The sequence below is a fragment of the Vigna angularis genome, chromosome 11 (assembly GCF_016808095.1).
Source record: "Vigna angularis cultivar LongXiaoDou No.4 chromosome 11, ASM1680809v1, whole genome shotgun sequence".
Classification (NCBI taxonomy): Eukaryota; Viridiplantae; Streptophyta; class Magnoliopsida; order Fabales; family Fabaceae; genus Vigna; species Vigna angularis.
This window is the reverse complement of record NC_068980.1, coordinates 9610444-9682532: the sequence shown is the minus strand read 5'-3', so window position 1 is coordinate 9682532 and position 72089 is coordinate 9610444. Positions and strand designations below refer to the sequence as shown.

Sequence of the window (72089 nt, the reverse complement as noted above, 5' to 3'; positions counted from 1 at the left end):
TCGAAAAGACTTTTCGTGAATTTCCATCAAATATGAGGATACTCGTTGTTGATACGGACTCTAATGTTCTTGAATGCATCAAGAAGATATCTGACGAATATTGCTATGAAGGTTAGATATAGAATACTAAATTGATCACTATTTGTTGAACTAAGAGATAATATTTGGTTTTTTTAATGATAATTGTAAGGTTTTTTGCAGTTATCACATGCACAGAATTGTTACGTGCTACAGAGATTTTGCATGAAAGAAAAGTGGGTATTGATTTAGTATTGATGGAGGTTCATATGCCAAAGATGGATGGTTATGAATTCTTATTTGCCAACCAAGAAATTGATGTTCCTGTCATCAGTATGTAACTATTCTTTTATGTTTTTCCTTAGATTTTGAACTTGTTTAACTGATCAAATTTACTATGTAGTGATGTCTTGGGATGATAACAAGAAATCTGTAATGAAGAGTATAAAACTTGGAGGTTGTGATTACTGGATTAAGCCTTTGCATGAGGATCAACTCAAGAACATGTGGACACATGTTGTTAGGAAGTCCATGAATGAGAATAGGATGTGAAGAGATTATTTTAGCGGGAATTCTGAATTTGTTTCTTCTTCTACTCTTGAAATTTCAAGGAAAGTTGATAATGTCGGTGAATCACCTTCAAGAAAGAAGTCTCGTATGGTATGGACACCAGAACTACATGATAAATTTGTCAAAAATGTCAATCAAATTGGACTTGCTAGTATGATTCTTTAGCCTTTCTTCTATTTTTCTCTATTCATTCAATATTTAGATTTAATTTATGAGATGTATGTATTAGTCCTTATTCCTTATGTAATAGGGATAAAATCAATTTAGAATATATAAGTAGATATAAATTTCTTTCTACTTAAAATTTAGGCTTAATACCCTATATTGTCCCCAGTTTCGCTCGAAAATGTCAAATTAGTCCATCCTTTAAAAAATGCGTCAATTCGTCCTCACTTAATAAAATTTGCATCAATGAAATCTCTTCCGTTAAATCCGTACAAACGGCGTTAATTATTTTGCATCAAGATAATTAACGCCGTTTGTACGGATTTAACGGAAGAGATTTCATTGATGCAAATTTTATTAAGTGAGGACGTAATTGACGCATTTTTTAAAGGATGAACTAATTTGACATTTTCGAACGAAACTGAAAACAAAATAGGGTATTAAGCCTAAAATTTATTTTTAAACATGATTTCACAATTTTTTTTATTATAAAGAGGTTTTGTACCTTTGAGTTAAATTTGAAGTACACATTTTAAACATGATTTCACAGTTTTTATTGTTACCTTTCAGATGCTGTGCCAAAGAAAGTTCTTGAGCTCATGAATATGCCTGGTTTGACAAGAAACCATGTTGGTAGTCACTTACAGGTTTGTGTCATTTTACATGCTTGCACATGTTCAAAGTAAATACATTTATGGTTCGTAGATCCTTTATTTATTAAACATTTACAACATTATTGATTGGCAGAAATATAGAAATACTTTGAAGAGAAAACCTCAGCAATCTGCTACAGATATATCACTACATAATCATCTTCATGGAGAAGAAGCTTTGAATATGGCACTTGATCACCCAATGGCTCCCTATACTACTAACTTTGTTTTTCCACAGTCCTCGAAAACTATGCCTAACAGTGTTTCAGTAGATACATTGCAACAACAGCAGGAAATGCAGCAGTGGATGGAGTCTTTCTTTTTATGAGTTTCTATCATTTTTATTGTACAAGGGAGATTAGTTTTTCTTTTAAATTCTTCTTTTTGCATAAATTTTATACAGTTCAATGTAAAAGGGATAATTCAGATTTGTATAAATTCGTCTTTTCGCAATCAATTAAAGAAAATATACTAAATGCATATTTAGATTATAAGTATTAAATTCTTCTTTTCGCAATCAATTTAGATTATAAGTATTAAATGTGTATAATAAATAATTGACTGTCTTTGAAAAGAAAAAAGATGTGAGACGATAAAAAGGTTAAATCGATTCTGTTAAAATGTTTCCAACCAACCATATCTAGAATCAAATTCTAAAATGTGAATATAAATGATATTAAACTCTTTTCACTTGCTTGCTTCGTTTTATGGTCAGATACATCAAATAGAAATGACCAAGAATTGGTTATATTCTTGTTATAATTTATTAAATTAATTTTTACGATTAATGAATAGTGTGTATAATAATTATCTTCAAGAAATAATCTTTTAAAAAAAAATTAGTTTTAATAACCTATTATTAGTTAATATAACTGATGTCATATGTCATTATCAGTTATGAATTGTATTTTAAAACTCTTATGAATCAAGAAGATATTTTCGCAATCAATTAAAGAAAATATACAAGTGTTTTTTTTTATATCAAATATTATCAAGTGCTCTTAAAGATTCATTAACTTCTCTCAAAGTTTTAAAAATTTATCAAAGGTTATGCTCCAAAAGATTTTAAAATGTTTTTGTTGTAGTAATGTTATATTTAACCAGATTATTTATAGGTTTGTGGTTGCTTTGTAACTAAATAGTAGTTCTAGTTGTGTTTTTGTTTGTTTGTGAGAGTTTATAAAGTTAAATATCTTCTTATATAGTTAAAGAGTGGATAAGACCACTATACTCTTGAAATAATCATGAGTAGATAAGACAAAGATTTTTTTTATATATAATGTAAGATTGAAATTAATATTTTCTAGAATTTTGTAATTGTTGTTTATTTTGTATAAACTTGTGATCGATAACAAAACTATTTTTTTTCTTGAATTTAAGGTCAATGAGATATAAAAATTATGCTTTTTTTTCGTTATTATTATTATTTTTTATTGTCTTTTCTAATTGTTGTATTAATTAGTTCAAGAAAAGTACCTCTAATTTAATAAAAGCCTACCTATTTTTTTAACATCTTTTACATGTTGTATTAGTACAATTTTATCCATCAATAATAAGAATGCACCTTGGTGATAAATAAAACCTACTCAGAGAAAAATGTGAACAATAAAATAATGATTTAAATGTTAGAGTATATTTGTAGATAGGTTTTCTTTCTAAGACTGACAATTGAAATCAAAATGAAAATCAATAAAACCAAAACAAAAACTCAAAGAAAAGAAGATTAAAAATACTAATGGTTATATAGGAGGTATTAGTTTCTCTAAGAACAAATTTAAATATAATAACTTTGTCTTAAATCACCTTATAAATTCTTATTTTGTATTTTACTTAAATCAAACTTGATCTTTTTAGTTTTATTGATACAAAGTATTTAATTACTTTGCCAATTATAATTATATGCTGGTCCACTATCACCTTACTTACATTTTTTTAGAACAAATCTTATTACGTTTAATATACAATATTTATTCTTTTAATATTCGCTAACTTTCTCGTATTTAATAAAAATATACTGTGATATTATTTGTTCATACGAACGAAGATTATTTTATATAATTATCCAGCATAGTCATATAATAAAAAAACATGTCATGATAACATAGAAACCTGTTTTTCTATACATTAACGGTAGAAAAAAATACAATTTTCTTTAACTTTATTTCAAATTTGATCTAAATCTAGTTTTTATTTTTTGTAAATAACCAAAATTTTTAAAATCACAATGTATAATCATAGGATCAATAAGAATCCATATTCATAGACACCATCAGTAATTGCTTTTTAATAACTAACTGTTTACTTAGTTAACTTTCTAATAACATAAATTTTTAATATTTTAATCTCATTTTGCTTGTTCATCCATTTTCTAACTAATTTTTTTAATGACCCAGTTTAGTTAATTTTCAATTGTAACTAAATAATCAATTCATCATTAAATTTTTTTTTTCTTTTTATTTCTAAATTCTATATTTATATACTAAATAATAAATTCATTCTTCGGTAATTAACGGTGGAATGTTCTTCAATAATTATCGACGGTCAGAATCCGTTGTTAATGGTTACCGACATCTGTATTATCGACAAAATAATAATCGTCGGTAATCCGTCGATAAATGTTTATTATCGACAGAATTTGACCGTCTGTAATACCAGTTCTTATTGTAGTAAATGAAACCCTCACTTGAAACTCCTGCAATTCTTCATTTCCATGTCATTTTCATTTTTTAATTTCTTCTATACATGAACCACTCACAGCACGACATATGACAAAGTCAAAAGTTTTAAAAATGAGTGTCAAAATATCATTATCTTTGTTTTTCTGAGTTGCCATAATTTATGTTGTACAAGAAAATTAGTTTTTCTTTGTTTTGAAATCCAATGCCTTCTTTGAAGATTTTCCTTTTTTACATTCTTCATTTTGTATAAATTTTATACAGATATTATTTGGTCTTGTTGATTTTTTATAAATATTTTAGTAGTTCTTGATAATCCTTAAATTAACATTACGTTATTTTAGTGTTTGACTAATAGTAGTGAATATTGGAGTTGGATTGCACCACTTAAAGTTATATCTTTAATTTTTTTACGGTAATTTTTAATCTTTTACTTTTTAATATAAAATGTATAACATTTATATGAATATTTTTATATTTTAATAAGCTTCCTTTTTTAATCTTCTAAATTAGAGAAGTATACTTTGGTTTTAATCAGTTATTACCACTCACTAAATTAGATAAGATACTATTGAATTGAAACTCTATCATACAATAAACAATCTTTCAAATTGAACTAAAACGAATTAAATGTTTTCTGATAACTTAAAAAACATTAAGAAAATAAAATTTAGCGCTTTTAATCAATTACATAATTAGTTAAATTGTTCTTCAAATTCAAAAGATTCTAACAACAATATAATTGACTATATAAGGAATTAACCAATTAAATATTGATGTGAATGTCAAATTACCTTTGTAAATACTTTTGCCTTCCAAGACTCACAATTGAAATCAAAATTAATAAAACCATAACACAAACCGAAAGAAAGGAAGATGAAAAATACTAATGATTTTATAGAATCTATTAGTTTTTCTAATTAACAATTTTAAATACGATAACTTTATCTTAAATCATGTTATAAAATCTTACTTTGTATTTTACTTAAATCAAACTTAATCTTTTTAGTTTTTTTATACAAAATATTTAACTATTTGTCAATTATAATTATATGTTGTTCCACTGCCACCTTACTTACACTTTTTTTTGGAACAAATCATATTACATGTATAATACAATATTTATTCATTTATTATTCTAAATACGTAAATTTCTCGTATTTAATAAAAATATATTGTAATATTATTCTTCATGCAAAGGTTATTTTGTATACAATGATGGAGCAATCATATAATAGAGAAAACATATCACAACAATATAAAATCCTGTTTTTCTATACATTAAATGAGTAAGTGTAAGTGTAGAAAAAGTACAATTTTCTTTAACTTTACTTCAAATTTGATCTAAATCTAGTTTTTACTTTCTCCAAATAATCAAAATTTAATTTAAAATCACAATGTGTAGTCATTCAATCAATCAGAATGCATATTCATAGATATTATGATTAATTTCTTTTATAATAACTAACTGTTTACTTAGTTAATTTTCTAATAAAATAATTTTAATATTTTAATGTCATTTTGAGTGTCATGCATTTTTTAACTAATATTTTTAATGACTCAGTTTCGTTAATTTTCAATGTTAATTTTCAATGTTAATTTTCAATTATAACTAAATAATCAATTCATCATTAATTTTTTTTTTTCTTTTTATTTCTGAAACTTATATTTATACATGTAATTAATATTTTCTCCATTAGCTACGAATTCATCATTAACATCTTTTTCTCTGAAACCTATATTTACTTAGACATATAACAAATATGTAACAAATATTCAATGCATGATAAATAATTTCGTTTGAAAAGAAAAAAAAACATTTGAAATAAAAAGAGTAAATCAATTATTTTAAATTTTTTAATTTTAAAAATTGGAGTGAGAATAAGTACTTTGGTTTTAACCCGTTATTACTGCTCATTAAAAATTAGTATAAAAATGATTTTTCTTTTAATTTTCAGCTAATAAGTTATAATTATTATTAATTTGAGTAACAACTTATGTTTTGGCAAATGTATCTAAGAGATATTCTAAATAATGTTCAGTATAAGTGTTTGAACAAAATTGTATGATTATAAAATTATTGAAGAAAAGTGTTCAGATGAATGATAATACCAACACCCAAACATAAGTTAGAGATTAAAAAAAACTTAATTGGTTGTAAAATAATTTAATCATATTGTTTGGTAATTTCTATTCTATTTATAATTTTTATTTATTTTATTATTTAAATTGTATTAAATAATTTAATTAAATCAAATAAACAATTTCATTTAAAACTGCATAGCATTCTGAAAACATAGTTACAATCCAATAATATTCTACAATTCTTTTACATTAATAAAAGAACTAAAAATTAATTTTACTGTTCTGGTTTAAAGTTAAAATGATTATAGGTCAAAGTTAATGAAACTGATTAGAAAATAAGTATTAAATTTGTTATAATTTTATATTTTTTGTATTTAATGCATAGTCTATCTTAATTTTATGATCACACTGCAGTTTTCCTTTTTCTATTGATAACTTAATAAGCAAGAGAGAAGATATATTTTGGAGGCGTGAAATTCCTGTTATAATGTTATAGATATGATAAAATGAGAAGATGAAAAACTAAAATAAAGTCTAAATACCATTTCAACTACCTTAATTATTAATATTAAAGTTTAAACAAATTTAAAATAATTAAAAATTTGTACAAAGACTATAGTTTTTTTAGTTGTGCTAAAAAAGAAATATGTCAATAATTAAGGTATTGTGTACAAATAGAGTATAATCAAATAATGAATTATGTATTTCAATTTCATACTAGAGTTTAGAATATTTTTTTATGAAATTTTAAGAGATTTAGTTAGGAAAATATAAGAAAACCAAGCTGTTTAATTTGAAAGTATCTTTAACTTAGACATCATTGAACCAAATATAACAAGCCTCCAATAGAACAAGATTAGTGATATAAAAAATATTTAAGAAACCAGAAATATAGAAGTAAAGAGATATTGGTGTTTGTTATGAATACAGTTCATTCAAAATAATAATAATAATAATAATAATAATAATAATAATAATAATAATAAAACCTTAAATTTAAATAATTTCCAATTAACTATTTATGTTCATTTAATTACTTTTATCTGCATTTAAATAATTTCCAATAGAACCTAAATGCAATTTTCAAACAGCAACTTAATGGGATCTCATTGGTTTCAGGGAACTCAACTACTTGCAACCTTTGCCTACCTTTGTCAGCTATTGCCATGTTCCTGGTCTTATATTATATATAACATGACTCTCGTAAAACCAACTTTAAATAGCGTTAAATATGTTTTTAGTCCTTGAACTATCAAATGATTTTAGTTTTAGTCCCTCCTTCAAATTATGGTACATTTTGATCCTTGTCCTTAAGGAAACTATAATTTTTCGTCTTCCAAAACGAACGTCATTAAATTTAATCTGATATGGCTAACGGTGTGTCACATCACTTTTTTTTTCTGAAACGTGGCTATCTGTTCAGGCCGTGAGACTTCTCTCTCTTATTCATCTCCATCATCCTCTTCAATGCCTTCAATGTCGTCAACAATACCGGCAACAATGCCATCACCTTTTTACGAAATCGCGATTCCAGAAAAGGGAAAGGAAAGGAGACTTTCTCCTAACAGCGTGGCCTTGTGCCATGGCCAAAGAGGAAGAAACTCTTCCTAAATCCTCTTTTTCCCAAGGTTGGGTGGTTCACGAGCAAGGAGCAACAGAGAAATTGGGAAAAAGAAAAATGGACTAGGGTTTTTTCTAGAGTTATATGGAACAAAAATTCTAAAGGAATTTTTTCCAATTTGAAAGAATTTGTTGTTGTAAATTGTGACAACTTGATAAATTTGAAAGTGGACCAAGACTGTTAAATGTATAGTTGTTGAGGTAGATAATGCTTTTCTTTTTCAGAACGAAACTTCTAATTTCCCATTGAAAAAAGATAAAAAAGAATCGACAATGATGTTATCAAGTATTACTGAAATCATATATGTTGTATCATATAATTTGATCACTATAAGCATTAAAAACATCAATTAACTACATTTTTATATCAACAGAACAAACACATAATATTTGACAGTACAAATATGACATTCATCCATGGGCATGGAGATTTCATGTGAGCCATTTTGTTCCTAGCACCAAACCTACTGGACTAAAGAATGGTGATACAGGAGTTTGTTACAACATAATACATTGAACCAAGCTCAAATCTAGCAACAACTCTCTCACAGTAAAACAATACAATGAGCTATTGAAGTGGCTAGAGAAAAAGAGAAAATATGAAATCACACCATATGGAGGAAATTGCGGCAAGTATAAAAGAAATATCTAAGATGCAGCAATAACCTTGGAAGAACTACCTCTATGTTTCCCCTATCCTGCGATAGCAGAGCTCTGATTAAACAAGTGCATTTTTTAGGAGATAGTTGTGCCACAACTGGATGGGTCCATTTAAGGGTAGTTTTTTGTTATAAACCGTAAATCTGTTACAATAAAAGGGTTCAATGGGATACTTCAGAGGATTCTTTGAGAATTAGAAAGTTATTAGGAGCATAACAAACCTCTCAAAATATCTAGAAATTGCGCCATTCTCTGAAAGAGATATTCCTCACTAATCAATAAAGAATTATCTCTCCTTCTCTCTTTGTCAAGAATTTGTTGTTGTAAACTGTGACAGCTTGATAAATTTTTTTCCTTCATCCCTTTCAAGAAATCTTGGGAAGCTTAAAACACTTCAAATAAGCGATTGTAACAAATTGGAAGAAATTGTTGGAAAGGAAGAGACAATGAAACATGGAGTAAGTGAAACATTTAAATTTCCTAGTTTGTTCTCACTAAAATTTATTCATTTGCCAAAACTTAGTTGTTTTTATCCTGGGAAATACCACCTAGAATGCCCTAGATTAGAAAGCTTAGTTGTGTACTTTTGCTGTAAGTTGAAGTCACTCACATCAGAATTTCACTGTCACAAAGAAGCAGTTATACATAGTGATCAAAATTGTTCCAATTATGCGTCTACAACAACCTGTGTTCTAAGTTGAAAAGGTGACTAAGCATGGCACAAACAATTTTTACTTTTCTTTTCTTATTTTCCTCCTAACTAACACCGTGCATTAATTGATTTGTCCTTAATTGCTAGGTTGTTGTGCAATTATCTTGTTGTGCAATGCACATTGCCATAAAACCTCCTTCACAAATTAAGTTTTCTCGGTCTAATATCATATCCCCTTGAACTTATGGTGGGATTGGTTAACACCATAAATTTTATCTTTATATTTATGAAAGAAAGAATCAGATACACATTTAGTTAAAATATCACAACTTGAAACTGCATTGGAAGATGAATAATGAGATGAGCAAGTTTCTGTTAAACACAATTACAAACAAAAATGTAGGTTTAATTCAAAATGTTTGGATGTTGGGTGCGTAATAGGATTTGTAGCAAGAAGATGATGTACAATTCTAGCAATGATGCACGTACTAACGCTAACACACACGGTAATAGAGGTTTAGAGAAAATATATAGCGCCATAGATCACAGAAAACAGATAAAACTGTCTACCATCATTCTCGTATAACAACTTATTTGAACATAAACCAAACTTCAATCCCGAAGTTATCTGAATCACCTCATTCAGACACTAAACCATTGCCAAGCAATACATTCCATTGCAACCCAATTCAGTAGATGCTAGATTGCAATATTATCTTCGTGTTATATAGAAGTTATAAAACACATTGATTTTATTTCTTAATCATGTAACTCGAGAAAAAACCCTAGTCCATTGTTTTCCCAATTTCTCTTTTCTCCTTGATCGCGGACCACCCAACCTTGGGAAAAAGAGGATTTCTTTGCAATTGTGATTTTGGTGGTGATAAACGTCTAAAACCTTCACTCGCGGGGTGGCGCTGAGTGAAGAGCTAGTGATTCTGGTTGTTCGGAGAAGGCGACGACATTCTGGAAGTGCAATCTAGGCAGGGCTTCTTCCTCACGCAACACAGAAAGAGTTTTTTCCTCTTCCGTCATGGCACAAGGTCACGCTGCTAGGAGAAAGCCTCCTTTCCCTTCTCTTTTCTGGAATCGTGATTCGTAAAAAGGTGGTGGCATCGTTGTCGGCATTGTTGACGACATTGAAGGCATTGAAGAGGATGATGGAGATGAATAAGAGAGAAAAGTCTCACGGTCTGAACAGATCACCACGTTTCAGAAAAAAAAAAGTGATGTGGCACACCGTTAGCCACATCAGATTAAATTTAACGGCGTTGGTTTTGGAGGACGAAAAATTATAGTTTCCTTAAGGACAAGGATCAAAGTGTACCAAAGTTTGAAAGAGGGACTAAAACTAAAATCGCTTGATAGTTGAGGGACTAAAAACATATTTAACCCATTTAAATATACAATTGGCTGACCATTTTAAAGCAGAGCAAGTTTTGGTACATAGTCATCCTTTATCAATCTTGAATATGCTCGTTAATATAAATAACCTGTTTTTTTATGTATTAAATGAGTAAACATGTAACTGATTTCTTCACTTTACAAGTGATACCAACATGAGAAACATAGAGGCATACGTGGATAACTAAAATCATTGAAAACTTTATATATTATTTGTTAGATGTTAAGTTGTGTGTTTATGTTAATTGGGCTTAGCCCATTCTGTATTTAGGGTTTAACCCTTATCTTACATTATAAATAAACTACCCTATGTGTATGCTAAACACATAAGGGAGATTTCTCCTAATCTTCTCTACTATTTCATATGGTATTAGAGCCATGGTTATAGCCTATCCTAGCGAGTTCTATGTGGGCATTCTATTCTTCTATTCCACCCGTAATCGGGCCGTTATCGGACCACCCAATTTTTACTATCACGCACGAGATGTCTATACCTCGGCGTGAAGGGGGTGTGTTGGAAGTCTCACTTCGACTGGAGATAAGGCCAAATTATAATATATAAGTGAGGTGCAAACCTCACCTTACAAGCTGGTTTTGTGGGGTTGAGTTAGGCTAAAATCCCACTTTCTAATATGGTATCAGAGCCATAGTTAAAGTCTATCCTAGCGAGTTCTAAGCGGGCATTCTATTCTTCTATTCCACCCGCTATCGGGCCGTTATCGGACCGCCTAATTTCTACTATCATGCACGAGATGTCTATACCTCGGCATGAAGGAGGTGTGTTGGAAGTCCCACATCGACTAGAGATAAGGCCAATTCATACTTTATAAGTGGGTGCAAACCTCACCTTACAACCCGGTTTTGTGGGGTTGAGTTAGGCTTAAAACCCACCTTCTAATATGGTATCAGAGCCATGGTTAGAGCCTATCCTAGCGAGTTCTATGTGGGCATTATATTCGTCTATTCCACCCGTAATAAAGCCGGTTTTGTGGGGTTGAGTTAGGCTAAAAGCCCACTTTCTAATATGGTATCAAAGCTTAGGTTTTGTTCCAGCCAGTTCCACAGTCTCTGGTACCCATCGCCGCCGTCGTCGCCGCAGCCGCCGCCGGAGTTCTAGAATCGACCGACGACCATACCATTCGGATCGCCTCGGCCGGGCGACCACCGTGGTGCAAAGATCGCGGCAAACAGACCATCCACGCGCCTCCACGCGCCGCCGCAAAGGTCACCAGATCCGCCTCTTCCCATCGCGCGTTGCCGGCGAGATCCGCCGCCGACCAGGACCGTCGTGATCGCCTCCTTGTCCTCTTTCTGGATCTGTTGTCGTTGCGTCAATCGGAGCACTTTGGATTTTTTTAGGGTTTCTCCCTCTTCATGGCTGCCCAACTTGATGATCGGAGTCGGTCTCGCCAGCCAGGTAAAGGAAGTCCAAAATGTGACCACTGTGGCAAGCTAGGCCACAAAATTGATAGATGTTATGCGCTTCATAGACGTCCTCCTCGACCTATAGCAATGGGTAATTCTCATCCACCTCCCCGATCACCGTCTGCAAACCATCCTACTTCATCAAATACCATAAATAACCCTGTACTCTTTCAGGAATTTCTCAACCGTAAAAACTATTTTTCAATCTTTTTTCAATGAAATAAAAACTCAGTTTGGGGTTTCTATTCGCACTTTACGCAGTGATAATGGCCGTGAATACCTTTCTCAACCGTTTAAACATTTCATGGCTTCTCATGACATTCTTCACCAAACCTCATGTGCCTATACCCCTCAATAAAATGGGGTGGCTGAGCGCATAAATAGACACCTTATTGACACAACTCGTAACCTTCTCATTCATGGTCAAGTACCCTTACGTTTTTGGGGTGATGCTGTTCTCACGGCATGTTATCTTATCAATCGAATGTCATCTTCCGTCCTAGATAACAAAATCCCTCATTCTATCTTATTTCCTCCAGACTCTCTACATCCATTACCTCTTAGAGTTTTTGGGTCTACATGTTTTGTTCATGATTTTAGTCCTGGTCTTGATAAGTTATCTCCTAGGTCTCACAAATGTGTCTTCTTAGGATTTCCACGGTCACAAAAGGGCTATAAGTGTTTTTCCCCTTCCCTCAATCGTCATTTTATCTCTACTGATGTCACTTTTGATGAATCTTCTTTTTACTTTACACATTTATCTTCTAGTTCTGTACCTCTCCCTGTTACTGTTGATATTCCTCTTATCTGTGATCCTCCTGGTGATGCTCCACCCATTTTGTCTCCTCCTTCTTTAGACTCTCATTCACCACAGGATCGTCCTTCACCACCACCCCTTCAGGTTTATAGTCGTCGCAATTGTCTCCCTCGTGACTCACTTCCAGTGCCGCCTCATGTGTCTCCTCCGGCTCTAGCAAATGAGTCTGACTTGCCTATTGCCCTCTGTAAAGGTATACGCTCTACCCGTAACCCTTCCCCCCATTATACTGTTCTTAGTTACCATAGATTATATCCATCTTTTTACACTTGTCTCTCATCCATTTCTTCTGTGTCAATTCCTAAATCTGTGGGTGATGCCTAACTCATCCTGGCTGGCGTCAAGCTATGCTGGATGAATTAAGTGCTTTACAGAAAAGTGGAAATTGGGAGCTTGTCCAATTACCATTTGGAAAGTCTGTTGTTGGTTGCAGGTGGGTGTATGCTGTCAAGGTTGGCCCTGATGACACAATTGATCGTCTGAAAGCTCGACTGGTTACCAAAGGCTACACACAGATTTTTGGTTTGGATTATGGTGATACTTTTTCTCCAGTGGCAAAAATGACCTCTGTTCGCCTATTCATTGCCATGGCCGCTCTTCGACAATGGCCTCTTTACCAACTTGATGTCAAAAATGCTTTCCTAAATGGTGATTTGCATGAAGAAATTTATATGGAGCAACCGCTTGACTTTGTTGCTCAGGGGGAGTCATCTAGATTGGTATGTCGTCTTCGCAAATCCTTATATGGCCTAAAACAATCTCCTTGGGCCTGGTTTGGTAAATTCAGCTGTGTTGTTCAACAATTTGGTATGTCTCGCAGTGAAGCGGATCATTCAGTGTTCTATCGCCACTCAAGTGCTGGATGTATTTACTTAATAGTGTATGTCGATGATATTGTTCTCACAGGAAGTGACTATCTCAGCATCTCTTAGATGAAACAACACCTTTGTCATCATTTTCAAACCAAAGATCTTGGCAAACTCCGGTACTTTTTGGGTATTGAAGTAGCACAATCCAATGATGGTATTGTCATATCTTAGAGGAAGTATGAGTTAGACATCTTGGAGGAAACAAGGTTAATGAACTGTAAATCTGTTGAGACACCTATGGACCCTAACATCAAACTCCTACCAAATCAGGGGGAGCCTTTCTCAGATCCTGAACGGTACAGAAGATTAGTTGGCAAATTAAACTATCTTACTGTTACGCGTCCTGACATTTCCTTCGCAGTTAGTGTGGTGAGTCAATTTCTAAACTCCCCATGTGAAGACCATTGGGATGCAGTTGTTCGCATACTGAAGCATATTAAAGGATCACCTGGAAAAGGTTTGCTATATGGCCCTAACAACGATACAAAAATCGTTTGCTATTCAGATGCTGATTGGGCTGGTTCTCCTTTTGATAGGAGGTTTACTTCTGGATATTGTGTCTTTATTGGTGGCAACCTCATATCTTGGAAAAGTAAGAAGCAAAAGTGTTGTGGCAAGGTCCAGCGCAGAAGTAGAATATAGAGCTATAGCATCTGCTACTTGCGAGCTTGTGTGGCTTAAACAATTACTTAGTGAATTGAAATTTGGAGATGTCACTCACATGACACTTATATGTGATAATCAAGCTGCTCTTCATATTAGCTCTAACCCTGTCTTCCATGAGAGAACCAAGCACATTGAAGTTGATTGTCATTTTATTAGAGAAAAAAACATATCGGGAGATATTAAGACTGAGTTTGTTAACTCAAGCAACCAGTTGGCAGACATATTCACCAAGTCCTTACGAGAACCTAGAATTGACTATCTTTGTAACAAGCTTGGAACTAATGATTTATATGCTCCAGCTTGAGAGGGAGTGTTAGATGTTAAGTTGTGTGTTTATGTTAATTGGACTTAGCTCATTCTGTATTTAGGATTTAACCCTTATCTTACATTATAAATAAACTACTCTATGTGTATGCTAAATACATAAGAGAGATTTCTAATAATCTTCTCTACTATTTCATATTATTGAATAACTATATTACTTTAAATTATTTTATTTTACATATTATAAATATTTACTGTGTTAGCTAAATTGGATTCATTTACATCAGTTGATGTCTGTTCAACTTTATTTTGGATCTTATTAATGTTATGAAAGGTTAAACATACCAAATGAACAATGAAATGCTTTAGCATAACTAGGTTGCAAAGTCGAACGACCCCAAATTTAATCACATTGACATTAACGAGAAACAGAAGGTAATGACTTCATTAACAATATATGTGAATCTTTTAGCTTTTTTTTAATAGAAAAATGGAAACTAGATATCAGAGAACAGGCCAATCAGAATGGCTCACGCACGGACCACACATTCTTAGGTACACCCTATCCCATGAAGCCTCACGCAACCATTGTCTGCTAGTGACACTACAATGATGCCACATGGTCGGCGCATGTTAGCATTCCACACCCACATAAGTGGCGCGTCGATAAACATCCGGTAAATCCGCCCCTCTCTCCCACTCTCCGGTGGCACAATCATAAACCAAAACAAACCCCTCTTTCACCCCTCTCACTTCATTCAAACTCTGAATCAGCACCACCTTATCGCCAATACCTACAAAATTAAACCTCATCCTCGTGTCGACTCTAACTTGAGCCGGTAGTGGCGGGCTCTTTATCCTACTCCACTCTCCAAATCCTTTTCCACTGCCGCTTTTCCTCCGTAAGTGAAAGCTCCAAAACGAAAACTCCACCGCGTGGCTGGTGAGTACGTACAAGCGTCCAGCCGCAGCGCAAGCCGCCACCACACAGCCTCCGTTAGGAACAGTGCGACTTCGGAGCCACACACGCGCCTCCACGTCAAATAGATCCATGGAACTCGCATACGCCGCGTGGGCCTCAGTTCTACAGGAAGCGCGTGGGAGCAGGTTCTGTGTCGATGCGCAAATTCTCAATCCGCCGATGACATAAAAGATCCCATCAACCGAGACTCCAAGGCAGCCGTAACGCATACGTGGCGCGTTGGAGACCACGACCCACGTGTCGGTTTCGGGATCGTACTCTTCGACTGCCGCCGTCCGAGAACTTCCACCGGCAACGTAGATTTTCCCGGCGGCGGAAGAGAGAGCAAATTTTTTGCGCGGGAAAACCGTGGACGCGCCCATTGAAACCGACGCAGTCCACGTGTCGTACTGCAGCGTGGTGCTTCTGCCGACGAGGTAGATCCTGGGACCAATGGAGCACGCGCGCGCGTGGGTGACTAGGAAGTGGAAGTCGTGGAGCGAAATGGCGTCGAAGCAGGGAACCAAAAGAGAAGGGAGCCAGGCGGCGTCGAGGAGCGTGGCGACAGAGAGGCCGATGTCGGTGGCAGCAAGGACGACGGTGGTATGGCGGAGTAGGTGGAGGCGACGGCGGAGATAGGAGAAGGCGGGGGAACGGAGGAGGCGGGACCAGCGACGACAGACGAGGGAGAGGGCAGAGAGGGAGGCGGGGGGCACGCGGGAGAGGCAGTCCAAAACGATGTCGTCGGGAAGCGAGGATAGGGTGGTGACGGGCGCAGGGGTGTTAGTGTGAGGCTGCGGTGGTGAGGGGAGTTTTGCGACGGCGTCATTTGGGCTGGGGAAGCATGACTTCATGAGCCATGTGAAGTGGCGAGAATTGCAGCTCTCTCTTTCTCTCTCAGAACTCATTAGTCGACTGAAAGATTTTAGAGAAAAAAAGATTTTAGGGGTAGAAACAGCAATTCAACGGGCAAACGGGCATGCTAAAATACTTGTCAACAAGTAAAAGTTTAAGAAGGATTTTAATTAATTGAATAGTTTTTAATATTGTACTAAAGTTTTTTGATTATATTAATTGAAAATTTTCAATACCTGTATTAAATCGTATTTAAGTGTTGTGGAATTGAAGTAATGTTTTATTTTTCTGGTTTTAATGGTAATTGTTTCTCCATATATTTTGGAGACCGATAAACTAACCTGTCGATGTGTCTTTTTCGTTTTTGAATGTTTGGATCGTCTGTCTTTTTTTAATTTAAACCACTCGATCACCTTAAATAATTATAGTTATATGAATATTAAATAATATAATTTATTTTATATAATATTCACTTTTAATTTATATTATTTTATTGTTTATTTAGTTAATAAAATTAATTTTATCATAATCTCATCTTATTACAATAAAAAGCTAAAAAAAGAATTGTACATATTTATGGCTGTTTTAGAATCTCAGTTAGATAAATCCTACAAATATGGGTGATTTCGGTCGTTAGTACAAGTAGTTTTAACAAACTACGATTAGTTTGGACGGTTCTAAAAATCCCTAAAAATAAGGACGGTTTCGCATAAAACTCCCGATAATTTTATGATGCCAGTTTTTCTAACAGTTTCTGTAATAGTAAAAAACGTATTTTTCAAAAGTTAAAACCCCGAAAATATAAAATATAACTCCTATTAAAATTGCATATATTTTTTTTTAGTGTATTTTTTTTAACTTTACTTCAAATTTGTTCTAGATCTAGTTTTTATTTTGTGCAAATAATCATAATATACTTTCAAATCACAATGTATAGTCATTCAATTAATGAGAATGCATATTGACAGCCACCATGATTGATTGATTTTATTATTGCTAACTGTTTACTTAGTTAACTTTCTAATAAAATAAATTTTAATATTTTAATCTCATTTTGATTACCAATTTTGTTAATGACCCAGTCTCATTTTTTTTTTCAATTACAACTAAATAATTAATTCATCATTAAAAGCTTTTTTTCCTTTTCTTTTTGAAACCTATAATCACTTGTACACTTAACTAATTTGTTTAATTATACTTATTTCTTGAATAACTAAATAACGAATTCATCATTAAAATCTGTTTTCCTTTTATTTCGGAAACCTATATTTAATTAGACATGGAATTAATATTAAATGCATGATAAAGAATTTGCAATCTTTAAAAAGAAAAAGAAAAAACATGTGAGATGATAAAAAGAGTAAATCAATTCAGTTAGGATCCAATATTCCAATAATCAAATTTAAAAATGGGGATTTTAATTTGAACTATAAATGATTCAAAATCTTAGACCCCAAACTAAATCTTTAGACATTATATTCCAATGATTCAATAACTTCGTATATGAATAAAAAAAATAATAATTTGATATTTTTTACGAACTAAATTCTTAATTGGAAATAAACCATTATAGAGACTCTTTCAAAATCATTATATCTAATAACGATTCTTAAATGCCCTTATTCTTTAATACTCAATTCTTTATGAGCAAGTAATTATAGATATTTAAATAAGTAAAATAAATTTATGTTCATGCATCCCAATTAATTTTTTCAATGACCACAATTAACTAATATTAAATGTTTATTTATAAATAATTTACTGTCTTTGAAAAGAAAAATAAAAAGGTTAAATAATTTTGTTAAAATAGTTTTAATAAACCATATCTTGAATCAAATTTTAAATGTTGAATATAAATGAGTGTAAATCTTATTATATATTTTTTCATTTGCATCCTCCATTCTATTGTCAGACAGATATTAGAGAGTGATGGCCAAAATTTTGTTTGAGAAGGTTTTCTATGAATTTTCATCAAATCTGTGAGTATTCGTTATTGACAGTGATTCTATTGTTCTTGAATTCATCAAGAAGATTTGTAACGAATATTGTTATGAAGGTTAGATTTAGAATACTAAATTGATCATTATTTGTTGAAGTAAGAAATATTCTTTTGTTTTGTTAATGATAATTTTAAGAGTTTTTGCAATAATCACATGCACGAAATTGTTACATGCTACTGAGATTTTGCAGGAAAGAAAAGTGGGTATTGATTTGGTACTGATGGAAGTTCATATGCCAAAGATGGATGGTTATGAGTTCCTACCTGCAAACCAAGAAATTGATGTTCTTGTCATCTGTATGCAACTACTCTTTTATGTTTTTACTTTGATTTTGAATTTGTTTAACTGATCAAATTTATTATGGAATGATGTCTTCGGATGTTAACAAGAAATTTGTAATGAAATTTATAAAACTTGAAGGTTGTGATTACTAGATTAAGCCTTTGCATTAGGATTGACTCAAGAACATGTGAACACATGTTTTTAGGAAATTCATGAGTCAGGATAGGATGAAAAAAATTATTTTAGGGAGAATTCTGAATTTGTTTGTTCTTCTACTTTTGAAATTTCAAGAGAAGTTGATAATTTCGGTGAATCACCTTCGAGAAAGAAGTCTCGTATGGTATGAACATCAAAACTACATATTAAATTTGTCAAAGCTTGCTAGTATGATTCTTTAGCCCTTCTTCTATTTTTTTTCTATTCATCCAATATTTAGATTTAATTTATAAAATGTATGTATTAGTTGTAAAGCCCATGAAAAATATCCATTTCAATAAATAGTAGTAAATTTTATTAGTATTATTATTAGTGATAATAATGGATAGAATATATAATTAATAAGAAAATTATGGTAAGAAAACCTAAAATTTAGGATAGAGAATTATAGGAATTTTAGAAGGAAGGGTTCAAAATTTTGTGAACCAATTTTAGAAGGTTTTGTAACAAACAAAATGAATAGTGAAAAAAAAAAGTGAATAGTGCCTAAGATATAAGCTATCCACGTTGGTGCAAAGGAGGATCATATAAATTTTGGAGTTGGTGGGATTAAAATAATATTTTTAATAAAATAGTATTAAAAAAACTCAAATAGTGCCAAAATTTGGTCTATAAATAGCAATAAGTGGGGAGGCTAAATTTTCACCAAGAAGAAATAGAGAAATTTAGTGAGAAATAAAGAAGAATTTAGAGTAGGAAGAATTTCAGAGTGGAGATTCTGAAAGTTTTTCGGGAACAACCTCCGATCAAGAGAATGGTTCTGGAAAAGAGGTAAAGGGAGCTAAACTTTCTAGACTTTTATGTTAAATATTTAATGTTATTGTATGACTATTCATGTCTCGAATTATCATGTATATCTATGTGTTAGTTGTATAATTGTTCAGGCCTTGAATTTATGAGTTAATATTGTTAATGAAAAACTATTTTGTTATTTTGAATCTGTGAATAAAAAATTTGTTAAACACTAGTTGAGGAACACTTTGGTTAGGAAAGACCTAGTACTTAAGTTGTCCATTGGGACGCACCTCTTTTTCCTGGAAGTATACTCACGTGTTTTTAACTTAATTCTTATTAAACAAATTATGTTATGTTAATTTTATACTCAAGTGATATGAAATATGTGATGAATACATTTTATTATGTTGAAGATGAATTGATGAAATAAGCATGATGTGAGTCTTGTGGAGAGATTTTGTAATGACATGGTATGAGTTGATGAATATGAATATGTTATGAGTCTCGTGGAGAGACTCTATAGTGGCATTTTATTAGTGTACAAGTTGATGTTGATGGTCCCGTTGGTAAGGTCATCCTGATACCCTAATAACTCTCCAATCTCAATTAGAGAAGGAAAAGTTATATGGTGAGAGGGGCAGACAGTCTTAGTCTATGTGCCGGTTTTGGATATAGGTGTTAACGAACTAACCTTATGGTGACAGGTGGAGTGTATTTGGCCATGATTTTTGCATGGGGAGTGAAGGTTACCACAAGTGCACGACCACCCATAACTTCCATCAATGTTCCATCCGAATAATAGAGTCTAATATAATCATTTACATGAATATGAGTTATGTGTAGTAGTAGTATCATGCATCATTTTAATAGTTTGTTGCATGGTAACTCACCCTTACTTATTTGTGTTTGTGGAGAAAAAATCATATTTATGCGATGATCATATAGCGTATCTGTTATATGGGAGCATATGAGGGAATGTCGTCTAATCCAGTATAAATGAAGATGGAGGTGGAAGAATAGTAGAGAAGCGTCTGAGTTATATTTCCGAATGGATGACTGTATAAATATTATAATATTTATACTATCTATGAAATGTCTATAGTGTGAGAATTTGGGATGTTACATTAGTGCATATATAATAAGGATAAAATCAACTTACAATACATAAAGTGAATATAAATTTCTTCCTACTTAAAATTTATACGTCAATACATATCATTTCTTGAATTCATACGTCTTTGTAGTAACTAAAAAAATTACACATTCTATGATATCTCCTCCTATGAATGTCTTATAACTCATCCATATATACCATGTTTAAGAATAATAACATCAATACTATTATGAACATCATGATATTAGAACCATAGAACTACAAAACGTAAAAAGAACTGCAATACAACATGCATAGTAATTTGGCGTGCTCAACGCTCGACTTCACAGCGGCTCACTAGTCTAAGTTGACACGCAATGTTGACAACTTCTAAAAAACTCTAACTTAAGAACGATTAACGGTAAATACCAACGTTTAACACCAAAAGTATTGGAACTATTTGATTTGAGTACACTCAGCAACATAGACTATCACTCAAGTATATATTTAATAAAATATATTTTAATTTTATTAGTTGATGTGAAGATTAACTAAGCATACTCATATAATAAGAGAAAGCATGTACAATAACATATAGCCTGTTTTTCTGTATAAGTGTAGAAAAGTACAATTGTCTTTAACTTTACTTCAAATTTAATCTAAACTTAGATTTTATATTGTAGAAAAACCAAAATGTACTTAAAAATCATAATGTATAATAATTCAATCAATCAGATTCCACATTCATAGATACTATGATTAATTCTTTTATTGCGTTTTCTAATTCTTGTATCAATAAGTTTCAAGAAAGGTGCAACGTGTGTTGATAAAAATATGTGAAAAATTTAAAATTAATTCACTTCCTCTTAATTCAATAAAGTCTACCTATTTTTTTTAACACCTTTGACATGTTACATTATTACAACTTCATACATCAATTATAAGAATGCAAACCTTAGTGACAAATAAAACATATTGGGAGAAGATATCGAGAAAGAAATCTTGATTTGAATATCAGAGTACAAAATACCTTTGTAAATACTTTTTTTCCTTTCAAAATTGAGAATTTAAATCAAAAGTAATAAAACTATAACATAAAAATTGAAAGTGAGGAGACGAGAAATACTAATGATTTTATAGCATCTATTAGTTTTTCTAAAAAAAATTTAAATATGATAACTTTATCTTAAATCACGTTATAAATTCTTATTTTGTATATTACTTAAATCAAACTTCATCTTTTTAGTTTTATTGACGCAAAGAATTTAACTATTTTGCCAATTATAATTACATGCTGGTCCATTATCACTTTGCTTACGTTTTTATGAAACAAATCTTATTATGCTTATAATGCAATATTTATTCTTTTAATATTCTAAATACGGTAACTTTCACGTATTTAATAAAAATATATTGCAATATTATTCGTTCATGTGAAAATTAATTTATATAATGATCGAGCATAAGAACTAAATGAGTAAGTATAGAAAAAGTACTATTTTCTTTAACATTTACTTCAGATTTTCAATAACTTCGTATACGAATAAAAAAATAGTAATTTGATATTATTTACAAACTAAAATCTTAATTAGAAAGAAACCCTTAAGGAGAGTCTTTCAAAATCATCTCCAATACTGCTTCTTAAATGCTTTTATTATTTTATACTCAATTCTTCAAGAACAAGTCATTAAAGATATTTAAATAAGTAAAAGAAAATATGGAGCAACTAATTTTGTTTATGCATTTTTCAACTAATTTTTTCAATTATCACAATTAACTAATATTAAATGTCTGTCATAATTAATTGACTATCTTTGAAAAGAAAAATCAAAAGGTTAAATAATTTTGTTAGAATAGTTTTAATGAACCATATCTTGAATCAAATTTAAAAATGTGAGTATAAATTATGATAAATCTTACATGTTTTTTCATTTGCATATCCATTCTATGGTCAAAGAGTCATTAGAAAGCAATAGTAAGAATTTCTTTCGAAAAGACTTTTCAAGAGTTTCCATCAAATATGAGGATACTTGTCGTTGACACGGACTCTACTGTTCTTGAATTCATCAAGAAGATATGTGACGGATATTGTTATGAAGGTTAGATATAAAATACTAAATTGATCACTATTTGTTGAACTAAGAGATAATATTTGATTTTTTTAATGATAATTGTAAGGTTTTTTTTTTCAGTTATCACATGTACAGAATCATTACGTGCTACGGAGATTTTGCAAGAAAGAAAAGTGGGTATTGATTTAGTACTCATGGAGGTTCATATGCTAAAGATGGATGACTATGAATTCTTACTTGCCAACCAAGAAATTGATGTTCCTGTTATCAGTATGTAACTATTCTTTTATGTTTTTCCTTAGATTTTGAACTTGTTTAACTGATCAAATTTACTATGCAGTGATGTCTTGGGATGATAACAAGAAATCTGTAATGAAGAGTATAAAACTTGGAGGTTGTGATTACTAGATTAAGCCTTTGCATTAGGATTGACTCAAGAACATGTGAACACATGTTTTTAGGAAATTCATGAGTCAGGATAGGATGAAAAAATTATTTTAGGGAGAATTCTTAATTTGTTTGTTCTACTTTTGAAATTTCAAGAGAAGTTGATAATTTCGGTGAATCACCTTCGAGAAAGAAGTCTCGTATGGTATGGACATAAAAAATGCATATTAAATTTGTCAAAGCTTGCTAGTATGATTCTTTATCCCTTCTTCTATTTTTTTTTCTATTCATCCAATATTTAGATTTAATTTATAAAATGTATGTATTAGTTGTAAAGTCCATGAAAAATATCCATTTCAATAAATAGTAGTAAATTTTATTAGTATTATTATTAGTAATAATAATGGATAGAATATATAATTAATAAGAAAATTATGGTATGAAAACTTAAAATTTAGGATAGAGAATAATAGGAATTTTAGAAGGAAGGGTTCAAAATTTTGAGAACCAATTTTAGAAGGTTTTGTAACAAACAAAATGAATAGTGAAAAAAATGAATAGTAAAAGGGATAATTCAGATTTGTATAAATTCTGCTTTTCACAATCAATTAAAGAAAATATACTAAATGTATATTTAGATTATGAGTATTAAATTCTTCTTTTTGCAATCAATTTAGATTATAATTATTGAATGTGTATAATAAATAATTGACTGTCTTTGAAAAGAAAAAAAGATGTGAGATGATCGAAGGGTTAAATCGATTCTGTTAAAATGTGTCCAATCAACCATATTGTCAGAACCCTTAAAACCCTAACTTAGTGGATTACATGTGTAAGTGCAAGGGTGACTGAACTTCAGAAAGTGGAAGACAGGTGTGTGATGCAGATTGGATAATCGGTTTTGACGGTAGGAGTAAAACTTAAACTTTCAAATTTCCTGCCATTTTTCTGCATGCACCGTTCATCTTCAACCTTTTGAGTTTTCATTCTCTCCTCCTTTTCTCTACAAATCCCCTACTTCTCTCTAAGAATTCTCACCTTTTCCTTCTCCTGATCAACAATCAGATCACGTTTAAGTCTTCCTGGTGTCAAGAGCTTTCTTTTGCACCGATCAAGTTGCTGGTTTGAGCTGGTAAGTTCATCGCTCTCACAGCACTGTGTTTTCTGGTACATGCAAACCAAGTTTTTGGTTGCATGAGTTATCATCTCATTCTGAACACACTTCTGGTCTTTTGATTTGTTTGGTTTCATAAATCGTGACCTGTAGAGTTCTAAGATTCCTGGTGGTGAGCTATTCTATTCAAACTGTGAGCGTTCGACTACTTTTAGAGGTAAGGGAAACTTATATAATTTGATTATAATTCTTGTTCCGTATGGTTGTTTTGTTTGCTGGAATGTTGAATGAATATGAAGTAATATTGGTACTGCATGTTTGAATGTATGTATGTAAGAGTTACAAATGATGGGAAATGGGTTGATGTAGGGTTTTGATCTTAAGTCTGCAACTTCTGCGTAATTCTTTTTATCACCGAGAGTTTTTATTGTCCGTTCGGTTATTCTTTGAGTATTTGGTCTAGACTGGATTCTCCTTCTGTGGAGAATTTCAGTTGAGGACCGATCGATTTTCTCTTAGTATAATTGCAAATAAGTGTTCGGTCTAAGTGTAGTTTCTCCATATATATTTGGTAATAAGTCTAGTAAGGTATTCAATATTATTTAAACATATATTAGTATATTTATCTTCCATTAAAGAAAAATCAATTATTTGTATCTGTATTTAATATATATATATATATATATATATATATATATATATATATATATATATATATATATATATATATATATATATATATATATATATATATATATATATATATATATATATATATATAATCCTTCATTCTACAAGCTCAGTAGTGCTCGGTTTTCAACCAAGAATTCGGTCTCGTCATAGGGATCTATTATTACTAGTTTGGAATAAGAGCGTTCGGCCAAACTCAATAGTATTCAGTCCTTTCAGTGTTTGGTCTTAGAATAAAGCTAAGTCTTATTATTTCTCAGTATCGTATTATCTCTAGGGTTATTTAAAATATTCAGTCTGCTACTAGTATTCGGCGTCAAACAGTATTCGGTCTCAATAAATGGTGTTCGGCCTAGAGTCTTAGTATTCGACCTAGGCTTAGTAGTATTCGGTTTACACTATTAGGAGTCGGTTCAGTGAAGTGCTTAAATTGGTAAATAAGTGTTCGGTCTTACACTAAGGGTTCGGTTAGCTTAATCTAAAATGTGTTCACCAGTTCGGTACTGATTCTAAGATGGAAAATTGTTGTCTTGATTTAGTTTGAGTGTATTGATAATGAAGTATGATGGAAATTGAAATATGATATAAATGAAATAGTATTGATATGAAAGAGTATTTCAGGGAGGAATATCTCAGAATTTGGTTATTAAATGGTTAAGTATGAATATGGTCATGCTAAGGCGGCGTTTATCCTGATATTCTGTTATTACTCATTCTCAAGTAGAGAGGAGTAAATCATGTGTGAGAATAACAGGAGGTCCTAGTCCATAAGTTAAGATGGGCGGAACGAATTAACCTCGGGTGACAGCTGTTGAGGGCATCCCAGTTATTACATCACCTAGGTGCAAAAACGTCGTAGCTACACAGAATTCATACAGTCCGGACAATCTGAGTCAAGTGGTTGTTTATTGCATGTAATAATGTATGACTGATTGTGTATGATTGATTTATCAATTTGTATCAAACTTATGAGAAACTTATGTTTATTTCATTGATTAAATTACATAAGCTTACCCTATTTTCCTGTTTTGTCTGTTTTGTCTATTTTGTTATCTTTACTCCTATTGCAATGATCATCCTGTGGATGTGAGCAGAAGGGGAAGAATGCTTGCTGGAAGAAGCTTTGGAAGAGGTAGAAGTCAAAGCTGAACCATAGAACCGTTCGACGGGTTTTGTTTATCTTATTTTGTATAAACCGATCGGTATATAAGCTTAGTTTTGGAAACCGATCGGTCTAGGCTGTAAATTTTGTGAAGAGTAAATTCTTTGTTATTTTTGTAAGGTCATTTGGCCATAACCTTACCTTCTTTCCTTTGTAGAATTGAGTTGTAATATTATTAATATGTGATTATTCTATTATATGGTTTTACACTGTATTTTTGGGATGTTACATTTAATGGTATCAGAGCAGTTTTGTTCCTTAGAAATACTGTAGGTTATGAGTATACCATGTTTTTGCTGTGTACTCAATGTTCGGTTAGTTAATGTTTCTGACTCTTTAGATTAAACTGATGGTTCTTTTTCTCTGTTCATCAGAGAAGATGGCTCCTAGACCTCCTCCTCCCCCACATGTCGATAAGAATCCAGCTGACAACACAAGAATGATGGAGTCGTTAATAGCGGCTCTACAACAGCAGAACACTACTTTAGCGCAAAAAAACACCGTGGCGTTGCAAAGTTTGGAGGCTGCAAGGGAAAATTCAGAAGTAACCCAAAGGCAACTTATGGAAATCATATCCTCTAATAGGAACACAACTGGACCGTCCTCTTCTACTGCTAGTCACCAAATCGAGTGGAGTTTAGAGAGTTTTCTTCAACACCATCCGGCCAAGTTTACTGGAAAGTGTCTTCCTGATGAAGCCGATCAGTGGTTGAGGGACATGGAAAGGATTTATAATGCCAAGAGGTGTCCGGAGGATAATAGGCTGGCCTATACAGAGTATCTTTTGACTAGGGAGGCCAGTCATTGGTGGAATAGCGTGAAGATGATTTTAGAAGGCATTCATATTCCCATCTCTTAGGAAGTTTTCAAGAACAAGTTTTATGAAGAATATTTTCCGGATAGCATCCGGTTTGCCAAAGAAGTGGAGTTCCTTCAGCTGGTTCAAGGAGGAAGGTCAGTATCTGAGTATACTGATAAATTCAAACATCTGGTGAGGTTTAATACTATGGTTACTAGTGAAGAGTAGTAGTGTCGAAAGTTTGAAAATGGATTGAGAAGTGATCTCAAACTATTGATTTCAAGCCTATGTATCAAGTCGTTTCCTACATTGGTGGAAAGAGCCAAGGTATTGGAAAAAAATATTTTGGAGGTGGAACAACAGAAGAAGCAACAACAGACTTCTAGGGGACCAATTTCTTCCAGAAACAGTTCAGGTCTGAGGAGAACTCCCTATACTCGACCTTCACTTCCCATAAACTCTGGTGGGTCTCCTTCTCAGTCCTCAGGCGCTGTCGGTCAGTCTGGACGGCAAGGATCGGTGGTGTGTTTCATTTATGGAGGTCCCCATTACAAGTCTGCCTGTCCTCAGCTGAGCAACTCCAAGTTTTGCGTTCGGTGTAACAAGAGTGGGCTCTGGGAGAAGGAATGCAACTTGGGAAGAAGGGCAGTGATGAGGCCGCCGAATGTTGGGAGGTTTCAACAGAGGGGTGGTGGCTGAGTACAACCGGTCGGTAGGGTATATGCTATAGCAGGAGCTGAAGCAGCAAGCTCAGGTAAACTTATCACTAGCTCTTGTCTGTTGTATGGATTTCCATGTTGTGTGCTATTTGATTCGGAGGAAACACATTCCTTTATTTCAAAGGCATGTGTTGAGAAGTTGGGGTTGTTTGTGAGTGATATGTAGTTTGATCTAGTGGTGTCAACCCTAGCAGCTGGTGAGGTTAGGACTTCTACTGTATGTATTAGATGTCCGATTGAAGTGAAAGGGCGTAAATTCAGAGTAAATCTTATATGCTTACCTCTACAAGGCTTAGAGGTAAGTTTAGGAATGGATTGGTTGGCTGCAAATCGTATTCTCATAGATTGTGGTGAGAAGAGATTGATATTTTCAAGTGGAGAAGAGGAATTGTCCTTGACAGTCAGCCAGTTAAGGATAGATATAATGGAGGGTGCAAGCTGCTTCCTTGTATTATCGCATGTGGACGTGATGTCAGAAGAATTAGGCTATGACCGTTTGGTCAGTTGTGAGCAGAATGGAGACCGATCGGTTGTGAGAGTAGAGTGGAGACCGATCGTTTGGTCAGAAGAATTAGGCTTCTTCCTGGACTACCTCCTCATCGGGAGGTAGAGTTCTCCATTGATTTGGTGTCGGGAGCAGGGCCAGTTTCTATAGCACCATATAGAATGGCTCTAGCTGAACTAGCCGAGCTAAAAAAACATATAGAAGAACTATTGGAGAAGCAATTCATTCGGCCAAGTGCATCTCCTTGGGGAGCTCAGTGCTGCTAGTGAAGAAGAAAGATGGTAGCTCTCAGCTGTGTGTGGACTACAGGCAGTTGAATAAGTTGACCATAAAAAACAAGTACCCCTTACCAAGGATTGACGATTTGATGGATCAACTGTATGGGGCTACTGTGTTCTCTAAGATCGATTTGAGATCTGGATATCACCAAATATTGGTTAAGGAAGGAGACGTTCAGAAGACTGCATTCAGGTCTAGATATGGTCACTACGAGTATGTAGTAATGTCGTTCGGTGTTACCAATGCTCCAACCATATTTATGGACTATATGAATCACATTTTTAGACCCTTCCTGGATAAGTTTGTGGTGGTTTTCATTGATGATATTCCTATCTATTCCAAGAGCCGTGAAGAACATGAAGAACACTTGAGGATAATGCTTAGTGTGTTAAGAGAGAAGAAATTATATGCCAAGTTATCCAAGTGTGAATTTTGGATGAAGGAAGTACAGCTTTTGGGGCACGTAATCTCAATAGAAGGAATCTCGGTGGATCCAACAAAAGTGCAAGTTGTACTGGAATGGAAGAGTCGTCGTTCGGTCACTGAGGTCAGAAGCTTCGTAGGATTGACGGGCTACTATAGACGGTTTATTGAAGGTTTCTCTAAGATAGTAGCACCGTTGACTCAATTGACCAAAAAAGATCACCCTTTCGCATGGACCGATCGATGTGAAGAGAGGTTCCAAGAGCTTAAGCAAAAATTGACGAGTGCTCCAGTTTTGATTATACCTGACACAGCCAAACCGTTCGGAGTTTACTGTGATGCCTCTCATCAGGGTTTGGGATGTGTACTTATGCAAGAGAAGAGGGTAGTGGCTTATGTGTCAAGGCAATTGAAGGTACATGAGAAGAACTACCCTACGCATGACCTAGAATTGGCAGCATTGGTTTTTGCATTAAAGATTTGGAGGCACTACTTGTATGGAGCTCAGTTTCAAGTGTTCGGTGACCACACAAGTTTGAAGTATTTATTTGAGCAGAAAGAACTAAACATGAGGCAAAGGAAATGGATGGAATTTCTAAAGGACTACGAGTTTGAGTTGCAGTACCATCCAGGAAAAGCCAATGTAGTGGCTGATGCATTGAGAAGGAAGGATGTCCATGTATCTGCAATGATGATCTGAGAGTTAAGCCTGATGGAGAAATTTAGAGATTTAAGACTGCAGTTTGAGCTAGAACCGAACGGTATAAGGTGTGGTAGTCTTAAATTACATAATGACTTGTTGGACCGAATCAAGGAAAAATAGTCGGCTGATGTGGAACTACAAAAGGTAGTGACGTAAATTGGTTTCGAACAAGTAAAGGACTTCAGTATAGGAGTGGACGATCTCCTAAGGTTCGGAAAGAGGGTTTGTATACCCAATGATGGAGAGCTAAAGAGATTGATCCTTGAGGAAGGACATCAAAGCCGTTTTAGCATGCATCCATGAATGAATAAGATGTATCAAGACCTCAAGGAATCCTTCTGGTGGTCAGGAATGAAGAATGATGTGGCTCGGTTTGTGTCTTCCTGCTTAACTTGTCAAAGGGCAAAGGCAAAGCATCAAAGACCGGGCGGTCTACTACAACAATTGGAGATTCCTGAATGGAACTGGGATAGCATAGCTATGGATTTTGTTACCTACTTGCCCCGCACGTTCAAGAATCATGATGTCATTTGGGTTATAGTAGACAGGTTAACAAAGAGTGCCCACTTTCTAGCTATCAACTTGAAGATGTCTAGGGCAAAGCTGGCTCAACTCTATATCCAGGAGATCGTTCGGTTGCATGGAGTGCCGTCCAGCATCATCTCTGACAGGGATACAAGATTTACTTCTCGATTTTGGCAATTCCTGCAGAGTGAATTGGGTAGCAAACTACAAATGAGTTCAGCTTATCACCCTCAAACTGATGGGCAGTCTGAAAGGACGATTCAAACACTAGAAGACTTGCTGAGAATGTGTATATTACACTTAGGAGTATGGGATGAAGTCTTGCCTTTAGTGGAATTCACCTACAATAACAGTTTTCAGTCCAGCATTGGAATGACACCTTTTGAAGCACTTTATGGAAAAGTGGTGTTAACTGGCCGGAAGTTTGATTCGAAATGTTTTTGTGGCGAATGCCTTGTTTTGAATAATGGAAAAGAAAACTTGGGTAAGTTTGATGCAAAATATTATGAAGCCATATTCTTAGGATACTCTCTCACTAGTAAAGCATATAAAGTATTCAATAGGAAAACCTTAGTAATTGATGACTTTGTGCATGTTGTTTTTTTCGAAATAGTAGACCTTGAGGAGAACCTTCTTGAGTCAAATAAGCCACTTATAGGTGATGAAGATTACTTAAGGAAGACTCTTGAAGAAATGTATATCAATAAGAATACTCCATCTGAAATTCCTCATGTGCAACAAGAAGATGATCCTAAAGGTTATCAAGAACCACATAGCCTATCTATGGAGAACATAATAGGAGACATCTCAAAAGGGATAACTACTAGACGCACTTTAAATAATTTTTGCATGACAATTGCTTTTTGTCTCACAGATAGAACCCAAAAACATTGGTGAGGCTCTTCAAGATGATAAGTGGTGCGTAGTAATGCAAGAAGAGTTTAATCAATTTGAAAAGAATGATGTTTAAGAAATCATTCCTAGAGAAAAAAATTAACAAGTCATTGGAACAAAATGGGTCTTCAGAAACAAGTTGGATGAAGATGGACATATTACTAAAAACAAAGCCAAACTTGTTGCAAAAGGGTATTACCAAGAAGAAGGTATAGACTATGATGAAACTTATGCACCGGTGGCAAAGTTAGAAGCTATTAGATTATTAGTTAGTTATGCTTCTTTGATGAAATTTAAATTGTACCAAATGGATGTCCAAAGTGCTTTCTTAAATGGTTTTATTAAAGAAGAAGTATATGTTGAACAACACCCTGGATTTAAGGATTTTAAATTTCCTAATCATGTTTATAAACTGAAAGCTTTGTAAGGCCTTAAGCAAGCACCTAGATCTTGGTATGAAAGACTTAGTAGTTTCTTGATTGATAATGATTTCTCTAAAGGAAAGGTTGATTCAACTTTGTTTATAAAGAAAGTAAGAAGTCATATCTTGCCTTTTCAAGTATCTACTAATGACATAATTTTGGGTCAACCGATAACACTTTATGTGATGGGTTTGCTACCATAATCCAGGGTGAGTTTGAAATGTCTATGATGGGTGAGTTAACAATTTTCTTAGGATTACAAATTAAACAAATGGATGGGAGAACCTTTATATCTCAAACTAAGTACTGTAGAGAGGTTCTTAAGAAATTTGGGATGGACAGTGTTAAAGAAGCCAACACTCCCATGGGCACCTCTTGTTATTTAGATAAAGATGAATCTGGAGTAGAGGTTAACCAAACCATGTTTAGAGGCATGATAGGATCCTTACTCTACCTTACAGCTAGTAGATCAGATATTATGCATAGTGTATGAGTGTGTACTAGATATCAAGCTAATCCTAAAGAATCCCACCTTGTAGCTATTAAAAGAATCTTGAAATACCTTAAAGGTACTACTTCTTTTGGATTATGGTATCCTTCTAATGCAACTTCTAGTCTTATAGGATATTCTAATGTTGATTATGGTGGCTGTAAAATTGAAAGGAAGAGTATTAGTGGAACTTGCCATTTTCTAGGATGTTCTTTAGTCTCATGACACTCAAAGAAACAAGCTTGTGTAGCCTTGTCTACCACTAAAGTTGAATATGTAGCTGTTGGGAACTGTTGTGCCCAAATTATATGGATGAAACAACAACTTAAGGATTTTGATATCTTCCTAAACCATATTCCCCTTAAATGTGATAATATTAGTGCCATTAATCTAACTAAGAACCTCATAATGCATTCAAGAACTATCACATTGAAATTAGGCAGAATTTTCTAAGAGATCACATTCAAAAGGGTGATTGTGTCATAGAATATATAAATACTATGCATTAATTAACTGATATATTTACCAAAGCTTTGCCTAAGGAAAGATCTATGAGCTTAGGAGAGATTTGAAAGTGTTAGATATATCTTAGGATCGAAATTTGGCTCAAATTTGCATTTTTCGGAAATTAACGCTCAATAATCGATTATTTGAAGCCTATAATCGATTATCATGGACCTGAGACATGTTTTTGATTCAGAATTAATCGATTATCTCCTATAATAATCGCTTATCTCGAGATCTTTTGTAAAAGGGGATTTCTGTTCGGCAATAATCGATTATCAGTAATGATAATCGATTATCCATAATTTCTGGGAATTATTTTTGAAATTATAATAGATTATCGTTTGTGATAATTGATTATCACGTGTTGCACTTTCAAAACTATCCTTTACAATGGTTATAAACGACCATAAACGGCTAGTTTTGTCCCTATGTGTATAAATAGGACCCTTTAATCGATTACAAACACTTCTTTCACCAAAATTTTGCCCATTTGAGTTCTCAAAGACCTCTTTTTTTTCTCATCTTCTTGCAACCTCTTTCTTGTGCCATTCTTTCTGCAAATCGTGGCTGATTCAAGATGCAAGATGCCAACCAAAAGAAGGACTGAAACCTCTTCCTCTACTCAACCTCGCGCACAACGATTGGCAAACCTTGATGACCGAGCTTCCAACACCAGCAAACATGAGGAATTTATCAACTTTTGGAAAGAAAGAAAGGTTGTTGCTCCCAAGTATGTAACTCTGAATTGGTTTTCGAATAGTGGCTTCTAATTTCCCACATTATTGGAGAATTAAGTGTTGAAACATCTTGTGGAACTCAAGGGTGTCTTCTACGTGGATCTGGTACGAGTCTTCTTCTACAATTTCAGAATTCATGATGGCATTGCAAGGAATAAAGTCAAAGGTGTCAAATTGTCTCTCCTGTGCTGGATTGTCATGTTGAGGGGGAACTCCTCTTAAGGGGGAGTCTCCACTCTTAGGGTCATTTTGCTAGTGATCAAAAAGGGGAAGAACAAAATAAATGTGTTATTCTTGTTTGAAGCTAATGATCTTTGAGTTTTTGTCTTAGTAAATATCTTGTAGGATAAATGTAACATCCTGATTTTAGGATGCCCCGATTAAGAGTAAAATTTAAAATTTTTAAAATCATAATATCATTGCAGAAATCAACTTATATAATACCGAAAATCAAAACGAAATAAAGCAAACCCAATTACATTGTTTCTAAAATTTAGCACAAAAGCTTTAAATAACCCAAGTCTTCTTCCCACCCTCGCGTCTCTATCATGCATCTGGAGCATCTGTAACATTCTCTGCTCCCGTATAACAAAATGGCATACGATCATCGCAAAACACACACACAACCACAACATAAACAAATATGGGTAAGCTACCATAGCACAACCAATGACAATAAAATTTGTACACAGGAAACAAGCACAACTTAATAACAAATCAATCATCTACAACACTATCCTACTAACATAATCCTTTTCACCCCATGATATCATCAACATCCTCATTAACTATATCATGACTATACTATCAACGTCATCCTTATCAACATCATCTCCAAACACATCGTCACTATGAATTCCCAACATCATCACGAAGGACTTTGGTCTATCTGATGGGGAAGTACATGCTTAGAGAAGAGTAAACTAATGAGAATTAAGAATGGAATTGAATTAAAAACGAATAAGAGAGAAGAAATGGAAAACTTAGGTGTTGTAGGCACGCCACTTGAAGAGGATTCCAAGATAAGTGTCGGGAGTTGGATCGCCACTTGATTTGCATCAAGATAAGATCTCAAAATTGACTAAGAGACAGATCACTATCTCTAAGAAGAAAAGCAAGATTGCAATTCACTCTTAAAAGTTCATTCATTCAAAGGTTTCTACAAAAGGAGACCCCTAGGCTTCTTATACAACCTCTAGGATGGATTAAGTGGCAAGTTTTAAGGGATGTGGGACTTAGAGTGCTTCCCAAGCTGACCAGCAGCATCTCCAAGGAATCTTAGTCCCACATCTCTTAAATCTTCCATTCCTAAAGGGTTTATAAGCTTCCTAGCAAGTCTAGAATTCAAAAGCTACAAACTATGCATGTTTACTTGCACTACAAGGAACAAAAGGAGAAAGCCTATTTATTCTTCTTTTCTTTTAAGTCCAAGCTATGTGAAGTCCCACATTGCTTGTACTATAAAGAAAAGAAGAGTTTATAAGCTTCTCTACAACTAAAAATAAGGAAAGAACAAAAATGGCAAATACAAGCCAATGAAACCTATTCTATTCTTTTTTATGCTTGTTGTCACTTTGAAAACTCTTCATTGTTGCCCCATCTATGATCATATCATCCCCCCCAGGTTGGAGAGGATTCGACCTCGAATCTTGAAAAACCTGCAACAAAGAGAGATTAGTGGCTTATTTCGTGTATAAACCAAAGGAACTCCTCCTGGATCAAATGTTAACTTGCAAAAATCATCAAACATTTTGTGAATGAATTTATGTTGACCAATCAATGAATATATAAAAGAAATATTGATAGAATGGGTCTTTGAAATTGGATTTATTTTCTTAGGGAAAACTAAAAATCCTTCTTTAGAAAAACTTTTAATTTTGTCTTGAGTTAAGTGTAGAAAAGAATACATTAACTCAAGATGTGGGTTGGAAATGATGTGTGAAGAAGTGGTAATAAGAGATGAGAAAGGTGGGATATTTTCACAAAAGTTTTTTAAAAAAGAAGAAAGCTTAATAATTGGAGAAAAGTGGAAGGATGGAAAAACTCCCCTAAATTTGTTTGAATCCTATAGAATGATGGGAGTGGAAGGTTCCTTTAGTAGCACTTTCTGTGTACGTAGGACGTTTTCCTTCTCCTTTTCTCTCACTGTTAACTCATTGGCCAGTGTACCAAATCGTTTTAAGTAACAAACCGGTAAGACCGGATATCATATCCCAAGAGACTTGTATTACACTTTACAATCGTATAATTTTCTAACTAATTTAGACTAACGAATGATTCCATTTAATGTAATTTCGGTGCAATAAAAATAAACATAATGCATAAGTTGTAAATTGAACTTTTTGGGGTTAAAACACTTGGAAATGAGATGATTAAAGATGATATGGAATGGAAATATTAGAGAATGATTTTACCTACTACACTCTCATGCAAATGCACATCACTACTTCTTCATTTAAATGTTTATGTCAACCTACTAAGTTACTTAAACTCAATCCCTTGGTAGAGAGAGCCTAGATTTACTAATTAAATTCCAATCCCTTGGCAACCTAACAAGTTCATTTGCATTAAGAAAAGAGGTTTAAGACAACTAAAGGTCCAAACTCTATCCCTAGATACAATTTCCTTTAGGTGTTTAGTCCAGTTCAAGGTTCACCCAATATTTCCCAATATTAAGCAAACCAAAGAATCAGCTATGGTTGATCAAGTCACAACAAGCTTTAAGAGAAGGAAATAAATATTCACAATAAATGAAAGAAGCTTGTATTCATTCAAAACAAGTGCATTTACAAGAGAGTTTCATAGTTACATCATTCCCCAACAAAATGAACTTAGTTCTCCATTGTCATGGAGAGCTTGAGCTTACAATGGAAGAGATGAAGACCCAAGGAGGATGAATGGAGAGTTCCCACTGCCCAAAACCAGCTCCCAAAGGTCCAAAATGGTGTTTTCGTGCTTCAGCCGCCAAGAAGATCCACCACTCGTTGCATGGGAGCCTTAAATAGGTCTAGGGTGCCACATCAGCAAGTGTCGCGCCCGACCCCCTTCTCTGGGGCGCCTGACGCAAGGGTTGTGCCGAGAATGGCGCCCAACCCCCTTCCTGGGCGCCTGGCGTGATAAAAACAAAGCCAACCACGCCCAGCACCCTCCATGGGGCGCCTGGTGTGAGAACTGCGAAATAGATAGGGCTCGACCCCACTTTATGAGGCGCCCGGCGTGAGAAGGTCTTCATGTGCCTTCTAATCACTTGCTTTTTGCAGCTTTTCCTGGATTCCAGCTCTTGATAGTTTTCATGCTCTTCCAATGCACACAATTTGCCTACAAACCTTCAGGAAATTAGTGATAAACACCCCTAAGTGTAACCTAAGCTAATCTTATTCACAAAGTTAGATAAAGGAGAGGATTAAACAGGTTTCAGGCTTCAAGAGAGTTGATTTGGTAAGAAAATTGCACCACAGATAATGGTAAGAATTACCGTTATCACTCACAAGGTCTTCTTTGTCTTTCTTTGCTCTCTCTCCTCTCTTTCTTTTTTCGCATATTCTTCTTTTACTCTCTCCTCTTTTCTATCGTGTAAGACCTTATTGAAACAATTAAGCATGACCTTCTCTTTTGAATCACTTGATGAGAAAGAAGAGTTATAAGTTGGTGAAACACTATGTCAAAAAAGGTTTTATATATTTGTTAAAAAGGTTTTTTATACCTGTTTTTAAGTAGCTATAGATGTATGGGGTATAAAAAGTTTTCATCCTTTTACACCGGTTCTAGAATCAATATAAAAGTTTAATTTTTTACACCGATTATTTCTGTAATAGGTATAAAAGTTTGATATTTACACCTGATATTATGGGATCATGTATAAAAAATTCGTCTCTCTTATTAAAAAAACTCACTTTTATACCTACTGGTAACAGAACAGGTACAAAAGAAACTCATTTTTATACTTGATGATGTTATAACCGGTGTGAAAAAACAAGACTTTTTATACCTAATGTGGCTTTAACTGGTGTAAAAGTGACTTTTTTTTTAAATATTTGATTTGTATGTGCTACTATCCATATCCAGACCTGCAAAAAATTCAATCCCAGATTTACCTAACAATATTGTTTCTATTAACACATCCAAATGTAATATTTACCTAACAAAGTTCCTAAATATATTTACCTAACATACTTACTTAACACAGTTACACATAAAATAGTTATTAAACTCAAAATGTAACATTGAAACATCTAATAATTTACAAATAGTTAAAAAAAATGCAGTCCATTGCTCCCGAACATCCTTTATGACATGTCAAGGTTTCCAACAATAAACAACTCACCAATCTCCTCTATGCTGTAGATATAACACAATCATTACATTAAAAACTTATATAAAAGGCACAACATTATACATACAAAAAGAAAGAGAAGCAGTATCTCACCCTTTCTGTATTCTTATTGACCCTTCCATAATTGCTTTTGTATTTTTCAAGTAACCTGAAGAACATAACACACCAGAATTTTTTCGTACATCATACATTTGTGTGGATCAGAGTTAGCAGAAAGGGAAATCAAATTATTATGTCGAAGCATAACAGAGAGGTTGTGGACAATAACCTTCTTTCCCTAGAGAAATCATTGTTGCCCACACACCCGCAATTAGACTTCCAGGCCTGCTTCCAGCTATGGTTGGAGCACATACAACCCACCATACCACTCGGTAACTGTGACGTTGATAATTTAACAATAATTAGTAAGAAAACAGTAAGGGAATTATTCCAAGAGACAAAAAGATTTCCCCAGAAAGATAAATGACTATCCACTATCTTTAATTACTAGAATAAAAACTCCCACGGAAACAACCATGAGCAAAACCCACATGGTTAAATAGTTGTTTTACGTTGCAAAAATAAGATGGTTTACACTTTTTTTAAATAGTTTTCTCATCACAAAATCGGAGAACTGTCTCACACAAACAACACAATTACTTTTTTGTTAATACGCTTTCCTATAAATGAAATTTCATATGTTCACAAAGGCTATAAACTTGAAATAGTTTTGATTCTATTAAAATTTTAAGAATTGGACATGAGATGCACTATGACTCGAGAGGGGTGATTTTAAGGAATATACATATGAAAAATGATGTACTTGAATTTCAGTTAATTGACAACTGCTTTAATGTTCATGAGCCAAAGGGCTTGCCCTGTTATATCATTTGTCTTCTAACTCCTGTCTCTATAATTGTATTCAAAAAAAGAAAGTTTTTTTCTCCTATATCCTTAAAGTAAGAAGAAATGCAAAAATGTTTCATCTACCAACTCTTCATGATTTCCTAAGGAAGAGAAAGAGATAGAACTCTTGAAATTAAATCATTTGGCTTATGATGTCCACCATGCTATGACCAAGAGCCAAGATAAATCATAAGTCAGATTCTATGATGCAACATATCGTCTGTAAAATGACCTTTTCACTAGAAAAAAACTAGAGTTTGAGGTAGAAACACCGATAATCAAATATGATATGCTAATTTCTATTTTCATAGTATTGATGAATACCAACTCAAGGAAAGAGAAAAAAAGAGTTTGAAATATAGCACACTTTCCAAACATTAGGGGATGTCATATTCTGTGAGATGTTTCCAAAAAGTTGCTCAAGTTAACAATAAAAATATTAAGTAACCAGTTTATAATTTAGGTATAAACTAAAAAGACTACAAATAATTTCAGTTACTGCCCTAAGCATTTTTGAGTAAATAATTCCCTTACCTTTCTAATTTCATGGTTTCTATAAAGAACTATACTTGTTCCTTTGGGAGCTAAACCATATTTATGTACATCCACTGATATTGGAGAAACTCCTTTAACAGAGAAATCAAAAGGTGGAATGGGGTACCTGGGAAAGAATTAGTTGAACATGAGTCACTTACATTAGTACTGAAAAGAAGTTGCAACAAGTAGTAATAAATTGATGGATTATGTGCCAAAGATCAGATTCAAGAAGGAAAGTATATAACACATAAAACAATGACAAGGTGAATATAAAAGCAAAGGTAACAGACAACAACACTGAATGATGGTTCAGTAATATAAAATAAGTCATGCCAACTACACCCAAGCTCACGAGCAAATGGTAATACAAAGCCACCAAGGCAAAGATCCACATGGAAACAAATACCAAAGCTTGATGCCAAATGACCAAGTTCCTATGGAAGAAATAGGCAAATTATATGCATTTTGTAATTGAGCAAGAAAGTTGAATATATATATTTTTTTCAAGATTAGATGAAAAAACTTAATTCGATGGGGTCAATTATTCCATGAGGAAACCCAGGAGCAGACCCAACAATCTGGTTTATCATGATATTAAATTCATTTGGCAGTAAGAATTGAATATATTAGCAGGTCGTGTACCTTAACAAATAGAATTTTGAATCTTTAGAATAAGGAAAAGTAACCTTCATACCATGATGGTATTTTTGTTAATATGGCGTCGAATCGCTTTTAGATCCGCTTGAAAATTCTTGTCAACTGGTACACGCCATAGTTTGATATTAAAATAATGTGCAGCCTTGTCATATGCTGAGTGTCCAGACAAGGGAATAATCCTATAATTTGGTAGTTTAAAAATATATTAAAAATGATAATTTACCAAGTATATAATAATGCATTATTGGTGACATACATTTCAGGTATTGTAATTCCTTTTTTAGATTTCATATAGTCACGAGATGTTTTGACGGCTAATAGTATACTTTCAGTCCCGCCTGATGTCATGTTGCCACATATTTATCCTCCAGAACTATTTTCCTTACTTCCAAGAAGTGTCGTTGTCATTGCAACCACTTCTGCTTCAAAGCGTGCAACACTCTTGAATACATCCAAATGCAGGGGATTGGTATGTGCAAACCTGAAATTTCATCAATGTGAATTGTTCAATGCATGCATACAACTATATCAACAACCAAGCTAATGGGCATGACTATAACCTTAAAGAATATCACAAAATCCAAATTATTTTGGAACTTGTCTATGAGACTCATAATCTATTGAACTAGTCCAGATTATGATGTAATCATGTAATGATCTGAGTAGCAAAGAGGAATCATGTCCAGTTCTGATTGGCAAAACTGGAAGACTTAACCAAAAGCATGCTTTAAATATCTTCAAGTTCAAACAATAAGGAAAGCTTCCTACAATGCCCAGATCTTAGTCAGAAACAAGATTGACGATAAGGAAACAAAATACATAAACTGATAATGCTCCCAGCTCCTAAAGCAAATAAACTAAGGTACTTTGGAGTAGGTATACAGAAACTTTAATCAGTTACAAAACCATTAATCTATGTAAAAATCCATCTATCTAGAAGAATATATAGAGTAGATAATAATTGTCAAACAATGTATTAAACAATCATATTATCACAAACATAAAATATAGCTGAAAACTCTGAGTGTCACTAACATTGAACATGCCTCGTTTATCACAAAAGAATGTCCATCGGATTCACTTCCTCCAATGTAGCTGCAAGAAATAAACAATAAATACATTAAAAAAATATAGTACTCGCCAGTCTAAGTATTACGAACATACACTGTACCAGGGCATCCCAAGACAAATTGCTCAGAATTTAACATTTGACCAAAATTAGCAACATCACAACACGTAGGTTATATTGCTAGATATAAGAAAACAGAGCATATGCACACATTAAATTTCATTCTTGTGTTGTCGCGGAACCCTAATCGCCCAAACATAGCAAAAAAGAAGATTTAACCTTCTAGAGGAGTCACGGTCCAAGAGCACGAGAGTTTTGACGAGCAGTCGATCGGGAAGAGTCGCGGCGTTGGCGGTTTTGAACTCCGCCCTCAATGCAAAGGAGCTTGTGAAGAGAAGAAGACGCGCCAGAAAGAACTAAGAGAAGATGTGAAGCAAAGATGAAGAAATGCAGAGAGAACTAAGAGAAAAAAAGAAGATGCGCGTAGAGTGAAGCAGGAATAGAAGGAGTGGGTAGAACATTTAATATTTCACACCAGTTCTAAGTAAAATAGGTGTAAAAACTATTTTCTACATTGGTTCTAAGTGTAACTGGTGTAGAATTATTTATTTTGATATTGCCACCATATTATTTTTTATACCTATTTTTAGAGTAACTGGTGTAAAAAAGTTCTCTTTATTTACCATTATGCCACCGCATCATTTTTTACACTTGATGAATTTGAACAGGTATAAACAAACACTATAAAAAGTCTATTTTGCACTAGTGAAGGTAAGGAAGATGTAAACTCATTAGTGATAATTGCTTCACCCTTAATGCATGTTACCTTTTTGGTGGGGCAGGCAGACGCTCTATGACCATGTCCTAAGCATTTAAAACATTTAATGTGACTTGGTCTAGAAGGGGATGTAGGTTGGGAAGAGGAATGGTTAGAAAGAGAATGAGGACAAAATTTGTTAGTAGGCTCCTTAGAAACATCCTTGGCTTTATCATTTGATGATGAAGATTTGTAGAAAACATCTTTTGAAGAGTTTGAAATTTTGCTGTGAAAAACTTCTTTTTGCAAGAGTTTCTTCTCGACTTTCATGACCCTATGAACACTACATCTAAAGTCTCATCATAAAGTTTCACAACATCTTGAATGTTTCTATTGAGTCCACTAATAAATCTAATTGTTCATGATCATTTTCTTTAGTATTAATACAATGTATGAGAACTTCAAGCTCGCGGAACTTCAAGCTCGCGTGCATACTCCTCCACACTTTGTCTACCTTGCTTAAGCCGTTGGAACTTAAGCAGCAGTTCTCTAAAGTAGTGAGAAGTACGAAGCTGGATCAAAATGTCCTTTGAAATATTTCCATGAGCTCGCGTACGAGCCCCTGGTGATAAGGTTTATCCTATTTAGCCATTGCAAAACATATCCCTATAAAGCTAGTGTAGCTAATTTTACACGCCAAATCATTTTTATCAACCATCGCAACATCCATGGCCGCACCGATCAGCACCTACATTGCCGCCGCTCGTGCAACCACCAACAACCACCACGGAAACCCAGAACCACCACGGGATATCCAGAACAACAAGAAACATAACTTCAATACACGAATAAAACTCACTAAGAACCCTAACCCCCAAACGCGAGATAAAAAATTCTCCAAAAACAGAACCCCCTCTCACACCCAAGACGAAAAGGCGAACACCAAACGCAAGATCGAGAACTTAAGCTCCCACCACCAATCCTGTAGAGAAGAAACAAACAGAACAAATCCAAGAAGGAAACCCCAAATCGCGAGCCTCACGCGCGGACATAAAGCCCCTAAATCCCATTCGAAACCCTCACCGTGAAGACACTAGCGGACGAGATCCTTGCGTCACGAACCGTCGCGCTTGCCATTGGAAGACGCCTCTAACTGAGACTCTCGTGATACGAGAGACGCCGAAAAACGAAGTCATGCGTCTCGGAGGAAGGAGTTCGCGTACTACCTGCAAAAAGCCCACCCAGAACTGAGAAAGAGAAGAGGAAAGAAACCCTCGCTCCTTGTGATGCGAACCCAAAACCAGAAAAACAAGGAAGAAGAAGATTCTGCAAAGTTGAACAAGGGAGAGGAAAAGAAGATGCCTCGCAAACACACCGCCAACCACCAGAGAAGGCGAAAACGCCACCTGCGTCGTGCCTCCATAGCTCCGTCGTCCTCGCCGCCACGAGGCTTCTGCCATTGCTCGAGACAAGGGAAAAACCCAGGATTGGGTGGACCGCGAGAAAGAAACTTAAGGTTGGGGAAATATTCTGATTAAGAATTTAACTTAGGGTTTCATCCTAATGTGAATTAAGATTTTAGAATTAATTATGAAACTTTTATTTAATAAGTGAAACCCTACCCAATGTATCCTCTCGTAATTTCCCTTTCCAGATTAATCAAAGATAACTTAGGACTATCTTCCCACTCTGCAACCATTCATTCTTATTTATTTAAATCGTTTCTTCCTTTTACAAAATAAAGATTCACGTTAGTTAACTCAAGATTGTTTCTAATTTTAATTAACATAACTCCTAATTCTTGATTTATTTCTAAATATAATTAAAAAGAAACTAATCACAACTCCATAGTTTATGATTTCTTTAATGTTTTCCCATTTTCATTTAATTTACTTTCAACGCATTAAAAGATTTCTATATATAAACAAAAAAGAGAATCAACATTTATGATGTAAATACTATCAAAATTCACAATTCTTCCATACAATCACATCCACCCGAATGAATCATTCAAGACATTCAAAATTACCATGAATCAAATGAATAGATAATTACATAAGGTAAGCTTTCAATACTTCCAAAGATATTCCCAAAATCATCATACAATAAAATAAAGGAAAGCTTCTCATACCTTAGTCAATTATAAAGCTTCTCCTAGGATTTGAACTCATATTCATTCAATCCTAAATAACCATCTCTACCAACAAACCAACACATCACATTGAAAATGCAGGACATCATAAATTTAACAATCATACAATAACATGTGTTACACTCATATCAACAAAATAAATAAATAACATATAACTTTATATTTTACTCAAGAATTGCACACCAATTAAGCTACACAACACCTTGTGAACTCATGCAGATTTTAATAAAACATACTCAAGTCTTATTTATAAACTCTACATTTTCTTAGGTCTTAAAAGTGCCTTTAACAAAGATGTTTTTGATCATTAACAAAAAGGGGGAGATTGTTACTGATGAAAAACATTGATATTTTGAAGAGATTTTGATGATGATGTACTTGAAGACTTGAAGAATTCTTTACATACATTGTTAAAGCATTTTTTGTAGAAACCTTTGTATTATGCTTTCATTTTCACTTGTAAACCATTAAAAGCCTTGTAACTTTCTTTTTAGTATAGTTTCATTGCGGCAATAATCGATTACCAAAGGGGATAATCGATTATCATGTGTAAAATGGGAAAAACACTTCAATTCGGTGATAATCTATTATTCAGCAATAATTGATTATCATTAAGGATAATAGATTATCACCGAAAGTTATGATTGTTCAGGGTTCGACAATAATCGATTATCACTAAGGATAATCGATTATCACTATTTTAAAAACCTTATAACGGTAAAAAATAATTGATTATCACTTTTGATAATCGATTATTACTAGCAGTTGGGAGTTGGCTTTTCAGTTTTTGACTCTGCTCGAACCTTGGGTTATAAATAGAGTTCTCCACAACTCTTAAAAGGTTACCTAAAATATTATAAAGTACAAAACTGGTTCTAATGAAGCTCTAACTGTTTAAGTGTGCTTGATCAAGTGCTTGAAGTAGGAGAAGCTTATCTTAGTGTGTCTAAGGTGGTAGCGGTTCTCTAGCAAGCTGATTCAAGTTGTTTATTCCATCATGTGTCGAGGGAAGGTGTTTGTTTATGTTAAAAAAAGAATGGCTAAATTTCTCACACCAAGAGGGGGAGGGGGGGGGGGGGGTTGAATTGGTGAATAAAATTTAAAACTTTCAAAATATTTTTCACCAAAAATGATGCCTTTATGACTTTCTTGAAACGCAAGGTAAAAGACTTGTTTATGCAGCAGAAATTAAATCGGTTGAATACAGTAAGAAGTCGACTGAATAAAAGAGTGTATGGATAGAAAGATCAAACACTGAGTTTTTATACTAGTTCGGCCAAGCCTACATCCAGTGTCCTTCCAACCACAGGAAGCCAATGCACTATAATGATCAAGGTTTTTACAATAAGGCTTTTATAGCGACCTCACGTCAAAAATATAAAACACCTCTCTAACCCTCTAATCAAAATATAGGCAGTATACAAACAGACTAGCAGCAAGAATTTCCTCTCCTGCAGTTCAAACCCTTTGAGCCACCCTTAAAGTTAAGAACGCAACACGCTCTTCTTCCTGTAATCACAACAGGGAACCTCAATCCAATCTTCACAAGATTGTAGCCTCTGATCTCTCAGTTACACCCAATATGTAGATTTGATCAACCTTTGTACGTGCAGTTAACTTGCTTTTCAAGAATCCACAAGTAGATGATCACCACGGTCACTTCTTGTTTCTTGGAGCTTTTTCGCTCTTTCTGTAAGAATGCACTTTCTGCAAAAGATATCACAAATTTTTAGATTCACAAAAGTTCTTACAAAAATCAAATTCGCGTCAATTTATAGATAAACACAACTCTGACGCATTTTAATCGACTAAGTTACTAATGTAGTCGAATATAACAATTATGTTATTGCAGTTAGCAACAATCAATGTAGTTAATTGAATGTACAATTAATGCAGTTGAATTTCATTTAATTCTTGGTCAACATATTTAAAAATATAGCCGTTGTGACAGTTATATTAAGCATTAACAATTATTCAAAACATAACAAACTCAGTCAAATGCAACACGCATGTAATCGACTTTATAACAGAGTAAAACAATTTTGAAAACTTTTCTCTTTGAAAAACTCTCACATCAGACTTGAAAAAGTTTGTGCAAATACACGAGTTTTAATCGACTCACCCCATAATGAAATCGACTTAAAACTGTTGTTTTGCCACACAATTTAAGTTCAACAAAAGTGTTTGTGGTTTTTCTTTTCCAAAAACATGTGTCATGCATTCATGTATAAAATCACATATATAACACAGTGAAATGCAATGAACAACACAATCATGTTCTCAAAAATGCATATAACATGTAAGCATAAAACATGTAACACCAAATACATGTGTGTTATTAATTATGTGTTGTCATCATCAAAAACTCATATATCACTGAGATTGTGGGTTCAGCTAAATTAATGCTCCTTCTATCAACAATCTCAACAGTTTATCTCTTATCAACTAAGAAAGGTGTTTTCTATTTCATCTTTTTCTCATTTCAATTGTATCATTAAACTATTTTTAGTGAAATGTTAATAACTTCTTTTAGAATGATTAACAATTGAACGTAAAACCTTTTGATTCGAACTAATATAAAAATTGCTTGTGTAAATCTTCGCATCCTTTCTTTACTTTACTTTATTCTCTTCAAAGAAATTTGTAAAGGAAAAACTAAATTTTTAATAGAACCAATTCACCCATCCCCTCTTGGTTTGTGTTTGAACACACCTTTTAAACATTCCGATGCGCGATACCAACTCCTATAATTGTGTTATGAATGATGATAGTGACTTAGAAGTCATCAAGATATGCAAATTGTCTTCTAAGGTGAGTGGGATGTCAGGGTGTAGGATCGACAATCTTTGTGAGGTTTTTGACAACAATAGGTGGGACAACAATATTATTAGCAACATTAATACTAATAGGAACAATATCATCACATGTTTGAGTATAATTGTGAGGTATAGGTAAAGACAAATTGTTTTCATCTTCATGTTGAGTGAGATTATAATGGTATGGAAAATGATTTTCATAAAAATAGTGTTTTTAGAAACATGAATGTTGTGATTTTTAAGATTGAGAAAAATGTAACTTTTTGTGTGAGGCTTAAAACCAAGGAAGATGCGAAGAACAACATGATTGTCAAAAAAAAATTTGTGCAAAGTGGGAGTGTTAGAGTAGCAAGAGCAACCAAACACACATAAAAGATAAATATCACAAAGTTTATTTTAATGTTTTTCATAAGGTGTCATATTAGTAAGTAATGGTCTAAAAATGCAATTGATAGAAAAACATGTGCAACAAAACACCAAAATGTGGTTGGTAGATTGCATTGAAAAAGTAAGGCTTTAGTGACATCTAAAATATACAACAAGACCCCATTAAATAATAGGTAGGTTGGATTGAAAAAGTATGGCTATGATATAATCTTAAAAGCTAAGCTTTAAGTCTCAACCTTATAAAATCAACTTGTAAGGTAAGATCTGTACCCATTTATATATTATGAAATCGTTTTATCTTTAGTGTTCAAGCCATTGAAATGAAAAGAGTTTATAGAGAAAAAAATGACTCTAATATCGTTAGCAGTCATTTGTGATCGAAAACCTTTTATATATCTTTATAAAATATAAAAGAAAACAAAATATAACTTTATTATCAAAAATATATTTGACCCATAAAAAAAAAACTTAACATTAAAATTTAAAAATCACAAAAAAAGCTAAATTAATTTGTTTTAGTTGAATTTTTCTCCTATTTCAAACTAAATCAAATGAAACAATGTACATTTTTTATATTTAATTTATATGCACTTTTAATAAAAAGTTTAATCAAATTACAACCACCAAACACTTCTAAATCAAGACATTATACTTCAATTAAAGCAAAACGATCCAATATATAATATTTTTTTTTCAAAACTTTAACTTCATATATGAATAAAAAATAGTAATTTGATATTTTTATGAACTAAAATCTCAATCGAAAATAAACCATTCTAGAGATTCTTTTAAAATCTTCTCCAATAATGGTTCTTAAATGTTCTTAGTCTTTTATAATCAATTCTTAAAGAATAAATCGTTAAAGATGTTCTTAATCAAGAAAATGAAGGGACCAACAAAAATAAAAATCCAATTTAGGTTATTTTTATTAGGACAAAAAGAAAAGAAAATTTATGTAAGAGGGACCACACAAATTTGCATTAAGAACCCAAAATAGATTACATTACTAGAGATGTTCTAAATCTCAATATTGTGTTGAGAAAGTGTGACTAAGCAAAACTACATACAGTAATTTTTTATGTAGTTTTTTTCTTGGATGTTATAAGTGTTTTGGTAGTAATACAGCGAGGTTTTTCTAATTAACACTTTCTTTTGTCCTAAAAAAAAAACTTCATGTTTTGTAAACATTACTTTAAATTCTAATTTTAACACTTTCTTTTGTCTAAAAAAACAAAAAAATCTTCATGTTTTGTAAAACATTAGTTTAAAAACTGCGATTACTTGACCACGAAATTAAAAACGAAAAATAAATAAAAAACAGTGCGTGATGATGACGTGTTGAAGATCTTCCTTGGGCATCTTTAATTAATCGCGTTTCTTCATTTTTTAACCTTCTTTAACTCTTTTCCCTTCATCGTTTATTTACTTTCTTTTGTACCCATTCTTCCATACTTCAACTTCCTCATTCTTCATCCGCTTCTGTACACTACCCCTAAACCTTCTTCTCCATGGTTTTCCCAGGTTCGCTTCCCTTTCTGCAACTTCCATCCATGTTTTTTTGTTGTTGCTTTTTTCCCCGTTTCTATAATCGGAATCTGGTGCTCCATTTGTGGTTCTCATCCAAGACTTATTTTTTATGCCTTTTCATCTCATATTTGTTATTGGGTCGCTCTCTAATTTTCCATTTTTGGTTCGCTGTTCTGCCAAAGATTCCCCTCATTTAACAGTGTATGCTATGGAAAAGATGGGCGTTTTATTATTCAAACGTCGCATTCGATTGTGAAGTGCTGTTTTGATGAGTGGAAATAAAGAAATAATGTAGGGTTTTGTTTTTTAGTCTGTGCAAAGCTTGTGGGTTTTTTGATTTGTATGAGAAAAATGGAGGTTTTAGCTTCTTTTGATATTTATTTGGGGAGACCATAGAGCATAATACTATTGAATCTCAGTGTTTTTGGATGAATCATATGCTGCCCTAATTGTATATTTAGATCGTAAAGTGGTTTGCTATTAGACTTGTTGTGATGTCTATGAAGCGAAACTCATTTATTTTTGGCTGTGGTGTGGCTCTTTTGTTGTTCAGTAGGCCCGTAATTAGATTTGCTGTGAGGGATCATCTGCAGCTATTCAGATTCATTACCGTTGGTTTGAGACTAAAATACAGTTATTATCCAATTGTATATCCAGTCCCTATTGCAATCTTTAAGCTCCTTGCAAGGTGTTATCAGTAGACTAATCGATCACACCTTTACAAGATGCCATATTATATACAGAGACTTTATAGGTTGTGCAAGGCTTCCTTTTCGCCAGATGGACCTGTCTCTGAAGAGGCTGTTACAAAAGTTCGCGAGAAGTTAGGTATGTTGTTGGATTTTGCCTGTCAGTTACCTCTCTCTCTATATATATATGTGTGTGTGTATGCATGTATATTTTGTATTACTTGAACTATATAAGAAAATAAAAAATTATTTTATTGGTAGCAATGAGGCCAATTACTTTCTCACCTCTCTATTTGTAATAATCAAAATCTTTAAAATAAGGAAATAAAAATATATTCAAATGAATAGGAAGAGTCTGATGTACTTTTTCCTAACTGTGGAGATATTGAATTCTTTTTATCTTAATAATCTATTGTTTACAACACTCTGTCTTAAGTTGGTGCATGAATATCAATCATTTCCATCTTGTCTACAATATCTTGGAATTTGTCTTGAAAAATCCCTTGAGTGAAAATATATGTTATGTGTTTGTCAATTTCAAATGTTGGGTTTTAGTACGTTGGACTGAATTATGCTGACTTGTTATGAGAGTACAATTGTCGACCTTTATTTTAATGTCATCAAGTGTGATTTTGATCCAAACTCCTTCCCACACCTTGAGCAGGATCTTAAAATTCACATTCTACACTAAAATGAGATATTCTGTCATGTTTTTTGCTTCTCCAAGTCAGTTGGCTTTCTCCCAGATACATATAGTACCCATACGTAGATATTTTTTGTCAACAACAAAACCTACGTAGTCTGCATCAGTAGGATCAAAGTGTCTTCAATCCTGAAGAGCAGCCTTTTTCCTAGGCTTGGCTTGCTCGTGGCTTTCTATCATATCATGCATAAACTGACCTACCACTGTAACTGCATGATATTGAGTTTTTTCCAAAAGAGAGCTCTCTTCACTTCCAATTCTATGATTTTGCTCAATAGGAAATTCTGAGATTCTACATCCCTGCTTGTTTCTTTGAGGAGAGCAAGTACAAGGGCTGCCAATTTTTCCTTTAAAGCCAATCTCTTTGTTCATCATCTTTTGCAATACCAACAATAGTGTATGTTTACCTATAACAGAGTGCTTTATGAATAAAGTATGATAACGTTGGCTTTACTTATATTCTGAGGAAACTAATGTTTTTTTTAAATCTCCCAAACCATACTCTTGGAGATTGTTTCTTCCATTGAGAGTTTAAAATTTGAGAAGAATTTTCATGTACAATTCTTCTTCTAAAGCTCCATAAAGAAAAACACTTTTAACATACAACTAGTGCAAATCCCATTCAGAATGAGTTGTTAGAGCAGGAACTACTTGAATTGTATTCATCTTTGCTGTAGAAGAAAATTTCTTCTCATGGTCAATTCCATAAGTTTGAGTGTACCCCTTTGCAACCAGTCTAGCTTTATACCTATCTAGTGACCCATTTATCTTAAGTTTCAGTGTAAATATCCATTTGCATCCTATGGCCTTTTTGTCCTTTGGTTTGTCAACAAGCTCCCATGTTGAGTTTCTTACTAATGCATTCATCTCCTCTGTCACGGCTTCAGTTCAATGTGATAAAAACAACTCTTAGGGTGAGAAAAACAATTTTTTGTTTCATGAAAGGTCACACTCATGTGATAAAGACACAACAACTCTTAGGGTGATAACATTTGTAACCTTTTTAATGAAGGAGATAATCAATAAATACACATTTAAGAATTCTAAGATCTAATTTACTGCATTAAGGATTGTGAGAGTGAACAAAAAGGATTAATTTTGTTTTGAAGTTTCTGCTGTTAACTAGATTTCTATTTGTCATTTATTAATTTAATATTCTTGCTTATCAGTATGGTAATGCACAGTAAAAGATTTCTACCTTTTGAAATATGATTTTTTACTGCTCATCTTGTTACGCTAGCTGCTGGTATCCATTGTTATATCTCAACAATCAACCAGGTGCTTTAAAAGATAGATAATAGATCCAATATATCCAGACTGCACTATCTTAGTGTGACGTTGTGATCTGATTTTGACCCTAACCGAAAATCTTTGCAAGCATGTGATTGTGACTCGTACTTAATGTTAGAGATTGTGATTGTATAATCTGCTCTAGGGGCTGTTCAAGTGTGCTTTTATAACTGTGAATACTAGTGTAACATTTCAATTGTCTTTCTCTGATCTTTGGTTCGGTTCTGGGTCTTTTAAAATACAGTCATATATCACACAAATTTGTATCGCACATTTTGTTCCCTTTTGGTTTTCTACATATCTTGCTACATTATAGTTTTGCCGTCTAACTAAGATTTTTTTAATAACCATTAATTTAATGTTTCAGAAAAAATCAAGCCATCTGATGTAGGTCTTGAACAGGAGGCACAAGTGGTTCGTAATTGGTCGCCTGAATGTAATGGGAACCATCAACAGTCACCGCCGATCAAATACCTGCATTTGTATGAAGATGACAGCTTCTCTGTTAGTTTTAATTCTCAGAACTCCACCATTTAGTCAGCAATTTTTATACACTATTTCTTGAGCATAGCTACAAAATTTTGATTAATATTTTTAATCTTCATCAGATAGGAATTTTTTGTATGCCCCCTTCTTCTGTTATTCCTCTCCATAATCATCCTGGAATGACAGTCTTAAGCAAGCTCATATATGGTTCAGTGCATGTTCAATCCTATGATTGGATTGATTTCCCTGGTCCAACTGATCCATCTGAAGGTTTGTTCTTTATGGCTTTACATATTATTTTTTTTGCAACACAGTTTTTTGTCCAGTGTACCTGCCTGTGAATACATCAAGTATTGAATGTGTTACTACCTTCTATGTTTTTGTTCTGTCATGGCATCATCATTAGTGAGGTAGGACAATATGGTACCATGTCATCATCCTCCAAAAGAGTTTGTGCTCTCATCAAACTGAAAGGAAAAAAGCCAGGACCTGTCTTTTAAAAGTCAACAGATAATATCTAACTTGTTAATGTTAGTGTTTGGTCTCATTTAAAACTAAACTATTAAAAACATATGATAGCAGAGCTAAAATTGTCTAGAAATTATAAACTGGCAGATTGAATTTGGTAAATGATAAGTGTTGGAAGTCCCACATCAACTAGAGATAAGGCCAATTCATACTTTATAAGTGGGTGCAAACCTCACCCTACAAGCCGGTTTTGTGGGGTTGAGTTAGGTTTAAGTCCACTTCTAACATGGTATCAGAGTCATGGTTAAAGTCTATCCTAGCGATATTTGTTGTTTGCTGGGCATATTGTTCCACCCGCTATCCGGCCGCTATCGAACCACCCATTAAAAATGTCTAATCCCACGCTCGAGATGTATATACCTCGGCGTGAGGGGGGTGTGTTGGAAGTCCCACATCGACTAGAGATAAGGCCAATTCATACTTTATAAGTGGGTGCAAACCTCACCCTACAAGTCGGTTTTGTGGGGTTGATTTAGGTTTAAGTCCACTTCTAACAATAAGAAGTGGATAATGGGAGTCAAAAAGGGGAAAATTCTTTGTTAGTTGTTGGATTCTCGACCTATTTCTCGCTGGTGACAAAAGGCATTTCCCATCATGCAAAAATAAAGCTGATGAACTGAACATGGAATAACAGAAGAATTCCCATCTTACAAGCATGGATTTATGCTTTCTTATTGGGCTAGTGTAACGTAAACTTTAGTTCTGTTATCACTGAACTTTTCAAGAGAATTGTGGTTTGTCTGTCTTACATACCCACATTTAGCAATCTCAAGGCATGGATTTTAGGTTTTCTTTGTCTGGTTTCATCCTAAGGTTTCTTTATTAGCAAAGATGTGATTGAGTTTGTCTTATATACTTATATGCCCAAATTTAGTGATCAATGTGTTATTGGGGTCAGTGTGAAACCTTATATCTGTAACCGAAGCCTAAGAATATTCTATTCAAATTTAGACCACCGGTGAGTTTGTGTGATTTTGGATTGAGATAATGTTCCTTGTGGGAACTATTGGGATCTTGTCATGAAGTACATGTTATTACAAAGTAAAGTATGTATTCTAATTGAGGAAAACTAAATTCTAATTCTAAAAATCTGGAGGCATGATGACTGCATGTGAACCATGTGAACCTTCTCATTATTTTCGGAACCCTCAATGCTGCACATCTTATTACATGCAACATCTCTACTGGCATGACTGAATGAACATAAAGAAGCGTCATTGCTTCACCATCCAACCTTTATTAGAGAGAATATTTTCTTTTTTCTGTGTTTTACTATGATATGACCAAATGCATGGTTCAATTTTAAAAGCCAAAAAGATTTGACAGATTCAAGCTTGAATTAAAAGTTTTGATATGCTTAGCTGTTGCCAATCCAAAATATAAAGGGCCCCTTGCACCTGGGCTATCTTACAAGCTATCATCAGTATTGAATATAGTAAAACTAGGCATAGGATTAGTCTTTCTTGTGTAAAACACACATAGGGTAATATATTTATAATGAAGAATCATACAAGTATATATGGCAATCAAACATAAATATGGTAAATGAAAGATATTGTTAAAAACAATATCAATAATATCTACCAATATCAAACAATAGCAAAAGTTTATGTTTCCCTAATTAACATAAAATGCAATATATCGTACACTTGTCGTCAAGCTGATGCATATAAATCGTATGTACTAAACTTGTTATAAATATAATCAATTCTCGGTCCTTTAAAGACTTAGTGAAAATATCTGCTAACTGATTATTTTGAGTTAACGAACTCAGTTTTGATGTCTCCAGATACAATCTTTTCTCGAATGAAATGACAGCCAATCCCAATGTGTTTGGTTCTTTTATGAAAGACATGATTAGAACTGATATAAAAGAGCCACCTGATTGTCACATATAAGTGTCATTTGAGTGAATCTAAATTGTAACTCCATAATAATTGCTTAAGCCTAAGAAATTCACAAGTAGTTGAGGCCATAGCTGTTAGAGTCGCACAACTGCATTTGGACAAAAACCAAGAGAAGGTGAATTGGTTTCTTTAATAAATTTGTGCTTTTAAAATTTTTTTCCCTCTTTATAAACTCGCTTACAAATAATAACATGAAAAGTAGAGTATAGGAAAGAAAGACTTGCAGAAGTGATTTTTATACTGGTTCAGATCAAAAGAACCTATGTCTAGTCTTTAATCTTTATAAAGAGGGATTAACCAATCACTAAAATAAACTAAGACTTACAATTACAAAGAATAAAGTTAAGGTTTAGAAAACATCTCTCTTGGAGCCATACGAGATAAAAATCACCTCCCTTGAAATCCACAAGGGATGAACACCTCCTTTGAGTCCTAGATGGAGACACCTCTCTGAATCCCACAAGAGATGGAGAACCACCTTCCTTGAAATCCACAAGGAATGAACACCTCCTTTGAATCACATAAAGGATGAATGACTTCTCCTAGCAACAACAATAGTCACTCAAGATCACACTTATTGAAAGTTCTCGCTTTACTTACATTAGGTTTTTCAAAGCCTTTCCACAGAGAGTTCTTGAATACTCAAATTTTAGTATTTCATTTCTTGCATTTGTATTTCCAAATGAAAGCCTAACCCTCTATTTATAGGCTTCATTCACAAATTTGGTCTAGAATTTTTGTAGTCAAGCCATAACTGCCACTAATAATCGATTATCCAAAATTGAGAATCGTTTATTGCAGAAACTGAAGAATCAAGACATATTTGTCACTGATAATCGATTATCACTGATAGTTATAATCGATTATCATAACTGTCAAGGATAATCGATTATCATTTAAGATAATTGATTATTATAGAGAGTTTTCGAAAGTTTTGAAATCATTTTGGATCATCAATTACTTCTAAACTAAGTTTTTGACACCTTTGAACTTTTCTTGACTCATTGTACAAGGTGCTTTGAAACTTCTCTAAACTAAGTCCTATACATATTTTGTTTATCTAAGACTTATTACAAAAGATTGAAACGCATAAACTACTAGTCTTCCTACATCGTTCAACTCTAATTACCTCTTCCCTTGAGTTGTCACTTCCAGCAACGTTCCAGTCAACTCTCTGTCTATTTCAAGCAACATCAAGTCTCCATTTTAATTAGATTTTTTTTTATTTCTTTGCTTTTTCAACCTAGTTTAATGGGTTCCTGTTAGGAAACAAGGTATGAATCCTAACTATCTTCCTCTCTCTCAAGTCAAAAGAATAGCACAAGCAATTGAATCAACGTATAGTATGGTATTCACATCAAGAAACAAGAATACAATGAGATATCAGGAGCTTAACCTCCTTCACCAGGTACTCAGACCGGTCTGCACAAGCCAAGTTTCTAACTGTCTCCTGAAAACAATAAAAGAGCTCCTCTTATATAGACATTTGTCCCGCCCCCTTAACCGCTCAGCAGTTCCTTATTTCTCTATTCTTTTTCTCCTTTCCTATACTCTCTAAGTCCTAACATTACTCCCCCCTTGAAGATCAACCTTGTCCCCAAGGTTGAACTGAAACTGCTCATGCAACGCTATCCTATTCCGCCAGCCGAGAAGGCCGAGAGCTCCATCCGTTTCAGCTCCACTTCTACCACCTCCTCTTCTACGTCCTCCTCTTCATCCTCAGCCAATAACACTATTCGTAAACTCTTCTCAGGGCATTGGTGCCCTGGCCTGAAAGGTCCCCTACATCTGTAACACCTCCCTTCTTCTCTTCGCTTCAGAAATTCTGGGTAGGGAAGGTTCCGCGAGTTTCTTCCTCTGTCATCACTTCCCCTAGGATTTCCTTCTCTCACCGCATTACCCGTCGTGCTGTCTCTCCTCATCAATCCGACGCTCTCAGTTGCGACAGTCCTCCCCGGGTTACTCCTCGCCGCTTCGGTTCTCGCCACCACTGCTCCGCCGTTGGTGGATCGCCCCCATAAAGGCGGGTTCTTGGCCCCAGACCACCCCAGCAAACCCAGGCCACGAAGCGCCTCCTTAACGTTGCGCGTGATCCTCATTGCCGTCATCAGATCACGTGGGTCATGGGGCCTCATTTGACACCTCAACTCCTCGTGCAGTCCTGCCAAAAAATAACCCAGCAACTGGTTATCGGAAAACTCCTTTGTCTGTCCGGCTAACGCTTCAAACTCCCTCACGTACTCCTCTACAGTGGATGTTTGTCTGATCGCCACCATTCTTTCAAAAATTCCGCCTCGGTGACGACTCTCGAAACAGATCAACAACGCCTCCTTGAGGCCCTCCCAGGTTCGGTTACTTGCCTTATCTTTCCAAAACTTGAACCAATATCCGGCGCTTCCCTCCATGCTAATATGCGCCAGTTCAATCTTCTCCTCCTCTGCAACCTTTTAAATTTCAAAAAATTTCTCCGCCCTGCTGATCCAATTCAAGGGGTCGGGTCCCTTGAAAATGGGTAATTCCACCCTTCGTCTCCAATTAGGTAAATTCCCCGATCGCTTCCCCTCACTATCTCTGTCCCCATTATCCACGCGCTGGTTTCCACCATTATTGTTTACAGACCCTTGACTCCCATCGAAACCTTCCTCTGTTTGCTTGTTGCGCACCCCCATCAACCTAATCAGTTCTTGGATGTCCTTGCGCATTGCTATCGATTCTTGACGATTCGCTGTGGTCTCCGCCTTCAATCCATCTACGGCCATCTCAATGTGCTCCAATCGTCCCTCGACTACGTTCATTCTTCCTTCCATCGTTTTCGTTCTCACCGTACAATTATCCGGCAACTTCTTGGTCCAACAGCTTCTTGATCCGGCAGTCCCCTCCCAAGCGGATCCGGCACTTCTCTCTAAATGGGATCTGGCAGGTCGGACCACTTTGTTAGGAAACAAGGTATGAATCCTAACTATCTTCCTCTCTCTCTCAAGTCAAAAGAATAGCACAAGCAATTGAATCAACGTATAGTATGGTATTTACATCAAGAAACAAGAATACAATGAGATATCAGGAGCTTAACCTCCTTCACCAGGTACTCAAACCGGTCTGCACAAGCCAAGTTTCTAACTGTCTCCCGAAAACAATAAAAGAGCTCCTCTTATATAGACATTTGTCCCGCCCCCTTAACCGCTCAGCAGTTCCTTATTTCTCTATTCTTTTTCTCCTTTCCTATACTCTCTAAGTCCTAACAGTTCCACTCCATGTTAGTTAATAAAATGGTTTCTTACTCCATCCAGGATGTAGTCCCTACTTAGTCTAGTTAGTACCTACTTGTAATTTGTTCTATGCATCCTCTGTACTGTACAATCAATCAATTTCATCCTATCTCTTCCTCTTTACATTTCTCTTTCTCACCCTTCTAGTTCAACAGGCCTGATCCATTCAATCAGAAAAAGAGCTCAGAGATCAGCCTTTGCTATTTCTATCTGCCTTCATCTTTAAGACTGTTTTCTTTGCCTCACCCTGGGAGAGAATTCCATATAGTGGTCATGGCCTAGTTCATTAGGTGAAGCATTTGACAGAGTCATGTAATTCTAATCTTGATCTCTATCGTGGTCGATAATCACTTAGTTGTTAAAACCTCTCTTTCTTTTGTAAGTACAACTTTAATAACATGCAATTTAACTAAGCATAAAATAATGAAGGGTTTATGTTGGAGATTTTTATACTGGTTTGTCTGTAAAAGCAAACTTTGTCTAGTTCTTGATCAAGTTTCACTAGGCAAACTAACACTGAAATTACAATAGATAATTATTTGAAACTCAACCACTCTTGGCTGGATAACCGAAGTATTGTTTGAACTCTTAACCACTCTTGGCCAACAACCTAAAGTATTGTTTGGAACATACTCAACCACTCTTGGCTGGATAACCGAAGTATTGTTTGAACTCTTAACCACTCTTGGCCAACAACCTAAAGTATTGTTTGGAACATACTCACATTTAGCTTAATAACCCAAGTATTATTTGGAATAGTAGCCACTCCTGGCTAAGAGGGTTTTACAAAGAAAGGGTGATCTAAAGGTTTTGCTTACTAAACAAAGATAACGTCTTTGGATGGATTCAAGGTTAATGCAGTCTTCTAGTTTGCTAAATAAACACAAACGATGTTCTTGTGAAGCTTAGGGCGTAGAAAGCTTTGAGTGTGAATATTGATAGCCTGGAAAGCTTTGAGTGTGAATATTGATAGTGTTTCCGCAACCCTTGATCTCTTGTATCTTTTTTATCTTGGAAGACTGCTTTATTTAGAGTTAAGAAAAGAGTGGTTGCAAATCTTATTCTACTCATTGAGAAGCTTCGCTTCAAGTGTTCATTTAAATGCATTAAATGTCCTCCATGCAACATTAAATGCTTATCTCTTTTTTAAGCAACATCACAATAGTTGTCATGACTTATTGGTTATAGAGCTTTCACCCAAATTGGAGTATAACATTGGGCCATACACAACATATAGCCTTTCCAGAGTTGACATAAGGCATGTCAAGATGTGTGTTGGCGTAGAACAACTTTAGCATGTCCCTCGATAACTTTGATGTTGACAAAAGCTGTATGAGATCTTCTCGGTAGACGTGAAGATGAAAACATTCATTGCAACACAAAATAAGCTTATAAATAATTTCGTTTTGTACAACATTAACTTAATTGTGTGTTTATTGTCTGACTAATGTTTTACTATCATACAAGGCAAGAGAACACAATATGCTATATTGTGTGTTAGACGGAGCGCTTGTGACTCACATGACTTGTTTGAAAACTATAATCTTAGCGACGAAGCTTATTCATGTTTGCACTTTGTTGTCTAACAACACTTGATCAAAATCCTCAAGGGTCTATTGGTTACCCTAATAGATACCAATTTGAACTATGTAAGAAAATAAAAAGTTATTTTATCGATAATGGTCAAACATTACATTTTTATCATCTTTATTTGTAACAATCAAACTCTCTAAAATAAGAAAATAGTAATATATTAAAATGAGTAAGAAGATTGTAAGGATATTTTTTTCCTAATCAATATGGAGATAATGAGGATATTATTTTCCTATTGATCCCCTATTTACAACAATACACATACACAGTCATATATTTCAAAACCTCCTAATAAACATAACAATGTGTATTCATCTTTTCTCATTCTTGGGAATAAAAGATGACATAAAACAAACATCCCCGAAGTTGTTTGATTCAGGATATCAGGCACTTACTCTTTATTTCATTATCTCCTTTGCTTATGAAAATTAAAGGTTATTTACCTTATAGTCTTATTTATCATGTTTCTCTTTTTCATAAAATTTTACCCCATTTGGGAATCGGTTGGATTATTAATCATTAATAATTTTGATTTTCTTGCCCTCAACCAATTTGTTCTTGGCAGCTAGAGCTGCAAAGCTTGTCAAAGATACCGAGATGAAAGCACCAACTCCCACAACAGTTCTTTATCCTACCCTTGGAGGAAACATACATACTTTTAAGGCAGTGACTCCCTGTGCAATCTTTGATGTATTATCTCCACCTTATTCTTCAGAACATGGAAGACACTGCACCTACTTCCGAAAATCACAGAGGAAAGACCTTCCAGGTGATCTTATTTATATCCTATGCAGGTTCATTTATCTTGTGTCCCAAATGATTGATAGTTTTAACTGTAAATATTGTGTTTTTGTTAACCATGCCATATGGTTTGCCAACATTGATTTGAATTACAGGCAGCAATCTTCAGTTGAATGGAGTTACAGTGTCTGATGTTACTTGGTTGGAAGAATTTCAACCACCTGACGACTTTGTGATTCGGAGAGGGATTTACAGTGGTCCTGTTATTAGAACTTGAAAATTTTCTTGTTTTGTGTTTCACCTTAAAATGAATTTGGCCTTTATCATTAGGTTACAACTAAGGGAATTGATGAAGGAGTTCTCAAAAAGCCAATACAATAATTCTATTCTTTGTTAGGCATTTGGTCTGTACATAACAATGCACTATTGTAGTCTCCAGTCACCCTCCTCACCTTAATCCACTAGATTAGTCACGGAATTTGAAAAAGGGACCTCAATCATCATGAGTCAACTTGTTAAATTTTGTTTGCTTATTATTCACAATAAGTTACCACGTATCATTTTTATTCCCTCTTTGCAATTTCCTTGTGTTTTTGCCTTCTCTATTCTAATTTACACCGTTCAGACAAACTAATTTCATCCAAAATGTTACTCTCATACTGATTTCTGTCTGCAAAATTTGCTTTCTTTTCTGAGTATTTTGAAAAACAGAGTTCACAATTTGCGTCCAATTTTGGTCCTGTTCTTACGTCTATTTTAATCTTTATTCTTTTGACAAATATTTTTATAACTGGTTTACCTTTTAAAAAAACTTCAAAAGTATATTTTAAATTCGTTTTGGAATTTTTATTTTCTTTAACGTATGGATTGGACATGTAACCATACAAAATAATAATAGACTAAAATAGGTTTTGTTTTATTAAATGGATCGGATCAGATTATCTTTTTAATTTATTAAAGTGGGTTATTTAGCACTATTTACAAAATTGATTAAAATTCTAATATAATTATAATCAAGCAATACTAGCTAAAAGATAACATAATACTTGTAACTTAGTCATTCTAAGAAGTCACTTATAAATGTAATTACTCTTTCATTACATTGATATTTAGAAAAAAAAAAAACAAATCAAACAATTATTATATACTTTCTTTCTAGCATGCTCTTTAGTCTGCGCTAAACATTATTGAACATTCTAAATTTTAACCTATAAAATTTGAGAAGAAATGTGTTCAAAAGAGTGAATACCAATAAAAGTGCATAAAAATGTGTTTTCCCATAAATATTTTCGAAAGTAATCATTAAATAAGAAGTGAGAATAATGAAATTCTGAATTATAATAAAAGGTCCAATCAACTTAAAAGTATTGTTCAATTAGATACTTCAACTTAAATACAAGAAAAAAATTACTAGTTCGAGAAAGCTGGTTAAAATCATTTAACTATTAATTTCATTTTTTTTAAATTGAAACTTGAGATCAAGTATAAAATAAATTTATTTGAAATAACATCTCATTTAATCGGATGATATTTTTAAAATTGTAAGCCAAAGTACGTAGAATTTGTTTATATTTAAGTCTTAGCTAAAAGGTAGATTTTGTTGTTTCTTTAAAAAGACAAGCAATAAATTTTTGTATGACTTTGAAGGCTTAACAAATATAATAACTTGTCCCCACTGTCTAGTTGAACCAACTACCTTAATTTTGTTCTAACAATAATTATTTGAATAATGTTCAAATATGTTGACAAGAAAAAAAAAATAGAAATTATAAAATATATATTTCATGTTAATAAAGGAAACTTCTAGATCAATTTTATAATATATATATATATATATATATATATATATATATATATATATATATATATATATATATATATATATATATATATATATATATATACTGAAATTGATATTATCTCTGATGTGATATTTTTAACCATTCATTTAAAATAATAAATTGATATTTAAGACTAGAATTAAACTCCGAATTGTAAAGAAATGAAACTATATATTTTTGGGAGATTAAAATTAAAGTCTAAATTAATTAGGACTTGAACTTTTTTAAGTGAAATAAATTCTGAAAAGTTATGATGCAACACTTGTCGTGTGATTAGATTAGTGGTACTCAAACGTTGCATCATCTAAAATGTTCACTAGTTTTTGGAGCTTCATTCTGCATTAATAGAAAATTAAAATGCTTAGTAGCTCCAAATTAAGTGTGACATATTTCAAAATTATAGCCGCGTGTTATTTGTAGGGATCTTCTTTCAGTACGACTACTATATTAAAACAAAACAAGTGTAAAGTTCATTCAATAATTTTTTATATATAGTTTATCATTGATTAATTCATTTTTTTTGTAGAGATTAGTTTAGTTAATCAGTAGTAAATAGTGTATTAAAATATAAATGTTATTTGTCATTGCTATTGAAATATAAAAAAATCATGTATTGATATACACCTTAATTTACTGAATTACAAGTATAAAGTAATATTTTTATGTTAGTTATTTCAACGAAATCACCTCATTTTAAAAATTGACATAAATAAGAATAACAGAAAAAATTATCTATTTTACAATGCTTAATCACATGATGTAAAAAAATTATTTTACGTCGTTTTAAATCATTAATAGTTGTAAAAGGAGAGCATTTTTTTATACTAATCAATTCTTATCTAACGTAACAAACCGGAAAAAAAATAAATATTTTTAAGTCAGTTAAATGAAGAATTAAAATAAAAAATGCATTCTTCTTCGGTTCTTATAAATTAATCACTGTAACAAGTCTCATTTTTTCAATTAAATACTCGTGTTAGAACTAATATGAAAACTGTAATATAAAGCCACACAATTTGAACAATAACTTAGTGAATAATGAAACTTCTAAAATAATGTACAAAATAATAAATACTTTATATTGAAATTATTAAAATACTAATGATTAAAATTATTTAATAATAAAATATGAAATTAAGACATTAAACTAGAATATAAATTAAATTATTGAAACATGGTGTGAAATGAATGTATTTTTTCAAAGCTTGTGTGAAACCATCATTTTACTTTGACATATATAAAAATGTTACATTCATTTTACATTACTATTTTTTTTTAATACAAAAGTTCACTTTTTTTTTATGATAATTTTATTCTTGTACTGGGTTTCAACTGAATATAAGAGTGTGTTACTCTTCATTATCTTTTTCAAATAAAATTTAAGTTATACATGAGTAATACTTTCGCACATAGAAAACTTTTATACTTATTTGACAATCTTTCATCACTTTTACCACTTTTAATACTAAATGCTTGGAACACAATGCTAGGGTTTAAGGAGATGGTAAAACAAAGGTGGAACACATACAAAGAATCTGGAAATCCTATGATAGTTCTTAAAGAAAAATTGAAGAAGTTTAAAAATGATTTAAAATCTTGGAAGAGAGATGTCTTTGGAAATACAAGTACAAATAAAATGATTATGATCAAACAAAGTGAGGACATAGATAAGTTTGATGAAAGTGTCTTAGATGATTATTCAAGGCTTTAAGCGTGTGAAGTTATTTAGTGAGCTTAAACTGATTTACACCAAAGAAGATTTAATTCTAAAACAAAAGGCTAGGGCAAGTTGGTTAAAAGAGAGAGACATTAAATCTAAATTCTTCCATGTAAAGATTATATGGAAAAGAAAAAAGAATGAGATAAAAGGGGTCAACATAGAAGGTAATTGGTACGAGGAACCAAAATAAGGTAAAAGAAAGAGTAAAAGATATCTTGGCATCCAGTGTTTCTTGTAACAACAAGATCATGCTGGAAAAGATTGAATTCTCATCTCTAACACCTTATGATAACAGACTTTGATTAGTAAAATTGAGGAGACAAAGATAAGGGAAGCAACCAATCAATGTGGAAGTGAAAAGAGTGTTAGGCCAGATAGTTTTAATTTTAATTTTATCAAAATTAATTGGGAGACCATAAAACATGACTTTGTTCAACTAATGAACTAGTTCCAAAAACATGGGGAAATACTTAGGGGTTATAAAATGCGTCTTTCACTACACTTGTACCTAAAAAAGATAACCCATTATATTTGAATGATTTTTGACCAATATCTTTGGTCAGATATGTTTATAAGGTAATATCTAAAGTGTTGACTAATAGGGTGAAGAAAGTGCTTTCAAAAGTGACATACTCTTCTCAATCAACATTCATTAAAGGGGGATGAATGATAGTCTATATCCTTGTAGTTAATGAAGTAGTAGATGCGATTATGAGAAAAAAAAAAGAGAGAAAAACAATAGTAGTTGTACCAGATGACCCCCGGACGACTCCAGATAGAACACAGGGGACGGCCGGCAGGACTCGAGCACCCAGACCGAACAGTCATGACAGGTAGGTCTGCAGAGGTGATTAAGGTAAAGTACCAATTAGAGGGTTGGGCTTTGGATTGGGTCGTGATTAAGGCTTTGCTAATCCTAAGCCCATGGCCAAAACTATAAATACAGGTCAAAGGTAAGAGGTAAGCAGATTCATTAATTACGCATTTATTGCAGTACCTAAACAACCGATCGGACCTTTACTGACTTAAGCTTCGGAGCACCTCTAATAGGTACCCTCCCAGGCGTACAGGACGGACGGACATCGACCTACAGAAGGAAGGATCACGAGAAGACCAGACGGACGTAGAGGAGAGCGTGCGGATTTAGGTGACTCGACCCTATATAGGAACAGTAGTCAAGGTAGATTATGAAAAAGCTTATGATTAGTAAGTTGGGATTTTATGTATTATACGATAGATAGACTAGGATTTTGTAGTAAATAAATTATATGGATAAAAATATGTATGGAATCATGTACAATTTTGATATTATTAAATGGTAGCCCAACTATGGAAATCCATTTAAAAAGAGGTTTGAGACAAGGAGACCCAATAACACTATTCTTATTTTTAATAGTTGTAGAGGGGTTGGCAGTGTTGGTTAGACCTAAGGAAACAAAATTTTTAGTATGAAGTATTGGAAAAAGTAAAGAATAAGATATCTAAGTGGGAAGGTAGATTGTTATCTTTTTGCCAGTAGAGTATGTCTAATTAAGTTTATTATTTTTACTTTACCTTTATTTTACATATCACTCTTTAAAATGCCAAAAAGTGTATGTGCTGCAAGAATAAAGAGAATATTTCTTTAGGGTCAAGAGTTTGAGGATAGGAAGATAACTTGAATTAAATGAGAAACCTTATGTAAATCAAAGGAAGAAGGAAGATTGGGTTATGAGCTTCTTTATGTGAGCTGTGTAATGAAATTGAAGATAATGTTATACATTTATTTTTCTATTGTAAAATAGCTAAGAGAGTTTAAGAAATGTGTGAAAGGTGGATCGAAATAACATTAATAAACCATACCAAGCTAAAGTTTATTTCCAACACTTCCACCTAATGGAATTAAATGGAAAACAAAATAAAATCTGGAAGGAAATATGGATAACAATTATTTGAGCCATTTGAATTCACAAAAACAAGCTAATTTTTAGGAAAGAAAGGTAGATGTTGAAGAAGTATTTTGTATAACTCAGTTGAACGCATGGCTATGGATAAAATATAAACCAAATAATGTAATATTACCATACTATAATTGTTATCTAAACTCGGTGCAAAACTCAAAATTAATGTGAAAAATGTACTTAATAAGAGTTGTAAAAGGAAAAGGTACAGAGGAAAATCATATATATCCTTTAAAAACTATGAAAGGGTTATTTTGTAGGTTGAACTAAAATGTACTACTTTGGAAAGCATGTATGGCTTATGTAACAATTTTACATGTCATAAAGTGGATGAATGCAAGTAGCTCTACAATTGGGAGGCAAAAGTAAAGGAAAGTCATTATGGTAAAAGAAAGGAACTCCAACAACATAGTAAAAGATATGAGGGACACAATAAGTGATAACTTTGTCCAGAAGCCTGGAAGGTCATGAATTAATATGCAAGCACCAAGGAAACTCGAACATAAATCTAAGTGCAACGAAATACAAAGGTTTATGGTTGAATGGATGAATTGAATGCTTATGGAGGTGGTTCTAGCTTAGGTGGCCTACCATATATGGAAGGAAGCTAGAGGGGTAGATGGAGAAGCAAGAGGAAGGGACCTTGGGGCAAGAGGGAGGTTTGAGTGTTCTTAATAACATAACTTTGTATATAATCCAAAAGTGAAAATACAAGAGAGGGAGGTACTTCATTTATAGCAAATTCAACACTCATGCCTAAGCTTCTATGTTAGGTTGATGATCAGTCGTGATTTGTGGATCAAATGCCACATATACAAGTATGCAACATGTGCTACATTTAAGAAATAGTACTACAAACACATACTTAAGAAATAGTACTACAAGGTCTTGTTGAATCTTTTTTGTCATTCCATGAGTAATAAGCCCTTCAATGGATTGTGGACTTGGGCCCGAGTCATCGTCTCCTCCTTGTTGAGAAGGATTTTTTCTCAAATCTATAGAACGACCATCACTTACCAAATCCCCTTCAAAAGGATGAAAATCAACAACATTAAAAGTAGAATGGACATCATACTCTTTAGGAAGTTCTATTTAATTAACATTATTATTGACCTTCCTAATGACCTTGAAAGGACCATCTCCTCTAGAACTAAGTTTGGACTTCCTTTGAGTTGGAAATATTTCATTTTTAAGGTGAAACCAAACCAAGTCTCCTTCATTGAATATGATCTCTTTCTTTCCCTTATTGTTATATTTTGTGAATCTCTCATTTTGTTGTTGAATTCGGTTCTTGATCCTCTCATGTAATTCTTTGATAAATTTGGATTTAGATACCCCTTCTTGATGAACAAAATCAAATGAAGTAGAAAGAGGTAATAAATCCATGGGTGTAAGAGGATTGAAACCATAAACAACTTCAAAAGGAGAGACTTTGTCTAGAAGCTTGGAAGGTCATTAATTAATGAGCAAGAACCAAGGAAACTCGAACAGAAAGCTAAGCGTAGCGGAATATGAAGGTTTATGGTTGAATGGATGAATTAAAGTGCTTATGGAAGTGGTTCTAGCTCAAGCGGCCTACCATCTATGAAAGGAAGATAAAGAGGTAGAGGGAGAAGCAAGAGGAAAGGACTTTCGAGCAAGATGGAGGCTGAAGTGTTCTCAACAGCATAACTCTATATATCATCCAAAAGTGAAAATACAAGAGATGGAGGTGCTTCAGTTATAGAAAATTCAACACCCAAGCTCAAGCTCTTATGATAGGTTGATGATTAGCCGTGATTTATGGATCAAAGGCCACATATTCAAGCATGGAACATGTGCTACATTTCAAAAATAGCACTACAAACACGTGATTAAGTCACACTCCACGCGTAGCCGTTGGGCGCATAAGGTTTTGCACTGAGCGCAATTTGAATGGGCCGAAAACATGTTTTGCTTTATTCATGGACGGAGATGGTTGAATTGGCCTCTTGTGAAGGAAAGTGAACATATAAAGTTTAAACATCTTTTTATGTATCCTCAAGGTCTTGTTGAATCTTCCTTGTCATTCCACGAGTAATGGACCGTTGAATGGATTGTGGGCTTGGGCCCGAGTCATCAATAAGGAGGAAGGAGCAAGATCACAACAACAACTACCTCTATATGGACAACAACCCCTTTGGACAACAATATTGTTCATGTGAACAGTGTAGAGATAATGATTAATGTGAGGGACTCCTACAAGGATTAAAGTAATTGTATTTATGTATGTCTTATTAAATATGTTTTCCCTTGCAAGTGCATATCATTTAGTTGTTTGAATTTTTTGAGTTAAGACTAAATTGGTGTGTTCAATGGCAGAATGTTTTTACATAAATGTACATGTCTTCACCACGACATAAGTGGACTTTTTTGACTGGTAAAATGCACAACTTTTTTTTTATTTTTATTCGTGTATACGGAATGGGGTACCCCAAGTATTCAATTATATTTATAAATACTTATACATTGCTAATAAAAAAATACAAAAGTTAACTTTTTGGTTAAATTAGTTGTTTAATCCTAATTTTGGTTAAAATAGTTGAAGTATGTCTTCTTATTTTTTATGTCTCTGTTAAGTCAATTTTTTTTAAAAATATATGTCATCAGGTACTTTCTATTAGTAGTGTACCAACGACATTAAAGACATACAATTTATTAGTTCATACTTTTTTGTTTTTTAATTGTTTTCAAAAAATATTAATTCTTTTTTAATTTTCTTAAATTCTTTTGTCCACGTGTAATGTTATAGTCGTGTCACTTGATACTAACCTTGTAGTGGTAGTGTCACCATCAAGTGTCTTATATTTAAATCCCTATATTTATTTATTTTATTTAATTTAGTTTCACTTTAAAAAAAAAAAGTGAAATATTGTTGTCCTTTTCAAAACTGAGACCATTTTTTTCATAACAGTTATAGTAATATTTTTATTAAAATTTAAATTTTTATTAAATATTTATGAAATTATTTTTAAACCAACTGTATCATATTATTAAATTTCATTTCAATAAATTACGTTTAATCTTATAAAAAATATCTATTAATAAAATGGTAATGCTAAATACTTTTTGTTAAATTAAACTTAAATTTATTTAATAAATATATAAAAATTTAGAAAAAAAAATAAATGCTTTTAGTACGTTTTTTAAAATATTTAGTTCTTGAACTTAAATTATTGAATTTCTTCCTTAACATTTTGAAATTATATATTTAACTATTTTTCGTTTAATTAACAAAAACTTGTTTAAAATTAATTTATTTAAATGAAATTCAATAATATATTTAGACTTAGTTTAAAAATAATTTGAATATTATTTAATAAATTTTATTTTTAATAAAAAAATCAATATAACATCTATATAAAAATAAATTTAGTTTTAATTTAGAAAGAAACCACGTTTAAAAAAATAAACTAAATTAGATAAAAAATAAATATAAAAAATAAATTAAATATAAGATTAACACGTGTTAGTGTCCCATCATACTAATAATATTACGTGATTTAAGTGGACAAAAATTAAAATAAAGATATCCAAATAAAAAAATAAGGAAAAAATTATAATTTGACATATATTGTAACAGTATTGGTACGGATTTAAAGGAAATAACATAATTTAATCAATAAAAATTGAGATTTAATTGAGAAATAAAAAATGAAAATCTTAGTTGAACTATTTCAATCAAAATTAAAACTAAAGGACTAATTTAACCAAATTTTTTATTAATAATGTTACCCTTACCATTAATATCAACTTTCTTTTTTTTTTCTAATAATTTTTTCCTTAGTTGTGAAACAACAACTAAGTAGAAAGTTCTTTATATCAAGTAATACGTTACTTGGCGAAGAAAACACTTTTCGCGTTGGTTTCTCCACCAATCGATGTAGAAAAATCATACAAATTTACCACTGCATATTTTCTTTCGTTAATTTGTTTTCTTATGACATTTAATTTTATACTACTAAATATTTTTTTTATATTTAATTAAAACAGAATAATAGTGTTGAAATGGTATTTAATTAAAATAAATATATTATTGAAAGTCATACAGTTTTTGTAATAATTATTTTAAAAATATATGTAGAAGGATTGATAATGTAATTTTTTTATATATTAAATTAAACTCCAGATCTTAACTTTTAACCTGTTTATTTCTGCTTTAAGAAAAAAACGTTTGTGCATATATATTATCCCGATTATTGTTTTTTTATTCAAATATTATTATGATCTTATCATTATCTAAAAATAAAAAAATCTAAGTGTGAAGCTAGCTCAACAAGGAAATGTAAGGCTATTACATATTAAAAAAAATGAAATCTTATCACATTGTTTCTTAATTAAAAAAAAAATAGGCGTAACAGTTGAAAGTTTATAATTGCAAAATGCTTAATAAACAAATGCCGTCTCTTTTTAAAATTTAGAGTATATTTTTGAGATATTTGATATAGTATAAACATAAAAATGTGACAAATATAAGTAGATATAACATACATGACATTTTCTTATACGTTCAAATAACGAATTTATTTAAAATTGTTAAAAATCATAAATTTCTCAGTCTTCTATTTTTTAATAACATGTTCACACCTTCCTTTCATAGTAAACAAACAGGTGTAGTCATTTTATTTTTTTACCAACAAAAAAATATATTTATAATATAATACTTGAATTACTCTAATCCATTTACACGTCATGCACAGTAACAAAAAATGATTTAACTTTTTATCATATGTTATAAAAGAATGATTAATTAAACTTGTTTTTCTTAAACAAGGTTTTGGATTCAAGTCTTACATAAATGAAGAATATATATGAAGAAAAATATAGTTGAAAGAAAAGATCTTTAATGAAAATGAACAATATCACTTATTTCTGCATAATTGCAGCAAAATATCTTCCTATTTACACACACCCTTATAACATTTCATTCAACCATATACAGAATATTTATGGATTAACCTGCAGAAAAAGGTAGATGGAGCTGAGTGAAAATTTGGTATCTGATTCACATAACGAAAATTATATTTTCCAGGGACAGAATTTCTTGAGATTCTGACTCTTAATAAATTAAGAAAGGTAGAAAAAACTGATCTGAGTAATATCACCAACTCTACAGCTAGTTTATGAACTAATAGCCAAAATGGTTGCAAACTTTAACTTTGAGGCTCCGCAAAACATGGGCATGTGATCAATTATGATCTTTCTCTCTCTAGTACAAATACAGCATGGCATTATTCTCTCTCTCTTTGTGTCTGTGTCTCTGTCATAATTTTTCTAACACCATTTTCTTATGAAGCTTTGTATTTGCTTTGGCGAAAGAATCGCCGCGAAGGTAGGCATTATATATGCAAGCAAACACAGCCACGCCAGAGAAACCACTTAGACCTTGGAACGACCTATAGAATCTTTGCATGCATTATTATTATTATTATTATTATTATTATTATTATTATTATTATTTTTATCACAAATCCAATCTCACACATTATTAAGATAGGTAACAGCCAAAATTCTTACACTGTGTAATGAGATACTTCATCGAGAACATGGCAAATAATGCTCCAAAATATATACAATACTCACTTTACAAACTCTAGGGTTCTGCTCTCCACACCTCTATTATATATATATATATATATATATTAATTCCACTTTCTTTCTTTCTTTTTTCCTTTTTAAATCTTCTTTTCCTTCGTATACTTCTTTCATTATATATATGCTTCCTTGTGTGTCATTGTTATAAAACACATTTTTGAACAAATTATAATAGTCTTTTTCTTAAATCGTTTTATGTAGTTTGGTATATAAAATGAGAGAAAGTATGGTATATTTGTAACATTATTTTAGTTAACAGAGTCAACTGGGTTAATTAATTGTATTACTATTTGTGATTATGTTAATATCTTGTACTAATAGAAATACTTTGAGTATTAAGGAATACAAAGGTGAGAGCCAATCCCTGTACTTGGAAAAAAAGGACAAAGGTTTTAGAGCTACCTAGTGGAAGAAGACAGTAGTTATATTATAGTATATTGTAGGACATAACTAATAACTCAGTAATACGATACAGACACCCATGATTTTGCATTTATGTTTCTACTACCTGATTCTTGTGTATATCATCTTGTGTTTTGTGAGTTCATAGTTGAGGAATTAAGTATCACTTTTCCTAATATATGAATAGTTTTTTTCTTAAACAAAACCCGAACATCTAGTTAATACTAGTACCATGAAGTAACTCTTTGAATATTAAATATCCACGTGTATAGGCACTATGCCTATTTAGGTAGACATAGGTGCAGACATTGATCTTGTAGACAATACCTATAAAAGTAGGTTTTATGTTTTTTTTTTTCATCTTACTTAGACTGTTTTGCTTAAGGTATTTCACTTTTCATGTATGAGAAGATTATATTAATTCCACCATTAATAATTATGCAGAAAAAAAAGTTGTTAAGTGTGAGTTCACACATTCAGTTATGTCAAATCTGTTCTTATAGCAGTGATAATTCTCCCATGGTGTGAAGGGTGTAAAAGCATACATGACTTGTTTAACCGATTGCCATTTATAATCAACACTAATTCTTTTTAAACAAAATCACATGAATCGTAATATTATTTGTTTATCTTATATTAATTAATTAATCATGTAAGTTGAGGATTAAATAAAGTTATAGAACGTGAAAGGAAATAGTTTTTAAGAGGTTGGGAAGAAATGGGTTGGAAATCCTATAATTATATAATAAAATAGCAAAAATATATAAACGTGTGATAATTCTTACATTATGTTACGTTTTAGGATTGAATTAAACGAAACTAATTCTGAAATGGTATTCCATATGAGCCAATTGTTAGTTTACCTATCTATATTTAGTCCATGTCAGGTTAAATTTAAAGCTTCTAGTGTGATATTAATATTTATCTCTTAACAATTAAGTTAGATTTATTAATTCATTTTCTATTAAGTTATTATTAATATCCACAAATATTACTTTTGCTTACTATAACTCAACCTTTAATTTATAAGGTGAAGATTTTTCTTATTGCTGTTATACCATTATTTCGTTCAACTCTCACGGTAAGGAAGGTGTTGGAGATGCTATTTAGTTTGGATCTAATCCAATCCAAAAAGTT

At 33.0% G+C, this 72089-nt stretch overlaps 3 protein-coding genes and 1 pseudogene across 3 annotated transcripts in view; 2 read left to right on the top strand and 2 right to left on the bottom strand.

Annotated features, from left to right (window-relative positions):
• Window positions 1-12118, top strand: part of LOC108332839 (two-component response regulator ORR21) — a 12134-nt gene extending 16 nt beyond the window's left edge. Inside the window, exons 1-9 of the mRNA XM_017568140.1 lie at window positions 1-111; window positions 202-351; window positions 422-566; window positions 630-739; window positions 1324-1400; window positions 1501-1674; window positions 11556-11804; window positions 11862-11919; window positions 12102-12118. The exon at window positions 1-111 is cut by the window's left edge and continues 16 nt beyond it. Coding sequence (XP_017423629.1) covers window positions 1-111; window positions 202-351; window positions 422-566; window positions 630-739; window positions 1324-1400; window positions 1501-1674; window positions 11556-11804; window positions 11862-11919; window positions 12102-12118 — 1091 coding nt within the window. The remainder of the gene's footprint in view (window positions 112-201; window positions 352-421; window positions 567-629; window positions 740-1323; window positions 1401-1500; window positions 1675-11555; window positions 11805-11861; window positions 11920-12101) is intronic.
• A 3058-nt stretch (window positions 12119-15176) lies between these two features.
• On the bottom strand, window positions 15177-16412 carry LOC108333291 (F-box/kelch-repeat protein At5g26960). The gene has a single exon (XM_017568694.2). The coding sequence runs from the start codon at window positions 16410-16412 to the stop codon at window positions 15177-15179; it is 1236 nt and encodes a 411-aa protein (XP_017424183.1).
• A 20036-nt stretch (window positions 16413-36448) lies between these two features.
• LOC108334228 (sphingosine-1-phosphate lyase-like) lies at window positions 36449-43015 on the bottom strand (annotated as a pseudogene).
• Window positions 43016-48098: 5083 nt separating this feature from the next.
• On the top strand, window positions 48099-60011 carry LOC108334109 (plant cysteine oxidase 4). The gene is made up of 6 exons (XM_017569755.2): window positions 48099-48227; window positions 48787-49061; window positions 51283-51419; window positions 51524-51671; window positions 59261-59464; window positions 59592-60011. Exons 2-6 carry the CDS (start codon window positions 48959-48961, stop codon window positions 59711-59713), a joined length of 714 nt encoding a protein of 237 aa, XP_017425244.1. The 5' UTR covers window positions 48099-48227; window positions 48787-48958; the 3' UTR covers window positions 59714-60011.
• Window positions 60012-72089: the final 12078 nt, after the last annotated feature.

Bases quoted from the DNA above. Each gene is read 5' to 3' on its own strand.
- LOC108333291 (XM_017568694.2), bottom strand. From the start codon at position 16,412: ATGAGTTCTGAGAGAGAAAGAGAGAGCTGCAATTCTCGCCACTTCACA.
- LOC108334109 (XM_017569755.2), top strand. From the start codon at position 48,959: ATGCCATATTATATACAGAGACTTTATAGGTTGTGCAAGGCTTCCTTT. The intron at 49,062-51,282 runs GTATGTTGTTGG...TTAATGTTTCAG, and splicing joins AAAAGTTCGCGAGAAGTTAG to AAAAAATCAAGCCATCTGAT. The intron at 51,672-59,260 runs GTTTGTTCTTTA...TGTTCTTGGCAG, and splicing joins TCCAACTGATCCATCTGAAG to CTAGAGCTGCAAAGCTTGTC.